This window comes from Primulina eburnea, chromosome 8, assembly GCF_022965805.1.
Source record: "Primulina eburnea isolate SZY01 chromosome 8, ASM2296580v1, whole genome shotgun sequence".
Taxonomy (NCBI): Eukaryota; Viridiplantae; Streptophyta; class Magnoliopsida; order Lamiales; family Gesneriaceae; genus Primulina; species Primulina eburnea.
The window spans coordinates 45,240,950-45,313,038 of NC_133108.1; the positions used below are offsets into that span (position 1 = coordinate 45,240,950).

Consider the following 72,089-nt stretch of genomic DNA (forward strand, 5'->3'; position numbering starts at 1 on the left):
CTAAATCAACTCGGATTGTGGCTGAGTTAATGCGTATTCTTTTTTTTTTTCTTTCTAATTCTCTCAGTTCTGTTAATACACCTGAAATGGAGAAACTGCAGATTCATTAGTATCAATCTTTTATTTACCCTTGCTTGTACGAGGTCTAAGGTTGATCTCTTCCTCTTCAATCCACAAAGTGAAGGGTTAACTCGAAAACTCGAGGTAAGGATCTGAAGTCTCAATTTTAGTTTTTGCCGACTCATCTGGAGATTATCCTGACTTAACACTTGTGCTAAATGTACTTGAATTCCCTGCTACATGTATAAAGTCATGTACTCAAAAACTCTCTAGTTGGGAAACTAGTGGCTTCTTAATGCCTTTGAAGATATTTATTTGTGTTACAGATCATAGTTGGGTATAAGTCTATAAACATCTTGTAATTCGATCAGAGACAATTCTCTTATCGTCTTGATGAGCCTACCTGCAACTTCTGCATTTAGGGCAAGCTTGTTAAACTCGTTTTTAAAGTATTTCAAGGTGTTCTCTCAAATGCATGTGTTTTTTTATGATGACATTGATATCACCATTATCTATCTCTTGTTAATAAATTTGCAAGAATATTTTCATGATATTCGATAATCACAATATCAAAAATATAATTTTGACATAAATCTTGTCATCTTAATAATTTTTTCTTCTCGGGTTTATATTCTATTTTATTTTTTAAGAAAAATTTTACATGTGTGCTATCAATATTTAAAGTAAATTTATTTGCTAGTAAAAATAATGGTCATTTTTCAAAAATCTTTTTTACTGCAAAAAAAATATTTTTCGTTGAATCCTTCATTTTTGTGTTTGGAAGTTTTGTTTCATTACCATGCTTGCCGTGAAACATGATTGAAAATTTTCTGTAAAATGTCTCTCTTAATTTTTGGATTATGACTTTGTTATCACATGGTGTTGTGAACAATAATCTTCTAGTCTCATTTTTTGTAACATTAGATTTAAACATTTGTATGAAATTATTTCATAATAGAATGTCAGCTCATGTATCATAAAAAAACTCGGTGGTGTTTTTACCTTGTACCAATATATTTTTCAAGGACCTCTAATTAAAATTTAGTTATTTCAATCTATTTATATAAGATTAAGATTCTTTTAGAGAAATTTCGTTCAGCAATCTGAGGTAATTCTTCTTCCAATTCTTTTGAAAAAATATTTTTTTTAAAATGTATAGATTTCAGTCCCTGAATCAATATAAGCTGCAAAATATTATGGTCTTATATTGTTCATATAACATCTCTACCATGTTTGTTGTTCTATATTTTATTCTTGTTTGAATATTTTTTAGTGCCACAAGAATTTCTTCTTGTTTTTCAATAGTTTTTCCATATTTTGTGGTACATAATACATCATACTGCCACAATTCTGTATCATCTTTTGGATTTTTTTTTAAGATCTCTGGAGGCTTTAGAGGAACCCGTTATAATATTCCAGGAACTTATTAGATTGAATCATAATTTTACCTTTGGATTATGATAATTTTCACTTTGCTCATGATATCTAACCTTGGTTAGATCTTCTCATTTCAAATATTTCAAATTTTTGGAATAAATCTTGCAAATAACTAATCTCGAACATGTGTTCGGATTTATATTATTTGAGATAATTGTCCCTCTCAAATATTTAATTACATAATAATAATATGTTTGAAATAATTTTACTAGGTCTGATATCATTTTTGGCATTAATAAATCAATCAATTAAACTCAACAAATATAAGGATATTTTTGTCACTTTTATTGTTTTAAGAAATTTAAATAAAGTTTTTTAGATGAAGAAAATTAAAGATAAATCTATGTAATGATATGGGGATTTATGTGCAATATTCCCAAATTAAATCGGCATATATACAAAACAAATTTACGTATTTTTTGTTTATTATTATGCTATACATATTTATTTATTTATTTTTATGGGTTTTCTTCCCCCTCATGAGTCATGATATGATAATAAACCCTTCCTTGGATCTCAAGCTAAAACAATAAGGAACCAACAGATTTCCCACTTTCCCATTTTGCCCAGATTTTGAACAGTCTCACAATAATTGTTCATAATCCATTGTCTTTCATCATTAATCGATTCATCACCACCCGTTGGATTTGATGACTTATGTTGCCGGCCATCGTTGACACGGTAGCTCCGCAGCCCTGCTCGAACGGTCAGATTTTCTCTGCTCAACAATTCAATTCATTGCGTGTGTTCTACCGGATTTCGATTCAAATGGATCCCCAGAAATATGGGTTTAATTCTTCATCATTGGGGCCGGGAAAGGCCGCGGCTGCCGGCCTCTCCCGTCCACCTCGACTTGCGAAGCTTCGAAAACCTTTTGCTGGCCATCGCCCCAATTTATTCCGACCCGTTTTTCAAGGTGGCATGGTGCAAGGTATTCAGGATTCAGGCTTTGAATCTTCACGCATTGATCCGGGTCTTGAGCCGGTTCAACAGAATCTGGGTCGAGGGTCTGTGTTTGTGGCAAAGGATAGTATTCCCAGTAATTCTAGTAGTAACCTGTTTGCTGATGTAGAGAGGAGTAAATTGGTGGATGAAATGAGGAGATTGGGAGTGGAAAGCAGTGCGGCGGAAAATATGAAAGTGAATATGGGTAGCGGTTCAAGTACTAGCGATTGCGTCAATTTGAGCGATGAAGGTCATGCTTTTCTAGGAGTTGATGAACGTGTGAAAGCTGAACTGCTTGGTGAGATGAGAAGATCGGACATTGGAAATGAACACTTCAGTAACCTACATGGTCAGAATGTGGTAGGGGAGCTTCATGATAAGATGAAGAATATGAATATTAAAGAATATGGGAATGTTTGTTCCAAGAATTTTACTTTTGGGAGAGATAACTATGATGGGTCTTTTATTGTGAGCTTCGATTCTATGCTTCCGAACAAAATGAAAAATTTGAACCTCAAGTGTTCTTCAAGTACTTCGCTGGATGATGGTGTTGTTTCTGGTGACGAGAGTAAAATTGTTCTCGGGGCCGGTGGAAATATTAATGAGCCTGATCGCTGGAATGTTGCTGCTGAAGTAGGAAGCAGTCATGAGCGCATTAAAACAGAAGTGACTTCTGTGACAAAACCTATGCATGTCATGCAGACTGAGAATTTGACTGATGGAAATTTGTACAATTATTCGGGGTCTATGAATTCGGGATTTACTTTTCGGGCCGGGATACAAAGCCAAAATAGTGAAATTCACATGAGAAACAGTCACAATACTTCAACATCCTCGCTATCGATTCCATCCAGTGGGGTTCCTTTCCAACCTGATAGGGATGAAGCTGAGGTGCCTTCTATGGATGGGGTTCACAACGAAGCTGAATTTATTTTTACTAGCGAGCAGGGTGGTATGACACAGCCTATGGAATTCAAGACCCCAGAAACAAAAGGACCCATAGGTTTCGGCTTAAATAGAAAAGTGGAGACAAAGCGAGAATCAGTTAAAGACATTGGTTTGAAAAAAAAGAAGGGGAAGTGGAAGAAACCCGCACATGTTCCATTAAGGTTCGGGCAAGATTTTGTCTTGCCTGGAAAATTCCAAGAAAATGCTGAATCTTCTGACTCATATTCACCCATGGATGTCTCTCCATACGAAGAAACATTGGTTGACAGTAGTTTTTCGAGAGAGACTTCTGTGGCATCAGAGGATTCTTTTCATCTTGATGAAAATTCTTCAAGTGAATCCAACCCAGATTTTTCCACCGATACAGCTGACGAAGGTCTAGTTTCCGCAGCAGGGCGCTTGTGCATAAACAAATGCAATGTAAAGAAAGGACAAGGTGAAGAATCTATAGTTTATGAAGGTATTGGAGTTGAAAGTACTGAAGAAGATGCTGTTTCAGGAGCTGAAACGGAAAGCTTCAAGTCTGCTACCGAGGAGTTAGATTACAGTTGTGACTCTTTTGTCACTGCAGGAGGTGCTGAGATCGATCACTGCACGTCTTCTATGAGACAAGATATCGATAGAGGGAGTCAATACGATCACAATACAAATTTGGCAGACACTGGCACTCCTAGCTTCATTTTTGCTGCATCATCTGCCACTCTCTCTGAAACTTCAGCACCAATGCGTGTCCAAAAGAAGAAACATTGGATCAAAGTTGGCGATGACTCACATATCTTCCTTCCAACTGCCAAAGTTTCGCATGATTCTTCTCATCTGCCCCCTTTCCGTCTTCGGGAATCTTCATTTTCTTCTCTTGAGCAGGATCAAAAAGGTGATTTTTCTCCTCTTTTAGGCCAAAAAGATGACAAGTCTAAGCAAGTTAAAAAACCAGAGATAAAGGTCGTAAATACATCTACCACAGATGCAAGCATCGCTGCTCAAGAATCCTGTGAAAAGTGGCGCCTCAGGTGTGTTCTCATTTATTTATATAACTTAATATTTGTGGAATTCATGTTTTTTTGGTACAGAATGGTGATTATGTTTCAATTTTGTCTCCTCACTGATGGTGATTTGGTTATTTTATGCATCCATTTACCGTTTGCTGCACTTTTTTCTTTTTCCATGCTCATGCTCCTGATATTGTTTCACGTCAGAGGGAATCAAGCCTATGCAAAGGGGGACTTCTCAAAAGCCGAAGAGTACTACACTTATGGATTGAATTGTATTTCTCAAACTGAGGCATCTAGAAGCTGCCTTAGGGCTCTAATGTTGTGCTACAGCAATCGTGCTGCAACACGGATGTCACTTGGAAGAGCGAGGGAAGCACTAGAAGATTGTGCTAAAGCTGCTGCATTAGATCCCAGTTTCCTCAGGGTGCAAGTTCGAGCTGCCAGGTAAGAGTGGTTTAATTGCTTTGCGTCCCATCCAGCTCCTTGCTTCATGGTGTGGTCCCACCACTGTTATCTCATTTTTTTTTTTTAAATCTGGTATAATTTACAATTTTTATCAGTCTCACTTTTTCCATGGAAAAGGAAAAGGAAAAGGTTAAGTTAGTGGGGCAAAACTAGGGATTTATTTTTAGCATTTGGAGTCATGGCTTGGGGCAACCCACATTAAGAGGGATGAATTTTGGGATAAATTAGAATCAAACAAACTTTTTGAGGGCAGGTGGTGTATAGGAGGGGATTATAAGTAGTGAGACGTTTTGAAGAAAAGTCGAAGAGCTCCAGATGTTCATGGAAAGCAACCAGATTGTTACAAGGCATATTCAAGAATATCGACAGTTGCAGTTGGGAGTAGACTAAGGTTTTGAGGTTTTTATTAACTGAGTTATTAGTTCCACCATAAAACCACCTGTTCATTCGGGATTTTCATTGGTCAATTGAGAGCTGGTTAATTGAAAGACTTATTGGGGAAGTTGCTGTAAGGGAGTTATCAGATAAGGACTCAACAATCTATGCTACATCATGGTTTAAACCCGCTGAGAACCATCCCAGTAAAACATGATGATAGAACAATAGAGAGGGAGCCTAAACGAGGTCAGTTTAAAGCTATGGAGGACAGTGGTAGGCTAAGAACGGACATGAAGTGGCATGAAGCAATCATTGTTACCAAAGGTAGGGTGAATATCTCTCGGGTGCTTATTCAAACCGTTCTTGGGAACTCTACAAATAAATCTGTAGAACTATTTCCGTTCCAAGCCAACAAAGCACTATGGTGGCCATCGAATTCGGATGAGTTCGCATCCTATATAAAGCTGAAAAGAGGATTCTTCAATAATGAGGTGTCTTTGGACTTCGAGGAGTTGAGACCTGATATTAATACGTCAGATATGGTAGACAAATGTTGCAACAACTAGATTTAGGATCTGTGGGCTGCCTTGGACTTTATGGTCGCTGGATACCTTCAAAATCATCGGGGATCACTGCGGGGGCTTGCTGGACATCAGCACTGATACATTGGATAGGATTTGGATATGGGAATAACGGGGAAAGGATGGAAGACGCGTGACGTGAATCTTGACACGAATAAATAGCAAACACGATTAAACAATCGCACCCTCTATTCAATTACGATAACAAGACTCGTGTGTTTTCCCGATCTTTGAAACAAGTAATGGATAGGTGTGATATTCACCTCTAAACTAGCAAGAGTTTAGCAATAAATAAACACGAGTATAACAATCGCGTTTCAAGAGAACCTCCAAAGAACCCGCCCTTGGCAACCCTCGTGAAAATCGATCGACAAACGCCACAAAAGATTAATCTTTTGATAAGTTTGATTTGATACAACGCAAAAGTTATAACGAAACTTAAGCTTGTGTTTGAGAGAATTCTCAAAGAAGTTTTTTTATAAAAACTCAATCAATGAACAAAAGTTAAATTGTTTGTGGTATTCTAGCCTATATATAGGTAACAAAACCCTAAATATAAAAGATATCAAATCTACTTGCTAAAATAATTAAAACACTAAAATAGGAAAATAAATCTCGTCCAAACGTAAAGGACACGGACCCCGTGTAGAGGTCCGGAAGGGGGTCCGTGTAGGCACTGTAATTTTCATGTCTCGAAAGTAGTAGACACGGACCCCGTGTACAGGTCCGTGCTCGGGTCCGTGTAGGCTCGGGATTTCTCTTCCTCAAGTGTAATGGACACGGACCCCGTGTACTGGTCCGTGCTTGGGTCCGTGCAGCCTCGGTTCTTCAAAATAATGCTTGAATAATGTTCCTTCGGCTTTCCAACGTGCTCCCATGCATCACGAGCCCTTCTCCCTTGCTTATCAATAATTTGAACACCATGCCCGGCCACGTTCACATCATACTCCCCTTCTTCAAAAAGATTTGTCCTCAAATCTTGCCCTCCTACACAAAAACGAAGCAAGTTAGTAATAAAATTAATCAAATTATCAACATGCTTACCTTTCAATTTAAGTTCGTAGGCGCTATGGTTAGCTCGCTCCATTAACACTGGAAACTCCAACATCAGCGTTGTCTTTCCTATAAACTCGTCAGCTTTACCAAACATTAAATAACAAATGACACCAAATAACATCAACAAGATATTATTAAGTATCACAAAAATCAGATTTCTCCCCTTCTTAGACCTAGTCAACACACAAATGATATCCATACACGTGTACGACCATAGCTCACTAGGAATAAGACATAGTTCATGCACGATATAAGAATCTAGGCAAAATGTCAATCTCTTATATGCAATGCATGCCTCACAATCCCACTCAACATACCTCTTCATATGCAACCAACACATATAATCATGCATTTTATCAAAGATAAAAACACCACTATATGCATCACTAGTACATAACTCATGCAATGAATATAGAATGAAGAATTTATTCTCCTTAAAATTGTACTCATTATGCACATAAAAATTCTTACATTCATTCATGCTCTTCCCAAAGTCTTCATCAAACAAGTAGGAATCATGCAAATAGGACACACTAGGCGTACTACCCATGTAAACATTTAACTCATCACAAAGATTTGAACATAATGCATACAATTCATTGTCATAACAAAAACTCATCAATTTGACAACTTTTGAAAAATCACAATCACTAACATTTAGATTTGATCTATTCAATATTTCATCATTCTCCAATATATGACTCCTAGGGACAAAGGTTAATTCACCGTTAGACCATTTAGACATCCCACTCTCAACTCTCTCACCAAACTCTTGAATACAACACAACAATGAAATAAGATAAGAACGAAAGTCATACCTCAAGGTTGTTGCGTTGGCAACTATGCTTACCTCACGGTGATTGCTCTCAACACCAAATGGATCATCCCATTGCATTTTTACACCTCCCACATTTGCTCGTCTCCTCATCACAACTTCATCATAACCCTGCAAATGAGAAATAACAATGCTCGGGATTGAACCGGCTATATCGTCACTAGGTATATAAATCTCATCTTTGTACAAAGGTACTTGAAGAGATTTATAAAAAATTAAATCACACTCATACTCACTCTTTTCACTCTCTTGGGCCTTAAAATCATTTTTCTTTTCTTTTTCTGTTTCTTTTTCTTTGGCCTCTTTTTCTTTTTCTTTTCTTTCTATGGCCATCTCACTCTTTTGATCACTCATTCTTTCGGCCATTTCATTTTTTTTCTCTTTCAACTCATGACAAATTGATTCATCAATACAAATTTCATTCGTAGGCAGTTGAGCAAAAGAAACAACTTGCACATCATCTAATAACTCACCCTCCACAGCACAACACTCAATACTCAAGTCAGAAGTTAGTGGAGTACCAACCTTCTCAATTCTCTCAACCCCCACTTTAGATTTGACATCAATTGGCGGTTTTACTACAGTCATCTCCTCCTTTGGACATTGGGTGATATAATGCCCAAACTCTAAACACCAACAACATATAATATCACAAGTACTAGAATTTGAATTTTTAAATGTACCTTGATATTCATATTTGCTAGCTTCACGTCTTGACTCCTTCTTTGGCCTACCGCAGTGGTTCTCTTCCAAACTCGCCCTCCAAGTGGATGCCCATGAATCAACATACAAGCCATGCTCATCTCTCCTACCACCTCTCCTATTATTGTGATTTGGAACAAATTGTTTCCTCATCACCCTTTTCATCTCATCCCACGTAACTATAGGGTCATCCCCACATCGTCTCCTACGTGTTACTAACTTATCCCACCAAGTACTAGCATAGTCGGTAAACTCACTGCAAGCTCGTCTTACCTTCATTGCTTCGGTATAATCCTTCCGTCTCTCAAATACACACTCCATTCTCTCTTCCCACTCAAGGTACACCTTTGGATCGGCTTCCCCACTGAAAAATGGAATTGTCATCTTCGTACCACTCAGTCTATACCCTTCTCGGCTTCTATACCCCTTATCCTCATCAAATCTCCTATAACAATCCATGTTCAACAACGTATCTCCTCCAACTCTACTACCTCGCCTATTCTCATCAATATGCACATCATACATCTCCTCTTCTTCACACCTCCGATATTTTTTTTGTTGAGGCTTAAACTCCTTCTCCCACCTTCTATCCAACCCTCCTAACATCGTTTTAAATTGACGTCCGTCAATCATTATACCTGCAAGAAAAAGGTTAGTATAAAACAATAAAGAATAAAGTTTCCTCACCACAAATTCTCACTAGTCACTCCAATGAAAATTCACTCGCACTCGTCTTTTTCCCTCACCACAAAACCTCACAATTCACTCCAATGAAAAATTCACTCCACTCAAATATTTTCACTCAAGTGAGAATTCTCAAGGGGCGCTTAAGTCTCGTGGCTTCCACGTATCAAACTTATGAGATCAATCCTGTGACGCCTGAAATTCGACTCACTTAGATCACACAAGGATAAGCAACTTTGAAAACTGACTAGAATGCGACTAAATGACAAGGACAAACTTAACGCTGAAATATAAGCGCTAAAATCCCAACAAACACCCGATCTCAATTTTTTTTTTTTTCTCTCTTTTTTTTTTTTTTTTTTCGGGTAAATAGTACCGTGAACAGTAATTCCGGAGTGAATAGTAACTCCGGTAATGAATAGTAACTCCGTTAATGAATAGTACCCTGTCGGATGAATAGTTCCGTCGATGAACAGTAAAAACGGCAGATGAACAGTACCAGACGTGAACAGTACCCGATCGTGAACAGTAAATTTTGACGAAAACAGTACCCGATCGTGAACAGTAAATTCCTCCGTCAACAGTACTTCCGGCAATGAATAGTAACTTTCGGATGAATAGTGTCGGCGATGAATAGTGTCGAGGATGAACAGTATTTTCCGGCAATAAACAGTAAATCGCGATTTTTTTTTTTTTTTTTTTTTTCAACAAATCCGTAGAAACCGCTACACGAAAATCGGTATTGAAAATCCTACGAAGAATTGAATGGATACTCTTACTTGAATCAAAAACCTTGAGCTCTGATACCAAATGACGTGAATCTTGACACGAATAAATAGCAAACACGATTAAACAATCGCACCCTCTATTCAATTACGATAACAAGACTCGTGTGTTTTCCCGATCTTTGAAACAAGTAATGGATAGGTGTGATATTCACCTCTAAACTAGCAAGAGTTTAGCAATAAATAAACACGAGTATAACAATCGCGTTTCAAGAGAACCTCCAAAGAACCTGCCCTTGGCAACCCTCGTGAAAATCGATCGACAAACGCCACAAAAGATTAATCTTTTGATAAGTTTGATTTGATACAACGCAAAAGTTATAACGAAACTTAAGCTTGTGTTTGAGAGAATTCTCAAAGAAGTTTTTTTATAAAAACTCAATCAATGAACAAAAGTTAAATTGTTTGTGGTATTCTAGCCTATATATAGGTAACAAAACCCTAAATATAAAAGATATCAAATCTACTTGCTAAAATAATTAAAACACTAAAATAGGAAAATAAATCTCGTCCAAACGTAAAGGACACGGACCCCGTGTAGAGGTCCGGAAGGGGGTCCGTGTAGGCACTGTAATTTTCATGTCTCGAAAGTAGTAGACACGGACCCCGTGTACAGGTCCGTGCTCGGGTCCGTGTAGGCTCGGGATTTCTCTTCCTCAAGTGTAATGGACACGGACCCCGTGTACTGGTCCGTGCTTGGGTCCGTGCAGCCTCGGTTCTTCAAAATAATGCTTGAATAATGTTCCTTCGGCTTTCCAACGTGCTCCCATGCATCACGAGCCCTTCTCCCTTGCTTATCAATAATTGAACACCATGCCCGCCACGTTCACATCAACGCGCATGGCACTAGGCCTTTGAAGGAACAACATAAACGATCAGCAGGAAAGAGTGAGACATCGGCGCCACCATTGGGGGGAAATATATTCAAGATATTGAGGGAAGTCGTCCCAAAAGAAGCAACAAAATTCAGACGCTCAACAATGCATTCTATGACTAATATAGACGGCGAGGAGCAAGAGAATAGGATGGGTGCTGCAAGCAATAATCAACTAGTGCATACTTATGGGAATGTCTATCACAGAAGACATAAATGAGGCAGTGTTGGGGAAAATGCGGGTTACGGCGATGATGGGATTACAGATTCAGGCCTCTTTAACAGGGAGGATAGCAAGAAGTTGGGGATACATGATTCAGAGGACATAACAGAAATCGAGTTTGATGACTCAAAAGATGATTTGCTGGAGATTGAATCTGATTCCTCAGAGTCTGATAGTCAGGTTTCCTTCCGATTAGAGGAGCCAACCATAATTGTAGAAGAGACAGCGGTAATGAAGGGCTGTTCTCACCATCGAAGGGGATTATGTCTATCACCGAGCCACTTCAACCTGAAAATGCAAAACCTAATGTGGGACATGTACTAAACAACATTCACTCTTCATATCTAAACCATTCTTTCAAGCTCCATTCTATTTTACTTGCGTCGTTCTTAGTATTGGGGTTGTTCAGTGGTCTAGTAGGAGGAGGGACAGAGAGGGTAGATGTTTTGTCGGGTTCCGAAAGAGAAATTTCCAAAGGGGTTGAGGTGGAGAATAATATGTGTGCTGAAATCAGGAGAGATTGTACAGATGGAAACTATTGGATTGTGGTGAAGAAATCGACGGGTCTCTTAAGTAGAGAACTATACAGGTTAAAGTGTGGAATTAACTACGAGAGAGATTCGACCTCGAAGGGTCCCAATTCTTTGTTATGAAAATATGATCTTGGAATATCAGGGGAGGAGGGGCATCAAGAAGGAGAGAACTAGTTTGAACTGTCATACGTAAGGAAACTTCGGATATAGTGGTGCTTTTGGAAACCAAGAAACAACAGGTGGATAAACGGTTCGTGGCAAGTTTGTGGAAGTCTAGATTTGTTGACTGGGTTTGTCTACCTTCGGTTGGGAGATCTGGGGGTATACTAGTGTACTTTATTAAAAGAAGACAGATTCTAGACTGTTGTCTCATGGCGAATAAGGAGCGCTTTTCATCTCTTTTTCGGATATCCACCGCAACTAATAAACCGATTCGTAAATTTTTAGATGTTGTCGATATAGGAGTCAATTATATCTTTCAATGGGATGTGCGTATTAGAAGAGATTTAAATGAGGTCGAACTAGGTGAGTTCGTTAATCTTTTAGGGGTCTTAGATGCTGTTAGGTTGGAGTTGGGCACGGAGGATTTTCGAGTTTGGTTGGGCGATTCTTCCAGTATGTTTTCTGTTCGATTTTTCTATGATTCTTTCTTTCCTCGTTCTAATTTCCCGTTATTATCTTATTATGATAATATATGAAATTACCTATACCGTAAAAGGTTCAAGTTTTCTCGGGGATTGTGGCTTTGAGGAAACTTCCTACTTGTGACTCGGTGCAAATAAGGTGACCAGTCTATGTCTTGTGCCCGCAATGGTTCACTTTATGTCAGAAGCAAGAGGAGAATCAGGACCATCTACTGGTGCAATGTTCTTTTTCGAGTGATATATGGATAAAAGTGTTGCATGAGTTGAGATTTTAATGGACTTTTCCGAGAAGGGGAGAAGATTTACGAGATTCTGGTATCTGGTAATCCATTGCACTTTTTGGTCGATATGGCTGGAGAGGAACAACAGAATATCCGCAGATTTGTCCGAGACCGTGAATGACGTCTGAGAGAAGATCAAATTCAGAGTTGCGAATTGGACGACTAAGCTGACAGAGTTTAATCATTCATCTATTTCAGACTTAGTTAGAGATGAAAATTTATATGGTCATGACGATAGTGTGATAGTGTTTTCTCGATTTGAACAATCATTTAATTTGCGGATCACTCATCTGCTACTGTTGTAACACATCTGTTATAATAATAAAGTTTAGTTTCCTATCAAAAAAAATTGAATGACTTGGACCATATTTATATATCGGTCACCAATTCCCGGTTGAACAAGTGGTCTGCTCCGGTTTATAAACCGTGATTCTTGGAGAGTTTCATTGAGGGAAGTGGAGGAGGTGAAATACTCTATACATTCTTTAGAGCAGGTTAAAGTTTGTAAGGAGATGAGTGATGGGAGGGTTTGGCGGTTGGAGAGTCCAGGCACTCCTGCATCTCTCTTTTTCTCACTTTGATTGATGATCAATCTGTAAACACTTCAATTTGGAATCCATCTATTCCTTCGATACAAGTGCTTAACTATTGCATAATATATTAAATACTCATGATGTATGACAAAGAAAAAACCTCATATGATGATATCCTCGAGCGGTGTGTTTTCGAAAAGACGACGGTGAGTTTGGTGATCACATTTTTCTATCATTTAGATTCATTGTGTCAATATCCAAGACCTCGAGGTTGCTTTTGGATTTATGGATTTGATTTGGAGGAAAAGATTTGATTTAAAGAAGAATTCATTTCAAGTGACACTCCTGTTTGATTTATTTGAAATCCATCATAGTTACTGTTGGATTTGCTTAGTTTGATATATGGTGGATTTGAAATTCTCATAAATTTTGTATATCTAAAAAAAGTCAAGGAGTTTGAAATGATTTCAAATCCATCATTCAAATACAACCCAAACGAATTTGGGGGGAAACCATTTATATGGAATGAAGGTTGAAAATTTCAAAAGAATATGAAAGATTGCGAACTTGCTATTACCATGGAATCATGGGAAAAAATAAACTAATGAATGTAAGGCAAGGTATCTCAATTTTGGGAGAATATCAAATACAAGAGGGCAGCACTTTGGGCAGAGTTGGACAAAGATCTCAAATAATTCTTTTTAGTTCTTTATTAACAGGATTACAGCCTGTATTAGCTTAATACTCATTCATTCCAATATATCCAATTAGGTATTAATTTGTGTATTGTGTGGTATGGATTAAAAGGATGTATTATCCCGCATTTTTACGTTTTACATTTATAAATAAATTTCACTTCTTACTAAAAAAATAGAAACTTGACACAAGTGTTTGTTAGTGCTTTAAATGTAATATTAACTATATGGTTCATCAAATGATTTGTTGCATGGCTATCAACACAACTTGGAAGCTTTGCCAACGATTAATTTCCCACGATCCTTACTTTAAACACAAGGTTGGGTTTAATAAGGAAAACATTCTTGGTAGGGAACACTTTCTGTTCCAAATTTTTTTATTAAGCGAAGTAATATTTGTTCATGTCTAGAAGCCTTTCTTCAGTGTCATCTTGAATTATAATTTAACAATAAGACATGCAGGAGAGAAAATATAGAGCAAGGAACAAAAATTAGTAATGTGTATTAATATTTTCACTCTTCATGTAATTATAGTACAATCTAACTCATTATATACGCACACTAACTTTTCTTGACTAGGAAAGTGGATATTTCTATCAATCAAAATATTCACACAATATATAAATTTTATATATAACAAATTCTGCAGTATATTTTATTTCCCTACACTAACCCTCAAGTTACGTTGCCACAGCAACTTGTTGTTTAGAAGTGACAAATTACATACAAATGAATGTCTATCAATATCAATATGCTTCATATATTAATAATATTGTTATGTTTCTTAAAAAAAAAATATGCTTCATATAATCGTGTTGAACAGGGTTATTTTCAATGCTGATTGCATATTTATTATCAACTGAATAGTTATATTGGAGTTGTCATCTCTAACTTCAACTCTTCAATAACCATCTTAAACTATAGTAGCTATCAAACTCCATTAGTCATAGCCCTTAATTCAGCTTCGACACTACGAGGAGCAACATTGTGCTTCTTACTTCTCCAAGTTTCCCCAAAGAAATGTACAAGAACCTTTATATGCTTTGCCTAGTTTCTAATTTGGGTCAATACGTGTATCACTTGGTCTAAACACTCATCCTTGTTTCTTTAAGAAGATCAAGACATACTTCCATGGTAATACTGAGATTCCTCTCCTCGATCTAACTTCCAGCCCAGGAAATTACGCAAGGGACCTAGATCTCTGACTTCAAATTTGGAGGCAAAACTTCTTTTCAGTCCGACTATGTCTATATCATCAATTCCCATAAGAATGATATCGTATTCAATTAAAATAACCATCTTACCACCATTGTTATGTTTCACATACATCTCGTGATCTGATTGTCCTTGCAAGTATATGCTCTTCTTAACTAATCTAGAAGATTTTTCAACCCAAGCTCGTGGTGCACAATGAATTAGCATACGATCCCGCGTTTCCGCTTCATTCCTACACAAAACACCAATTGGGACTCATAGCAATTGAGGGCCACTTTTTTTGCATCATCTCCGAGGTCGGTAGCTTACCCAAAATCGCTGTCCTGCCTGTCCACGAAAATACTTGAATCTTTGTTGGAACTGGAACCTTCCATATAACGTGGAAATAAGGAAAAACTTGGAAATGACCGTGGAAAGAACGACCTAAAGAAAGATTTTACTGAGAAAAGACCGGAAGGATCTCCACTCCTCACTCGATAGTCATCTACCTCTTCAACCAACCTAGTCCTATATAAGAAACCTAATAACTCCTCAACTGAAAAAGCTCCTCGTCTCGTACGACCCTTCGCAAATCCCATGATTGTGTAGACGACGAATTGTCAAAATGAACAAAGTGTGATATAGGCAAATTGTGAACTGCAGAAAGCTGAAATAAGGCCGAAAATAATTCTTTGAAAGAGTAATCCCCCAACCACCTATCTTCTCAAAATCTAGCCTTGTTACCTCCTCTAACTTTAATCGAAACTAGTTGCTGAAAAGTTGGGTATATTCGGGAAATAAACTTCCATGGGCATTTAAATGTCATGCTTCTTGCTAAACCCGCATTCCACCCATTCTCGTTTAACCCATATTTACTCACTATGACCTTCTTCCACAACTTCCCTTCTTCCACGTGAAATCTCTACCACCATTTTCCCAACACAGCCTTGTTTCTTAACATAATTTTCCCAATACCCAATCCCCTTTTTTCATTGGGTTTGCACACTTGTTCCCACGCAACCACACTTTTTCCCATACAACCAAGTGATTATGAACTTCACCATCCGCTCCATCCCATAAAAAGTTCCTTTGAAATTTTCTCCATCTCTTCCGCTATACCTTTATATACCCTGAAAAGAGACATATAATATATCGGAAGTGCATTTAAAACAAATGTTATCAAAGTTAGTCTTCCCCCTCTTGACAAAAAAGCTTTTTCCCAACTTGCCAATTTTTTCGACATCTTTAACAGAATAGGTTCCCAAAACGATGCTCGGAGGATTGAGTGTATGAATTTCCAACCAAACTAGAATTTAGTAGAACGAAAATAAATTTAAGGAAATATTGAAATCATATGTTGAATGAATTTGTTCGAATTTTCAGTTCAAATACCTTGGTCGATTTGATAATTAACTCTGACAATTATGCATGCTTTTGACGATATTCCCTAAATTATTAAGATACTCTTTCAAGTTATGAAAAATAATTCAACACAATGAAATAATTAAATCTCTTTAATTATTTATCACAGACGATTGCATGAACGATTTGTGGAATCCCTTAGCTTTCGACCAACTAAACTGTTACTATCAACATATATTCAATTTCATATATCTATGTAAATTGTATTAGTGGAATATGTTGTTCGTTCTTATTACAAAATTTTCTCTCAAATTCAATTGCAATGTAATATTTTAGAAGTTAGCAACACTTCAAAAATTCAAATTAATCAATAACATAATCAAGCATAAATTAAAAGTTGAAATTATATTATCATGAACCAAGTTTTTGGGTATAATTCCCCAAATCCCACCAAAATAAAAAACTAGCTACTGTCGTTCATCATCAAAACAATAATTAAACAAAGTTTCTTCACTGAAAAAATATCAAAAGAAAGAGAAGAACGAGAAGACGTTGCACGGAATCTTGTCTTCCTTGCTTGCCTATTCAATTCCTGTGTTTCTCCTCGTGCGTCGGCTGCTTGGTGTGTATATATATGATGATTTGTGCGTGTTCCTCCTCCTTCACGTCTGCTAGGGACCTAGGGTTCCCAAATTTATAGATGCCCCTTTAGAGTTCTTAACTCGAAAATCCGAGAAGAGTTTTTTTCTTATTGTGTCGCCCTTGGGGGGGGGGGGTTTCCAGAAAACACCACCTTAGGGTTACATGTTCTGTCTTGGACTTCACGTTTTCTTCTGAGCGCGCTGAGGCGGTACTGCCCTAGCGCGAGATGCTCTGTCCCCATTCTTCGATTTTCACTGGTGCGTCCTGGGGCGACCATAAATTACCGTACTAACACGTCTCGTTCTATTCCAGCTCTTGTTTTTCACTCATTAACATTGGGACGGTCAGAAACCACCACCCTAGCTCGCTTCATTCTGCCCAGGTGTGAGGCCCGGGGCCGAAGAAGGCGGGGGGTGATCGCCGGTGCCATCAGTTGTACGGACAATGAGCGGCTCCTGACAGGCTTCTAGGTGGAGGGAACATGAATGAACCGACCTACACGGGAATGAGAGGGATTCCGAGACTGTTCAATGTAATGAACTGTATAGTTGAAGTGAGCTTAAAAGATTTGATTGATACTACTCATATCACGAAGGTGCATCTTCTTTTCGGTAGCTCATCACATAAGAACTCCAAAGTTAAGCGTGCTTGACTTGGGGCAATTTTGGGATGGGTGACCTCCTGGGAAGTTTCACATGGTGCGTGTGAGTGAGGACATAAGCACGCTGGAAAGACTCGTCTTGGTACAGTGAGGACAGTCGTTGAATCTGGGTCGTTACACCAGGAGTTCAGCTTTTCGCCTTTAACTTCGTAATTTTGGCTATTTTCCGTGCAAACCGGCCAACATACATGACAAATGACCATATGCATAAATTATGAACTAAAATGAATGAAATGCAGACTCAACACAATAAACTCATGAAATAACGGACTAAAAACGACACAATAAAACATGCAATAACGACACCTATCACACTTCTAAACACGTGATTCTTTTTAAAATTTGAATTTTAATCATTGTACAGAAGTATTTAAAAACATATCATACTTCCGATTGTTTCCTAAGAAGATAAACCTAACTTAGACGTGTATGATCATCAAGAAAAGTGATAAACTATTTTTTCTTAAAAAAGGTTGGTGTTTTATTGGTCTCCATATGTCACTGTGAATGAGAGAGAGGTTTAGATGCATGATATTGTTTGACTGGAAAATACACGGTCATGTTTAGCAAATTGACAAATATCACGTTGAAAATCTAGTGGATTTTTATTTTAAACAAAGTTGGAAACGAATATTTTAAATATTGAAAGGTATGATGACTTAATCTACATTGTCATCACATGCTATCATTATCATTAGAATTTGAGTATGATTCCACACTAACTGTTAAGCTTGCCCATGCAATTTATTATCTTCCTCAAAGTAATAAAGACCCTCCCTAGTATTGCCAATACTCTTTCCCGAATTCAGATCCTAAAAGGCACAAGAACAAAGAGAAAATATAGGACAACAATGTAATTCCCGGGTCAATTTGCTGATTTAACGTGGAGAACATTATGAAGCATTAATGCGTTCGAGCTCGCAATTGACCTTTTTCCAACAATGTCTGAGAGAGAACCAACAGCTACTTCAATTTTTTTATTTCCCGCACGAAGGATTATAAGTCGAGAGCAATCTGGTTACTTCAATTTTTTTATTTCCCGCACGAAGGATTATAAGTCGAGAGCAATCTGGTTACTTCAATTTTTTTATTTCCCGCACAAAGGATTATAAGTCGAGAGCAATCTGGTTGATCCAGTCATATGATGAATGGCCTCCGAATTAATGATCCAATGGCAATAGGGAACTGTTGAAACATTAAAAAATAACTTACATTTGATAATTTTGAGAATTGAACCAGCCTATACAGTTGGTCTAATTGTTCCGTAGTGGAGAAATGTTTTTTTTTTCTTCATGAAATTGATATAATGGTCAATTCAGATTTACAGCTAGGGAGCGGGTCCTTGGAAGGCTACAAAACTTTTTTTTATAAGAAACAATATTTTATTAATAATAACGTAAGAAAGACTACATCAGTGGACTAGTGGTCCACTGTCATCAAGAAGCACATAATATTAAGTTTATCTTAATGATATACTGTTATGGACCCAAACTCATTGGGCCCAGAGACTTCTAAGTTAGCAAGTCCAGAGAATGAAGAGCCCAATAAACAGAGGCCCAAGATTGTAAACGTATATTCTAGAAGAAGGAAGGAGAGAGGTGGGTGAGAGCAATGTATAAAAAGAGAGGGGGGGTAAGCTAGAGGTCATTCAGTTATATAGATTGATGAGTCACTAACAGTTTGTTAGTGTGAGAGAGTGAGAGTGATTGTAACAAGATTCTGTTATTCCCATTTCATATATTTCAATACATATTTTGGTTGCAAATCGGAGGTTCCTAACAATTTGGTCCGACCTGCCGGATCCGCTCGAGCTAAAGAAACATGGCCAGCACACGATCAGAAGCGAAGATAGATGGCATGGAAAAAACGTTGATGGGGATGCAAGACCACATGATGCAAGTGCAGGGTCGATTGGACAAAATCGACAGCGCGGTGGGAGGATTACTGGGACTGAGGGAGATGATGGAACAAATTATTAAGGCACAAGGGGGAGCAGCTGCTGCATGCAGTGAAGGTGGCGAGCAACATGGGGTTGGGGGTGATATGTTGGGGAAGGATGAGAGTGTGCGTCAGGAAGGGAGACGAGAGGAGGGTGAAGAAGTGAAGTTGGCACTTAAAAAAATTGATTTACCAGGGTTTGAGGGAGAGGACCCGTTGGGATGGTTGGGGAGGATGGAGCAGTACTTTGAGGTCCATGAAACACCAGCAGGGTGTAAATTGGCTTACATCTGTATGCAAGGGACCACGGTACATTGGTTTCGGTGGATGAAGGTGAGAATTCCGAACATGGGGTGGGATAGGTTTGCGGAGGAGCTGATCAAGCGTTATAGTGGATATGACGCCAACCCCTTCGAACTCATGGCGTCATTAAGCCAAGGCCAACAGTCAATAGACGCTTACATCGAGCGTTTTGAGGTGCTGGTCGCACAACTGGGGGACGTCCAGGAGGACCAATGCTTGGGCTATTTCCTGAGTGGACTGAGGGAGGAGATACGGCGGAAGATGATCGTCCACTCTCCCCGAACGGTAGATCGTGCGATGATGTTGGCTAGGGGACTGGAGGAGGAATTGTATGGGACGGCGGTAGACAGGGGAAGAAATAAAGTTGGATCGGGCCTGGGGCATACGCAAAAATCGGTAACTAACATGGGCTGGGCCAATCCATACCCAGTACATGATAGGGACCGTAACAAAAATCTTTCAGGGCCCAATGTTAACATGGGGTCTGCTGGTCAAGGGGAGCAACGAATGAGAAACCCAATTTCGCAGCAAGCCTACGGCAGTGGGCCTCGGGGCGTACCAGGAGGAAGTAGCGGGGGAGATCGCGGTGGGATGGCAGCGAGGGTACCACCATACCAAAAAAATCGAGATGGTAGGGTGGTATCTCACCAAGAATTTTTACACCGACGAGAGAAGGGGCTGTGCTTTAAGTGTGGGGAACCTTACCACCCAATGCACAGATGTGTCAACAAAAGCTTGAGAGTGACAATTCTAGCGGAGGAAGAAGGAGACGAGGGTGAATGGGGGCAAGCAGAGTCAGTAGAGCATAAGGATGAGGTGACACGAGAAGCAGGGGAAGAACGAGAGCCCGAAGTGGAGTACAATACTCTAGAACTACCCTTGTATTCTGTAAATGGCATCAACCATCCACAAACATTGAAGATGAAGGCAAAGGTGGCAGAGCGAGAAGTGATAGCCATGGTGGACAGTGGAGCAAGTCACAATTTCATATCGAGAAAATTAATCACGGAATTGGGGCTTGAATGGGACAGGAGCGTGTTTTTTGGGGTATGTCTGGGGGATGGCTGTCGGGTGGCTTGCCAAGGGGTGTGCAGGGGATTAGAGGTGGATATGGGACAATGTCGAATTCAAATTGAAGGGTATTTGTTTGATTTAGGGGGAGTTGATCTTATTCTGGGGGTTGATTGGCTTCGCACATTAGGTGATGTCCTGATCAATTGGGGCAAAATGGAGATGCGGTTCAGCTGCAATGAGCAAACAGTAATCTTAAAGGGGGATCCATCCCTCAGCAGATCATTAATCTCATTAAAAGGCATCTCCAAAGTGAGTGAAGTAGAGTTTTGCGGAGCAATATTGGTCAAATGGAGTGAAGAAAAAAAAGGAGGGGCAGACATGAAGGGAGATGAGGAGGCCATCAATGACATCATTGCCAAATATGGGGTGGTATTCCAAGAACCCAGTGGATTACCCCCTTGTAGACAACAAGATCATGCCATATGTATTAAGGAGGGATGCAGACCAGTATCCGTCAGACCTTATCGATATGCCCATCATCAGAAGGATGAAATTGAGCGAATGGTGAAGGAGATGCTTACATCAGGGGTGATACAAATCAGTAACAGCCCCTACTCAAGCCCAGTAATACTAGTGAAAAAAAAAGACGGAAGCTGGCGGTTTTGCATAGACTATCGGGCCTTGAATGATATCACTATCGCTGACAAGTATCCAATTCCGGTGGTGGAGGAACTATTTGATGAGTTGCATGGAGCAGTGTTCTTCTCAAAGCTGGACCTTAAATCTGGCTACCACCAGATTCGGGTGCGAGCCACGGACGTGCACAAAACCGCGTTCAGGACACATGAGGGCCACTACGAGTTTTTAGTCATGCCTTTTGGACTAAAAAACGCTCCGGCCACATTCCAAGCCACCATGAACGAGGTATTTCGCCCTTACTTGCGAAAATTCGTATTAGTTTTCTTTGACGATGTTTTGATTTACAGTAAAGATTGGGAAAGTCATATGCAACACGTCGAAGTCATATTGGCATTGTTACAACAACACCAGTTGGTTTTAAACAAAAAGAAATGCCAATTTGGGTTGAGACAAGTTGAGTACTTGGGGCATATCATCACGGGCCGGGGAGTGAAAGTGGATCCCAACAAAGTTGAAAGTGTGGTGCAGTGGCCCCAACCACAGAACACGAAAGGATTGAGGGGATTCTTGGGACTCACCGGATATTACCGGAAATTCATTAAAGATTACGGGAAAATTGCAAGGCCACTCACTGAGCAACTAAAGAAAAACAATTTCGGGTGGAATGAAAGGGCTCAAGAAGCCTTCGAGTTGCTGAAGCGAGCAGTTGTGACCACGCCGGTATTAAAGATGCCAGATTTTTCGAAAGAATTCACAATAGAATGTGACGCATCAGGGACTGGAGTAGGGGCTGTGCTAAACCAAGAAGGCAGGCCTATTGCTTTTTATAGCAAAGCTCTGGCGGACCGAGCATTAACCAAATCAACCTATGAAAGAGAGTTGATGGCATTGGTCTTGGCAGTTCAACACTGGCGTCACTACCTGTTGGGACGGAAGTTTCTAGTGGTGACAGATCATAAACCATTGAAGAACCTGCTGCAGCAACGTATAACCACACCAGACCAGCAATATTGGTTGGCAAAGTTGCTGGGATATGAGTTTGAAATAAAGCATAGAGCGGGGAAAGAGAACGGAGCAGCAGACTCTTTATCACGAAGGGAGGACATTGGACTTTTGGCTGCTATCTCCAGGGCAGAATGGGGAGGAATAAGGGACATCCGACGGGCCGTGGAAAATGACCCAGCATGTAAAAAGATAATAGCAGAGATGAGCACGGCCCAAGGCAGTGGCAAACACTACTCAGTAGTTAATGGTTGTTTACTTTTTAAAGGAAGGATAGTTATTCCACGAACCTCACAGTGGATCTCCACATTATTGAGGGAATTCCACATGACTCCAGTGGGGGGCCATTCAGGAGCCTTGAGAATGTATAAAAGAATAGCAAGCAATTTTTTTTGGCCGGGAATGAAGAAGGATGTGTACACATTTGTTTCCGAATGTGAAGTATGCCAAAAACAAAAATATGAGGCGGCTTCCCCGGCCGGATTATTACAACCCTTGCCTATTCCAGAAGCAATTTGGGAGGATTTGGCCATGGATTTTATTACGGGTCTACCTAAATCAAAAGGGTTTGAAGTAATCCTAGTGGTGATCGACAGACTCTCTAAGTATGGGCACTTCCTACTCCTTAAGCATCCGTACACTGCTTGCTCAGTAGCTGACATCTTTGCACGTAATGTGATCAAATTGCATGGGGTCCCGAAAACCATTGTCAGTGATAGAGACGCGGTGTTCATGAGCCTATTCTGGTCCGAATTATTCAAACTACAAGGGACTCAACTCAAGATGAGCACGGCTTACCATCCAGAAACGGATGGGCAAAGTGAAGCTTTGAACAAATGTGTAGAAACCTATCTTCGGTGTTTCTGCTCGGAGCAGCCCAAGGGTTGGTCGCAGTGGGTACACTGGGCAGAGTATTGGTACAATACCTCTTTTCAAACGTCGGCTGGAATGACACCTTTCGAAGTAGTGTATGGGAGAAGACCACCAACTCTCATTAAGTTTCTTCCTGAAGAAACTAAGGTGCCAGCAGTAGCCCAAGCATTAGAGGATCGAGATGAGTTATTGAGGCAGCTGAGATACAATCTAGAAAGGGCCCAACAACGCATGACCAAATATGCTAATAAACACCGTCGGGAGGTTCATTACCAAGAAGGTGATGTGGTGTACCTGAAGTTGCGACCACACCGCCAAAATTCAGTTACTACAAGGGTCTTCCAGAAGCTGGCAGCAAGATACTACGGACCCTACAGAATTTTGAAGAGAGTGGGACAAGTGGCATATCGCTTGAAATTACCGGAAGGGTCCAAAATACATCCAGTATTTCATGTATCTTGTCTGAAAAAGGCAATAGGGCATGACCCGAATGAAGTTCAGTTGCCAAGAGAGGTAGACACTGACTTGTTCCTCGCTTTTGAACCCGTGGAAATCGTGGCTGAAAGAACAAAAAATAAAAGAGGGCACTTAATCCAACAGATACTGGTGCGGTGGAAGGGAAGAACAAGGGAAGAAGCAACATGGGAAGACAAAGAAGAATTCAAGGCACAATTTCCAGAATTTCGCCTTGAGGACAAGGCGAATCTTGAAGAAGCCGGGCATGTTATGGACCCAAACTCATTGGGCCCAGAGACTTCTAAGTTAGCAAGTCCAGAGAATGAAGAGCCCAATAAACAGAGGCCCAAGATTGTAAACGTATATTCTAGAAGAAGGAAGGAGAGAGGTGGGTGAGAGCTAGAGGGGGGGTAAGCTAGAGGTCATTCAGTTATATAGATTGATGAGTCACTAACAGTTTGTTAGTGTGAGAGAGTGAGAGTGATTGTAACAAGATTCTGTTATTCCCATTTCATATATTTCAATACATATTTTGGTTGCAAATCGGAGGTTCCTAACATATACATATTCCCAATCTCTCATCAAATCTAAAATCGAAACATTTTTAAAATCATGATGGGTTCCAATCCACATTGCAATGTTAAATCTTTATTTTTTCCCAGCATTTTTCTTCAGTTTCTTCTTTGTCTTAAAAAATTCTTCGATTCCTTCCCAACCACACCGTCCAGCATATGCAATGCACCACCACTTGCCAAAATTTTTTTCCCCTGGTAATAGTAATAGGAATTACCCAAACCAATCGAAGCTCTTACAAAGCTCTAGCCCACAATTTGTTTATGAATGAACAGTGGATGAGCATATGATCCTGATTGTCTGTTTCATTTCTGCACAACACACACCAGTTTGGGCACAAAGCAATTGAGGGCCATCTTTTTTGAATCCTCTCCGAGGTTGGTAGTTTACCTTGAGATGTTATCCAAGAAAATATCTGGATCTTTTTTGGGACGGGAACTTTCCAAATAACATGGAAAAGAGGAAAAAAAGGAAAGCGAGTATGTGGAAAAAACGAATCATAGAAGGATCCCTAATAACTTGGACAACTGAATAATCTCCTCTCTCACAACTCTTCTAAAATGAAAATCCCAGGAATGGGTAGACAAGACATTATCAAAATGGACAAAATGAACCATAGGTAGATTGTGAAATGTTGATAGTTGAAATAAAGCTGGAAAAATATCTTTAAAAGAAGAATCCCCCACCAACTATCCTCCCAAAATCTGACTTTGTTACCTTCTCTCACCCTAACTGACACTCTCAGCTTAAAAGTCGGGTATAATCGGGAAATAAACTTCCATGGGCACCTGAACGTTACGTTTCTTAGCCAACCCCGCATCCCACCCATTTTCTTGCAACCCATATTTACTTAATAATTTTCTTCCACAATGTCCCTCCTTTCTCAAAAAATCTCCACCACCACTTTCCCAGCAATGCCTTGTTTCTTAATATAATATTCCCAACACCCAAGCCTCCTTTTTCCTTCGGTTTACACACATGGTTCCACGCGACCAAATGGCTATGAACATCTCCATCCGCTTCATCCCATAAAAAATTTCTTGAAATATTCTCCATCGATTCCGCTATTTCTTTAGGGACCCTGAATAAAGACATATAATAGATCTGAATAGAATTCAAAACCGACAAAATCAGTGTTAATCTTCCACCTCTTGACAAGAAAGATTTCTTCCAACTTGTCAATTTTTTCGACATCTTAGTCACAACGGGATCCCAAAATGATGCTTGTAACGGATTGCCACCCAAAGGCACGCCCAAGTACTTAATAGGCCACATCTCCTTACCATATCGGACTTGTTGTGCTAACATTTCAACTTTTCTTTGATCACCGTGAATATCCAACAAAGCACTTTTTTCCCAATTGATTTTTAATCCAGACATTTCACAAAACGCTCTCACCACTTGCACCAGGAACCTGATGTGATCTTCATTCTGCACAAAGAACAGTGTGTCGTCCGCAAACTGAATGTGAGATAACTCTATCTTGTTTCTACCAACCTCGAACCCCCTTATGATACTCCTTTCCTTAGCTTTGTTGATCAATCTCCCCAACACTTCCACCACCAAGGATCTCCTTGTCTAAGACCTTTAAAAGCCCTAAATTTACCTCTCGGTCTCCCATTAATCATGACAGAGAATGAAACATTCGACACACAACCTTTCATCCAAGATCTCCATCTTCTTCCAAACCCTTTTTTCTTCAGAACAAAATCCAAAAAATCCCAGCTCACTTTGTCATAAGCCTTTTTGAAATCCACCTTCAAAACCCATCCCCTCTTTTTCTTTATTCTCCCCTCTTCGAGGAGTTCATTCGCTATGAGGCCACAATCTAGGATTTGTCTTCCTTCAACGAAAGCATTCTGAGATTCAGATATAGTATATGTTATCACAGTCTTAATTCTCGCTGTTAGGACTTTCGCTATGATCTTATACAAACTTGTAGTCAGGCTTATCGGTCTAAAATCCTTCACTTTATTCGATTCAGCTTTCTTTCGTATCAAACAAATATATGTTTCATTAGTTGCTCCATTTATGATCCCGCTTTGAAAGAGCTCATCAAAAACCTTCATTAGATCTCTTTTGACTATATCCCAACAATCTTGAAAAAAAGCCAAAGTAAATCCATCTGCCCCCGGACTCTTCCCTCCATCACACTGAAAGATTGCTTTCTTAACCTCCTCTTCCGTGAATTTTTTTTCTAACTCTCGACTTAAATCATCTTCAATGGGGCACCACTCCACTCCTTCAATACCCCAACATCTCGTATCTGTCAAACTGTACAATTCCTTAAAGAACTTTAAAATAATGGAGACAATTTCATCCTCATCCGTTGTAATTGAACCATCATGTCTTTCCAATCTGTCAATGGTAGCCTTGCTCTTCCGTTGATTCAGAAGTGAGTGAATTTTTTTTGTGTTTTGATCCTCCTCGATAATCCATTTGACCTTGCTCTTCTGATAATAGATTTGATTCTTTCGACGTATCAACTCTTCTAGCAACAATTTTGTTTTTTTTTCATTCACTACTTCTTCCGATCCCCGACCCTCTCTCTCTAATTTGTCCAGTCAGCCGATTTTTTTTGTTAACTCTGCTGATTTCATTTCCACTATCCCATAAACCTCTTCATTCCATCTTTTAATGTCACCCTTCATTGCCTTGAGTTTCATCATTGCCTTGAAACCTTGCATTATTCCACGACGATTGGGCCAAATTTTTAAAGCTTGGATGCCTCAACCACACATTCTCGAATCTAAAAGGCATCGGACCCCACTTACTTTTTTTCCAAATCAAAGACCACTGGGTAATGATCCGAGGTGATTCTTGGCAACATTGTTTGTCTATGACATGGATAAATTTCAGTCCATCCCACCGTGAACAAAAATCTGTCTAATATGCAACATATGGGTGAGTCCCTAAAATTCGACCATGTGAACTTTCCATTCAGTGATGGTGTATCGCACAACTCTAGTTCCTGTATCAGTGTATCAAAAGAGAACATGCTTGAGATCTGTGAACGACTATTAATTTTCTCTTGTAATGATCTGACTACTTTAAAATCTCCCCCCAAACACCATCTATCCCCACAAATAACCCTCAACCCTGCCAGTTCATCCCAAAAGTTATTTCTTAGTCTCGGTTGACATGGACCATAGACCGCTGTAAACCACCAGTCGTTATGAGCATCTTTTTGAATATGAATTGAAACCGAGAACTCCCCAATCAAATTATCCTTAACCGAAATGACCCTTGGATCCCACATAATCAGAAATCCCCCTGACCGACCAACTGCAGAAAGTGACCCACTCCACAAACCTCGACTTCCATATACTTGCAATATATCTCCTTTCCACCACCTCTCGTTTAACTTCCTGCAGCACTATTAAATCTGGTTTTTCTTTGGCAAGAACATCACGTATCAATCCCCTACGTGTAGCTGAAACACCCCCTCTGATGTTCCATGAAAAAAATTTTCATCGATTCACTTCAGCAGCCCCTGTATATTCTCTCTGTATCTGCATTCATGATTCTCCTCCATCCTTCCTGTCTTCTTTGAGATTCGAGAACTCCACCTTCTGTACACCCATCTTTTTTAAACACTCATTTTCATCTATCCTCTTAGGATCCTCCATGCCCAGTCCCACGTCTATCGAACCTTCATCCAACCCATATTGCGGCCCTAAGAAAATGTTTCCTGATATACCCAACTTTTCAACCGAAGTTGTAACTCCCACCCCAACCTTATTCTCAACCCACCCACCACCCCCTCTATTTAACCTGACAAGGAAAGAGAATGAAAAGAAGATTGATCATGATTAGAAATATTGGGTATATTGCAACCTTACTCGGACAATCTTCAAAAAAATCCCCCAAATCATCGAACTCCAGTGACTGCATTGTCGACTTTTCCGAATGTTCAGAGATATGACTTTTTTTTTGATAGGAAACAATATATTAATTTAGAAATCAAGTTACAAATTACAATAAGCGGATAAGAGATCCGCTCTAAATAAGTTAAAATAGATCAAGCAACACCGATATCATGAGATTACAAATTTCCAGTCCCTAGCTAAGTCTTCGATAGTAAGATGTCGATATTCACGCAGTATCGTTGACCAGCTTGCAACCCTGAATTTAATTTTATCCCAGACCTCATCAACTTACTCCGACTTCTCTTCAAATATTCTTGCATTCCTTTCCAGCCAAACGGAGGACCAAAATACACAATGAACAATTAAGAACCAAAACTTCAGATGTTTTCTTCCAGATTCCAAACATGGTTCCATAGTAAACATCTCCTTTGCCTTTTCCGGAGAAACCCACACCAACTCCAACTCTGAGTATCTGCTGCCAAATTTTTGAAGTAAACGGACAGCGAAGTAGTATATGATCTTGACTTTCCTCATTCCTTCGACACAAACAGCACCATTGCGGACTTAATACACATGCCGGACCACCTTCTTTGCACTGAGTCATTAGTTTGTAACTTCCCCAACGCCACAATCCACGAAAACACTTGAACCTTCGGTGGTGCAGGTATTTTCCAGATGTTATGGCAACAATTAAAGGCAATAGGAGTGAATGAGGAAAAGAAAGAATTGTAAAAAGATTTAACAGAGAACTGCCCTGAAGGATCTCCCACCCAACTTCTGTAATCCTCTACACCCCACTCCAATCTAACATCCCGTAAAACCCCTAACAGATCAATGTACTCTCTCTCTTCTCTCTCATTAAAATTCCTTCTAAACCGGACATCCCAATGAATTACTAAGTTGACTCGGCTACTAACTAAGTCAACAAAGCTTAAGATAGGTTTATTGGTTAGAATGCTAAGCCAAAAAAGAGAAGGAAAGCGAACTTTAAACGAGACTCCTCCTACCCACTCATCCTCCCAAAACCGAATGATATTACCCTCTTTAAGCAACCCTCGAACCAACTGATGAAAAGCCGGATAAGATCGAGAAATGCATTTCCAAGGACTTTTGAAAGTCGTTTTCTCCGCCAACCCCAAATCCCATCCATTTTCTTGAGTACCATAAATGCTTCTGATCACCTTAATCCACATACTCTCCCTTTCTACCGAACATCTCCACCACCATTTTCCAAGGAGCGCTATATTTCGTAAACATATATTACCCAACCTCTATCTTTAGGTTTGCACACTTGTCCCCAAAGTACTACATGACAATGATTTTCCCCATCGGCCCCATCCCAAAGAAAGTTCCTCATCAATCTTTCCATTATGATCCCCACCTTATTCGGCACTCTGAAAATTGACATAAAATACGATGGCATGTCACTTAAAACAGCTTTGATTATAGTTAATCGACCCCTCCTTGAGAGAAAAGATTTTTTCCAGCTCGCCAATTTTTTTTTTTCATTTTGGTTAAAACCGGTTCCCAGAACTCCATGGTCAATGGGTTGCCTCCCAAAGGAACCCCTATGTATTTAAGCGGAAAATTGCCTCTTTTGCACCCAATTGTGAAAGCCATTCCATCGATTTCCTCGTCTGCCATATTCAAGCCCACCACCGTACTTTTATCCAGGTTAATCTCAAGCCCTGCTAGTACTCCGAACCTCTTGAGTAGTTCCAAAATTTCCAGCAAGTGCAGCCTTGATTGTGCAAAGAATAACGTGTCATCTGCAAATTGTAAGTGAGAAATTTGAACATTTTGTCTACCTACCTCAAGCCCTCTCACTTTGTTCTTTGCCTTATCAACCATCCTTCCAACCCATCAACAACTAAATTAAAAAGGAATGGTGATAGGGGGTCTTTTTGCCTTAGTCCTCTCTCCCCTTTGAATTTTCCCCGTGGCCTTCCGTTGATAAAAATTGAGTATGAAACATTAGAGACGCAACCCATAATCCACTTCCTCCACCTCACTCCGAATCCTTTCTTTCGTAAAACAAATTCCAAAAATCTCCAATAGACGTTATCATAAGCTATTCCCAAATCAAAACACCCCTCTTTTTATTTTTGCGATAAAGCTCCACCACCTCATTGGCGATTAAACAGCAGTCCAAAATTTGTCTTCCTTTAATAAAGGTACACTGATTCTCCGCAACTGTGGAAGTAATTACTCTTTTCAATCTGTTCGTCAAGACCTTAGCCAAAATTTTGTACAAACTCGTTATTAGGCTAATCGGTCTGAAATCTTTTATCCTGGTTGCATCCTGTTTCTTAGGAATGAGACAAATAAGTTTCATTTGTGATGCCATTAACATTACCGCTTTGAAAAAATTCAGCAAACACCTTCACTACATCTTCTTTGACCGTGTCTCAATTATGTTGAAAGAAGGCCATTGTGAAGCCATCCGGCCCCGCAGCCTTGCACCCATCGCTTTCAAACACCGAATTTTTAATCTCTTCTTCCAAAAATGGTGCCTTCAACTCTGGTTTGATTCCTATCAATCTCGCTCCATTCCAAACCACATAACTCCTCGACATCTCCATCGAATTCTCCCTGCTCCCCTTCTGACTTCCTATACAACCTTTTATAAAATCCTAAAATTTCCTCTTCAATCTGTATCTCCTCAGTGACCGTCGACCCGTCCTCCAATACAACTTTATCTATCAAGGCTTTGTTCCTTCTATTGGTCAACATGGAATGAAAATTTTTTGTGTTTTGATCCTCTTCCTTCATCCAATTTAATTTTGGCATTGCATTTGCGATCTTCTGAGCAATTGTTTTTCCAACTCGAGTCTCAAGTCCTTCCTTTCCACTTGCAACAATTCAGACCACCTCCCCATCCCCTCTAATTCATCCAGCCTTTGAATACCACTGATCAACTCCCTAATTCGAATTCCCGCATCTCCGAACACCTCTTTGTTCCATTTGGAAACTTCTTCTTTGATCCTTTTCAATTTCTTCATGAACTTATAACCTTCCCATCTCTGATTTGTCTCATAATTCCACCATTCTTTAACCAAATCTTTGAACGTAGGTTGTGACAGCCAAACATTCTCAAACCTGAAAGGCACAGGACCCCATCGTACTTTAGTTGTGTCGAACGAGACTGGGCAGTGATCCGAGGTGGTTCTTGGCAAAACCGTCTGTCTATAATCGGGGAATATTTCACTCTAGCCCTTAGAAAAGAGAAATCTGTCTAAGCGACAACAAATTGGTGTCACCCGAAAATTCGACCACGTGTATTTTGCATTCATTAGTGGGGGATCTTGAAGCAGTATGTGGATTGCTCATCACTATGATTGTAACAATCTTTATTAATAAAATAAAAATAGTTTCTGATAAAAAAAAACTCATCTATCAAACAATCAAAACATCTCATGCTCGTGGTTATCGATAGGCTGTTCATTTTTTCTCCCGTATTTTTGACCACGTTAAAGTCGCCTCCTATGCACCACCTATCATCGCATATAGAGTTCAGCCCGGCGATTTCATCCCAAAAAAATTCTCTGTTTCGCGGCTTAACCGGCCCATAAATAGCCGAAAACCACCACTTGATTCCATAATGCCTACGAATTTCAATCGAAACCGAAAATTCTCCTATCAAATTGTCACACACCACCGCCACCACTCTCGGATCCCACATCACCAGAATACCCCCCGCTCTTCCCATCGAAGGTAGACAAACCCATTCAACAAATCTCGATTTCCAAACACTGGCCACAAATTTTCTATCCACCCGTTCTCTTTTAGTTTCCAAGAGTACCACTATTTCTTGTTTTTAACTTGTAAAACATTCCGGATTAATTCCCTCCTAGCAATTGCTGCTCCACCTCTAATATTCCAGGAGCATATTTTCATAATGAAACATTGGTTCCCTTTGAAGTTCAGCCTCTCTCATAATTGATGCCACACTTCAATCTATGCAATTCTCTACTCAAAATACCACTCGACCTTTTAGCCCCTTCCAACCGACTTCCATCTGTGACTATCTCTTCCGTTCTTTTTTCAGCGCATTTGCTATTAACCTTCTCAGCCACTTTGGAAATTTCTTTCTCGATACCCGGCTTTTCATCTACACCCCCTGCCCTCCTCCCAAAATACCACTAGACAACCCCGAAACCGTAAAAGATGCTGGAAAGAGGGAATGAAGCATGAAAGAATGATTTAAAATCGAAGAATGTAATCCAGTCCATACCTGACCACGTTGGAACTTGTATTTACCACTTCTTGTGGTATGCCGGAAGAAGTAGGTTTTTTTATTGGTGAGAACAACCCTGACATAGTTACGAAATCTTCTTCCATTGTATCTGTTTGCTCAGATCGAATTGAATTGTGACTTTCTGTATCTGAGGATGCCAGGACATCCTCTAGCAACTCATCTTGTAATCCGTCAAATTCTATATCATCTATGCCATCGAAATCATAATCCGCTTCGTCGCACTGTTTATACCTGTGATGTTGATCCCATGTGAACTTAAATCTTCATTGTTCTCGACAGCAACTATCTTAGATATTCTGTAGTAAGTTTGTTCGTAATTAGGCATAGATAATTTACTGCTCTTAACTCCCTCACCACTGTCCCGCACCTTGGTTTTCTTATCATCAATTGATTTGATTGGTGAACTTTGAAATTTTGATTGGTCTTTTGGATCGAGTTTCGATAGGATTTTAATCACCTTCCGACCTGCACTTGATGTCGAATTGACGCTGGAGTTGCTGATATTTTTAGATTTTCCTTTCGTTCTATCGAAACATGCGTTTCTCCACTCTCCTTCGAGATGCTGGCCGATCCACTATGAAATTCCTTATTTCCGTTAGCTAATGCGTGGTCTGTTAAGCCATTATTATCTTGATTCCCACAACTAACCCCACCTTTGAACCCTTCCCTGAGATTTTGGTTCCTGCGTAAGTTTGTATTACCCCACCCCGCCAAGGTTCTCTTGCCATTTACCACCACTTGAGCGTGAGTTAGCTTTTCATACTGATGATAAGCTAAAGGGTCAAAGGATTCAACCCTTATACTTATCTCTCTTAATTCTCCTTGTAGTGTAATCTGCAATCTATTAAGAATGAACCCTCCTTCAGTGCCTTTAACCTTGATTTTAGCCGCACCAAGATCACTAAAAGTTAATGTATCCGGGCTGATTTCCATCAATCCTCCACAGTGATCCCCGATGATTTTAAAATTATCCGGCAACCACATGTTCCAGGGTAATCCAAAGATACTAATCCAGCTATCACATCATTTTTCAACAATGTCCGCCTTGTTGATATCTTTTGTCCATCCCTCAAAATCCAATGAAATCCCATTATCGAAGAACCCTCTTTTCAACTTCAGGTAAAAAGAGAATTCATCTGCACTTGAAGGCCACCACTCCTTGATTTAATTTTTTCTCCCAATTTCCATCATCATCATCTTGTATATCTATGTCATCCTCAATGAATGATAAATCTTTGAAGCTTCTCCCTTTTGCACATAACATGAATCATGATGTGACTTGATATGTTTCCTACGATAAACATGCTCAAACTTCCTTTCATTGGGATTACTCTACATCTCTGTTTCTGGATGACCTGATTTTTGTGTCTTTGAGATGTTCACCGATTCATTCGTCCCTTTATGAAAATCATTTTCAACTTTCGGCTTTAACAATTTTTGAGAATCTTGATTTGCTTCCCACGATACCATGGTTCGGATACACAATTTCGACCGCCTGAATATTCCGAACTGCCCATGTTCTGTTGTCCTTTGATCTGTGATTTGGTATCCATCTTCAAAAATTCACCCTTCTGATTATGATCTGCAGATTCATCTTCATATGTTATTGGCTGAAATTTAGTGTCATCCGAATTTGTTTTTTGAATGTCATTTGTAGTTGTTACGTTTGTATCTGTTCCTTGAAGTTCTTTTGCTCTACCCCATCCCGCCATCACTCTAGCTCCATTAACCACCACTTGTGCATAAGATCTTTTTTCATACATATCATATGCTGCTAAGTTGACCGAATCCACTACAATGCGAATAATCATAGGACCTCTTTGAGTTTGGATCTTCATATTTCTATTGATGAACCCGCCTTCAATTCCCACTACTTCGATTTTTGATGCCGACAAATCTTTGAGTAGAATAGTGTCTTGACTGATACTCAACAAGCCTCCACATTGCTCACCAATATTTTTGAAGAGATCTGTGGACCATAAGTCCCAAGGTATCCCCAATAAACGCACCCAACTATTACAACATTCGAAAACTTCTTCTTCACTGTTGATTTGCTGATTCCATTTCTCAAATGACAAGGTAACTTTGTTTTCCAGAAAGCATTTCTTCAATCGCAAATAGAAGGATGCATCCTCTTCGTTATCTGGCCACCATAGTGCTTTGTTGGCTTGGACTGGGAATAATTCAATCTTTCTTTGGACTGCCTTCCCAAGGGTAGTACGCACCAAATCCCACGATATGTTGACACAGTCCCTTGTAATGATGAGAACTTTACTCCGATCCTTAGCCATACATGCTGGTAAATGATCAAAAGTGGCAGCTTCTGAAATCACCGTATTAATTTACTTCGGACTAAATTTTGCACGCTTTTGTGCTTGTTCCATAGGCTTCCTTTCATCTCTGATGCATGATACATCATCCCTTCTTTTTATCATGACTTAGACAGGTGTTTGTATACTCATGGTTAGACTTTGGGTGTTGAGTTCACGTCCTAACACCTTTTAGAAGAGCAATGAAAAGGTTTAATGGTGTTGAAGAATTTGGTTCAACAGAAAATGACTGAGTTATACTCTACCTGGAGTTGAAGAGACTCTGATATTTGGATCTATTTTCGGATCAGACACCTGGTCATGTGGAAGCATGGTGTCTTCTTTACTTTAAAGTGGCTGTGTGCTCTATATTTTTATCCCCTCTATGTCTTATTGCTCAATAATCAACATAGTATCAGAGCAAGGAACAAGAAACTAGTAGTGCATATTATTATTTTCATTCTTCACTTAATTAGGATATAATGCAACTCATTATATACACACACTCTTAACTTTTCTTGACTATGGAAGTAATTCCTATGAAATCAAAATCTTTTCATAATATATTAATTTCTAGATAGAACAGAATTTGCAACATTTCCTATTTCTCTACAATCTTTATGTTTGTTGCATGTTTTATATTTCACAGCTGTTACCTTGCCCTAGGGGAAGTTGAGAATGCAATTCTTCATTATATGAAGTGTTTGCAAGCAGGGTCTGATGTCTGTGCAGACAGGAAGCTTTTGATTGAAGCCTCTGAGGGTCTTGATAAGGCGCAGGTAATGAAATCAACTAAATTATTGTGATTGAATTCCATTGACATTGGAATGATTGCTTGTTAGAATTTGTCTTTAAACCAAGTAATCTTTTCCAGTATATAGAAATCATGGGTGCGACAGTGTAAAAATTTATGGTTTTTCTAACACTTGGATTATGAATCATCGTATTTTTGTCTCAGAAAGGGCCTACTTTTACTGGAATGCTGTTGCTTTTTATTGTTTTGTATTCACTATTCTTTGGAGAAAAATTGGTGACATTTTTTTATTTATATACATTTATAAAATGGAAGGATTTGCAAAATTTGAATGGAAACAAATGAATTCAGATTCATGCTATAAATCTAATTAGTCTTGATCTTGGATGATGATATTATGATCTATTTTTTTACAGACGGTGCTACTATTTCTTTTGAATCTAATCCACGAAATAATTTGATCTATGGACAACATCATTGTGGTACCTAAGTATTGTCATTTCCCATCTTTTTGTTCATAAAACTTTAGAAACTTTTTGTGCGTTTGCCTTTCCGCAGAACCTAAGTATTGTCATTTCCAATCTTTAGATTTAACATGCACTCTATTCCTTGATACCAAATTAGTGAGTGGGTCTTGTAAATTTGCTAGATTGGTTCAGATGCCAAAGCCAAATTTCTGAATTTTGAAAATACTGAGCGCCATTGACACATTGATGGTCGTGATAATTCTCAAAGGTTTTGACTGTGTTGTCCTCCTGAAAATAATGAAATAATATAGCTTGAAATCTCTTTTTTTTTTTGGCTTTTAGAAAGCTGGTGAATTAATAAAGCAAGCAGCGGAACTTTTGAGACGAAGAACTTGTAGTGATTCAGATTCTGCTATCAGTGTAATTGGAGAGGCTTTGATGATTAGCCCTTACTCGGAAAAATTCCTTCAAATGAAAGTGGATGCTCTTCTTATGGTATGAAATGATAGTCTCCAAAAAAGGCAATCTGTTGTATTTAATGGTTTAAAATCCAAAGATGTAATTCTTGACTATACTCGACCTTTTGGTTTACAACGTCATGTACAAATATTGTTCTGTATTTAACTTACAGTTGAGGAAATATGACGAGCTGATTCAGTTATGCGAGAAGACTCTTGGAGCTGTAGAGTCAAACTTTCTGGTGTCTGGTGACAACAGCCAGTCAGGGGAGTTTCATGAATCTGACTTGAAGAGGTTTCCTTCTTTTAGAATCTGGTGCTGCTCACTGATCCTTAAGTCCTACTTCTACTTAGGAAAACTTGAGGAAGCACTTGTTTTTCTAAAGAATCAAGAAGAATCAATGTTTCCCTTACAACGGTATTTAGCTTGTATAAGATTTTAGAATTGCTCTTTCTCCGACCCACAGCTTTATATTATTCCCTTGACTTGTTCTTTTTACAATCTACCTCTGTAGGAGTGAAGGGAAAACTCTAGAATCTATGATCCCATTAGTTGGTACTATACGTGAACTGTTGTCCCATAAGGTGAGTTTGTTCATTGTTTTAGATCAGTCTCTTTGTTTAACACATCCATCTTGAAAACTTAGCCTTTGAGTAGTAGATAGATCAGTTGATACAGGTTTATACATGGGAATCATGTTCCTTATGATCGACAATGCATGGACAAGTTTTCTCTGATTACATTTCATGCAAGCCAAAATTTTGATGCGGCACACTGTCTTTTCCTGAACTATGTAGGATTTTTAAGATAACACTAGTGAATAATGTATCAATAAGCGAAAAATGTGATTACAAATACCGAAAGTAATCAATGTTAATGCTAAGGAAATATTTTTGCTTGCTGATAGCTTGTACATGAATTTAGAGATTAGTTAGTGGCTTGCTGTTCCTTGGTTTGCGGTTTAAATGTTCCCTATATCTACAAAATGCACTGCCTGACTGCCATAAAGTAACCTACTCTTGACTAGGATTTTTTTTATAACATCAATGCGGTATCGAACTTGTCCTTTCAAGTGTTAAAAGAGATACTTAGACCATTTTGTCTCTTTTCTGTATGTCTTTCCAAAATCTTAGGATTTACAGAATTTCAGAAAAGTTACCTTTGAGATACTCTGAAATTGCATTTATGTTACCTTGTTCTACTACTGATTTTACAAAGAAACCAGGTCTTTATTGGAGTAAGAGTCCTAGGTGATACTTTTTAAATGGGTCAGTTGATAAAATGGTGATCTAGTTGTTTGATCTTGTCGATATCTGGCCATGCTTGTGCTAGTTAATTGTATTTTATTCAGTTGAAAACTTAAGCTTCTTTCATCTGGGCACTTAATATTGATGCTGGCCACATTTGCTAAAATTTATGCTTTGATTCTCCATAATGACGAACCGGATTCCATCTTCCTTTCCTTGATTGCTTCGCTAATAGAAGTATTTTACTTTGTGGTTATGTTTAGTGAATGGTTACCGTATGTCTTTTGATATAGATAAGCACTTATTTAAAATTGTACCAACTAGTAAAAATTGGAGCATCGACCAAGTTTAAAACTTTTCAACTCTCATATTCTAATTATGAACCTGTTGCTACTTAGGCTGCAGGAAATGAAGCATACCAATCAGGAAAGCACACGAATGCTGTTGAGCACTACACTGCTGCTATATCTTGTTCTGTTGAATCGCGCCCTTTTGCAGCAATTTGTTTCTGTAACCGAGCTGCTGCATATCGAGCTATGGGACAAATTATAGATGCCTTGGCAGATTGCAGCCTAGCTATCGCACTTGATGGAAATTATTTTAAGGTGTGGCTCTAAAGCATCATCGGCAAACCTGATTCCTATTACAATGACAATTTTTTTGGAAATGAGAACCTTATGACATGAATATTAATAGCTTTTAGATGTCACACCCTTTATTTTCATAGGAGCCCAACAATTACTTTGTTGAGTTTGATGCAAACTTTTTTACACTGTTCTTGAAGATGCAATTTTTCCTGTGTCAAGCATGCTGTTGGTATCTTTAATTTTATTTAAAAAATTCTTTCATGTGCATGTAGGCCATCTCCAGACGTGCCATGTTACACGAGATGATTAGAGACTATGGACAAGCTAGTATAGATCTTCAAAAATTTGTATCTCTTCAAACGAATGAGGTAGATAAGAAGACAAATCAATCTGGACCACCTGAAAAAATTAATGAACTGCGGCAGGCTCAACATAAACTTTCTGAAATGGAAGAAGCAGCTAGAAAGGAAATTCCCTTAAATATGTATATCATTCTGTAAGTTTCTCTTTTTGTTCATGATAGACTAACTACCTTCCTGTCATAGTTTTATTCTTAGGGCTCATTTGGTTATATTGATAGGATAGTGTGTGATTTTTCTAGTGATAGGTAGTATGATCGATAGGACAAGTAATAAAATGATATAATTATTTTTGTGGGTGTTTGTGGTGGGTGTTTTCTTCTGTTTTGTTCCTCATCATTTGGGGAAAGAACATTGAAAGATGATAAGGTGCAAGGGGTTTGTGGCAATTTAACTCGGGTATAAATTCTCGGATGGAATATCCCATCATGTATCAGGGATGAAGAGTCGTTCAAATCCTGTGAATATTATGGGGCCTTTAGATTTTGAGTGGGCCTATAATTTTTCCACCAAATAAAGGATGAAACATGATACATAATCTATCCTACGCTTATCCCCACTAGGAAACACACCCTTTGTGTATAAAACTATTGTTGTATCACACCTAACCATGCAAAGTTTGCGACTCCAAACAACAAAGAACTAGCCTCTTATAACTGTAAGAAAAAGTTCAAGGATATATTTTTAAATCAAACAAATATATCTGAGATCATTCATTTGATCTCTCTATTTATGAAATGAGAAAAAAATTCTTTCCAACTGTAGTGACATTCTGTGGTTTTAATGATAGGGGAGTTGATCCATCTGCTTCTGCTTCAGAAATCAAGAAAGCTTACCGTAAAGCTGCACTAAAATATCATCCTGACAAGGTTTTAATAAAAGCTATTGCTCACGTCTTGTCTACATTCTCTTAAAGTGACAAGCAGCAGCATTGATGTGTAAAGTATGTAATATATATTTTTTGACGTAGGCTTGTCAATCTTTGGCTAGAAATGAAAATCCAGAAGATGGTATCTGGAAGGAAATAGCAGAAGAGGTCCATAAAGATGCGGACAGGCTCTTTAAAATAATTGGAGAAGCATATGCTGTACTATCAGACCCTTCTAAGGTATGCGATTTGTGAAACGTTGGGGCGTCTTTATAGAATGTAATTGTGTGCAAAGTAGCCATTTTGGTTATGTCAGTGCTATTTTCTTTTTTATTATTTATGTTTTACTTAGTAATGTATCATGTATTGCAGATAATTCATTATTTTTGTTTGTGAATTTCATTTCTCGAAGAAAAAGTAACTCCAAAATTCTTCTTGTTCTGTGATTGATGGATGAACCTCTTTCTTCTCCCTTGATATTCTGATATTCATTGTGACACCCTTTTCATCTCTGTTTTTTTGGCCATGTAGTTAATGTCAAAGTGTGATATATAACACTACACCAAGTCCATTAAAGTATCATCCTGTGGATAATATACCTGCATGCACCATTGAAATCTTCGTTTGCTTGTGTTAATGTCTTGCACATGCAGCGCTCACGATATGATCTGGAAGAAGAGATGAGAAAGACTCCAAACAGAAGCAATCACATGAATTCCTCAAATATGCATTCTGAATTTCAGAATTATTCATTTGGGAGAAGTAGCAATAGAAGACAATGGCAAGAGGCTTGGAGATCATATGGAAACTCGCCCAGAGGATCTGAAAAATATAGATATAATTGGTACTCATGATGACGTTTCTTGATAAGAATCTAAAATTTCAAACCAAGAATCATATCATGGGCATTATGGAATATCAGTATAGATCATGCTATGTTTTCTCCGTTGAAGTTCAAGAAATTTTTCGACCGAATGATTTCACTGACCCAGAAGTAGATGTTTTCTCCATGGAGGCGATAAACATGAACTGGTCTGCTGCATGTAGCTATACTTGGAGGAACAAACATGTTCTATATTCATACTGCCGGAAGGATTGATGTTGTTTGATATTTGCAAGGAGAAAGACACGCTATCGATGCAGGCTAGTGGTATGCCAAAGAGTAGTTGGGAGATGCTTTTGATTTTAACTTCATTGGTCATTTATCGACTAGGTGAGAGTAGCATTGCGTTTTGTCCAAGAAATTTATTTTACGATTCAAAAATTGTGTTGATGTACATAAATTTCTGAGGATTTTTGCTGATGGAAAGGTTGCTATTGTTTTTTTTTTTTTTGGATATTGCAGTTTACGTTGCTATTATTTTTTTAAAAATCTATCTGGGAATCCCTTTTCAACCATCCATGGAGAAGAGTAAGGACGGTTGATTTATATTTAGAAAAGAAACATTCCATGAAATGATGAAACTATTAGGTACGACACTTCAGATCAAAACGTAATATTTGTTGATAAATTAAGCAAGAGTGCATTTTTATAAAATTATTATTATGAGGTACAAGTACGATTGGTTTAATAAAAAATGCAAGTTGTAATACATTGGCAATCGTTTGGACATCAAAATTTTGTTTTCATATTTTTTTTTTCAAAATTTTGAGGTACAAGCAGTGTTCTAAAAAGCTCGCTTAAGTCTCGCTTAAGCTCGTTTAAGCTTGAAGCTTGGAAAAAACGCCCCGCTTCGGAGAAAACGTAAAAAAGCAGTCAAACTGTAGTTTGACCGAATTAAGTATAATTAAGGTGTTTAATTAAGCGTGTTTAACCACAATTAATCGCATCTATTAATTTTTTTATTTTGAAGGTAATAAATTAGGTTTATAATTTCGATGTTTATTTTTTAATTTTAATTATGATTAAGCGTGTCTGATAATGATTTGACAAATATTTAATATTTTTAATGTGTTATAGTTGCAAAAACAAATTAAGATTGTAATTTTGATATTTTATGATTTTATAAATATGAGAATTAATGCATCAGACATAAAATTTATCATATTTATGTATTATTTTATCTATTTATTGGTTTGAGATAATTACAATTACACTGAATATAAAAAACGCTTTTTCACGCTTAAGCATGTGCTAATCTCGCTTAAGCTTGAAAAGCTTGAAGCTCGACATTCACGCTTCGGGGCGCTTCACGCTTTTTAGAACCTTGGGTACAAGTACGATTGGTTTAATAAAAGAGTGGACTCATGTGAGACCGTTTCATGGATATTAATATGTGAGACGGGTCAACTCTACCAATATTCACTATAAAAAATAATACTTCTAGTAATAATTTTTCATGGATGACCCAAATAATAGATATGTTTCATAAATATGACTCATGAAATTGTCTCACATTAGTTTTTACCTTAATAAAAAATGCAAAGCTGTAATACATTGGCAATTGTTCGGACATCAAAATTTTTGTTTTCATTTTTTTTTTTTTCAAAATAAAAATGATCGTTGTATGTAATTAGAGAAAAAACTTCAATCTATGTTTTAACTTAACATGTCCTCTCTAGGTCTTAAAAGCTTAGTTTAACTCCACAATTCTAAACAAAAAGTTCAAATACATTCTGGTCCAGAAATGATATCAGAACCGATGTAAAATTATTTCAAACATACAAAATTATTATTATTGTGTAATTAAATATTTGAGAAGGAGAATTTTCTCAAATAATATGGATCGAACACATGTTTGAGATTAATTATTTGCAAGAATTATTCCAACATTTTGGAATAAGATCAAGGTTAGATATCAAGAGCAATGTGAAACTTATTAGAAATCAAAGGTAAATTTATGATTCGGTCTAATAAGCTCTTGAAAATAGTATCAGATTCATCTATGTTCTATGAAGATCTTAGAGAAATCGGTACAGAATTATGACAGTATACTGTATTATGTACGAGAATAAGTGAAAAAAAACCAAAACATTTAATTAACGAAAAAAAAATGATCAATTTAATTAAAAATATTTTAGAGAAGAAATTAATCTGATGACAATTTTAGAAAAAAAGATCTTGCAAAATATTTTGTAAATCTCAAAATCGTAGATTTGGAGATGAATACAAATGGGTTGAAGTGTTGAACCACCCGCAATAAGTCGACGAGGTAAGCTTGCCAGATTAGCAAAAAGTTTTTGTTTACCTTAAAACTGATCATCGAGCGATTTACGTAAAAAAAAATTCTTAAAATCGTGTTGCTGAGATACGGTTTCCACGTGATCACTGACAAAATGGTAAAGGCCCCCCCCAAAAAAAAATTAAGCTGTCCCCAAAAATTTGAACTACTCTAAATGAAACGCGTGCACTCTCTGGAAGGCCCTAACCGCCATACCCTTCTGCTAAAAAAGATATTTGTACCCAGAAGATCTTTATACATGCTGATTTATCTTATTTTGCATATAGTTTGAAACATGAATTCCAATGAAAATATCTTCGACCGTTTACCGGATGATGTTGTTTTTTTAATTTTTAGCAAACTACAAGATGCAAAATCTCTTTGCTTATCCATGTCTGTCTGCAGACGTTTTCAGTTCATAGTTCCTCGTGTTTCTGAAGTTTTCCTCCCCATACCTCGGAGAAGAGCTGTACTTAATGACAATGGAGAGGAAATTGTTACCATTAGAAGAGGTTTCATGAATCCTTTTTTCCGAATCCTGACGAAACCCTTCCATTTCGTATCTCAGATCATCAAATTCAAGTCTAGGAATGCGGAAAATGATTGTGATTCTTGCTCATATTATGAACCTAATGATGTTTTGAAACCGTTCGAAGAAATTCGCGCGCTTCACCTCAGGATACCGTGCCATGTTATTCCGAAACCATGTTCAGGAACAGGTAAGAGTAATTCAAAGACATTTCTGAGGTGGAAGGCAGATTTCGGGGACCAACTTCGCAGCTGCGTCATGCTTGGAGCCAAATCCTGGACTGAAAAGTGTAGAAACGAGGAGAATTTCCAAGAAACAGTGCCCGGATCGGAGCACGAACAGCGTGTGATTTCTGATGGTGAGATGAAGCTGAGGATTGTATGGACGATTTCTTGTTTAATCGCGGCCTCCGCAAGGCATTATATGGTTCAAGAAACGGTGAAAAGTCAGAAAATGATCGAAACTGTGGTGGTTTCGGATGAAAGTGATCAGGGTTGGCTTTGTATGAACAAAGAACAGATCGAGGAATTGAAGGTGAGTGGAGGAGTGGGGGTGGAGTGCAGAAGTAGATTGCCAGCGTTGAGGATGAAGATGTGGTATTCGGAGAAGATGGAGCTACCGGGTTGTGGGAAGGTAATGGATGGGGCGACGCTGGTGGTCATATGGTCAGCAGGCAACGGGGAGGCGGAGGGTAGGAGCACCGTAGACTTGGTGCGGGCGGCATTTGGTGGAGAGGGGGAGGAGAAGGTGGTGGGGGACTTTGCTAGGAAATTGGTTGGGGGAAAGAAATGTTATGTATTGGAAATGAATTCGTTTTAAGTTCTTTTCTATATATGAATCCATTTTGAGTTCGCCAATGTAATAAGTTTTATTTCCGATCTTATTGTTTGCTTTGAAGTATTCTGCTTCTGTGTTTCTACCAGGGAAGAGACTGCAGACCTAAGTGACAAAAGTGAAAAGCTAGACGGGTAAAAAGACATTTCTGAAAATAACTCGTGAGGAAGATTTTATCCGGGGTGGCTACTTGATTTTCCTGATTCACTGGTATAGAAGATGAGCAATCACATTGACTAAAAGAAATGTATGTGCGCCTTCCCTGTTTTCTGCATTCGTGCTGTGCTGTTTGAAATGGAAGTAAAATTCAATATACGAAATTTTTTCACTATAAAATAATTCAAATTACAAATTTTGATAATAAGTATACCACAAATACAGCTACATAATATAGCAAATAGCCAAGGACAATTGTCTTTTCCTCAACAATTACCTAATATTTGCTCTTAGCTTACAACTAATAAAATATTTATAACATTAGCTCTGATATTTTGAAAACTATAATTATCAGTATATAGGTGATATTTCAAATCATCAAACCCCAAAGATACTCTTCAAACGTAATTTGCTTGAGAGATATGCTGCATGTTCTAGCGCACAAGCAGCATATGCATTTCAGCATTTCCAACAATGAACAGAAAATTTGCACGAATTTTCAGATCTAGCAACAATCAGGTAAAACCTCTCCTAGAAATCTGAAAAAGCAAGCTCACCTCCTTCGTTCATCCCTCAACAAAAAAGAATCAGAACTTTACATATGAATATCCAAAAGCTGATATATGATACGGACGTTTTCCGATCAAACATTAACCAGTAAGTGAATAAGCCCTGTATACACTCAAAAACTGTACCAAATCCAAGAGTATGCATCAATCAACCACACTGGATCAATTTTCCATCCATAAATTGCACAAACTGATGAGTCCTCACAAGACCAGATGCAAAATTACGTTCACCATTTCGGTTCATGGATTCAAGTCAGCGCACTTATTTCTATCAAATACTGTATTCTATGCTCACCCCACAATCAACGAGGGTTGTCCATATTCGTGTCATTGCCTTCTTATTCGGCATCTTCATCACATGGACAATCTTGCTCCTCAACCTCGTGAGCCAGCAATTCCCCGTTTCCACTATGTAGTCTGGTGGATAACGTAGGGGATATTGGCATATGATTACCTAAATGGGTTGATGTATAGCAAGAAAGCCATATAAAGAACAAGGAAAAGGTCGATTTTATGTGTGGAAAACTGAAAATTGCTTAATCACGAGAGCAGTATCAGCATGTATCTCTAAAAGATGAACTTCTCTCAAAATCCTTGGTGGCGTGCAACAACATAGTCCCTGACAGCACAACAATAAAGCCACATATTTCTGACATGATACTCCCAGCACTTTGGCCCTCCCAATCCTACGACATAATGTTCCAGAACAAGGGCTGTGTCACAATTTCAAACTGGGATCTCGGATCTTGAGGGACTCTAGTCACTTCCATGTAATTCTCATCCGATGTTCTGCTAAAAGATGTTTTTTGTGGAGACAAGTTGATGATGGTTCATTTCAAGTGCAAGCCACTTATCTTTTAGGCTTGGCGTGCATTTGTTCTCAAATAGCATCCGAATCAAACTTGAGTCGTTAAAAAAATCAATACTCAAGCTTTCCTCGAGCTCTTGAAACTCCCACTGAGCTTGAGCCTAAGTTTTAGCAATATATTGACCAAAACACCCCTCAATTTTTAAAAAACATTAAGATCGCCTCGGATAAAAAATACTAAAAATAAAAGTAAGTACAATTGAGCTTGAGTATTCAAATCTACTAATTGAGCTCAACAAAAGTTGTTGAGCAACTTGAACTCGAACTTCACCGAAGTTGAGTCAAGTTTGGACAAAGCTGCTCTCGACCTGCCTGTGACAAGCTTGACTCATTTGTAGCACTAAGTTAGACTCAAGCATGGTGTTATTAGTCTCAAGGAGAAAGTCTATTTTAGGATTATAATCGTATTCTTATGGACTCGAGCATCAAAATAGAGGTAGAAAGAGGAATGAGAGATATGTAAAGAATGAAGATGCGAGAAATAAACAAATATTACCTTAAACATAATGACGCTGGCAAGCATCGCAAGTGAAGTAAACATGACATAATATAATGGGGGAACAACGGCCGTGTTGAAGGTGTCCAACGCCTGTTTCACCACCATAAACATGCTGTGAGAGCTTCAAAGGCTGATGAGATCAAAAGGATAAAAATTGTTGACAAGAATCTTTTGGAGTGTTAAATAGGTAAGAAATCCCAAACCAAGAAATTGTGAAGAGATAAAGAACATCAAACATAGGAGTGGACATTTGGCTCTAGTATCTGGATAAGCCCAGAAACAATGAAGTTTTGGTCACTCCCACTCGCTAGTCAAGTGGAACGCCACCTTTCTATGGTATTTGCTTTCATCTATAAAAGAAGCCACCTCTATTGGAAATCCTCTCTCTTGAACTTTCTTTTTACATTTGCCTTTATCCTCCCTCTTTCAGCTTTCAAACTAGCCTTTTAGCAAAATCTCAATCTGAAACGTAATCACTGATGGAAGTTTGATTGGTAATACAAAAACATATAATCTCAGATGGCAATCTGTTGATCAAGAATGACTGAAAATGCAATGAAACTTGGTGACAGAATTCCCTTTAACATCTTCAAGTACTTTTTTAATCGTATACAAAAGCCCATTCTTTCAGGATATTCATCAATGGCATCTTTGAGGAACAAAGTGTTAGAGTAGGTGTCCGGCAAGCCAACTTGTGGCTCAGGCTTTATTGACTCTAATGTAAAACAATATTTATTTTAATAATATTTTACGATTTTATTCGATTATGACATTATATTTTATCTTTATACCCACGTAAGCTGCATAAATACAGTCCTTGAATATACTATATGTAACATGAGGTATGCGTCCCAACGTAAGATCACGAAACTCATTAGGAAGTGTACCGTATATTTTAAACAGGTTCTTAATCGAATCAGCCGCCTAAAACAAGGATAAATGTCGCTCGAGCTTGAGACTAAAATCTGTGGTGTAAACGCCATGTTTCATTGTCAAGGGCATAGAGATGTCCATTCACACAGATAGGTGATCTTATGATGATGCACTGAACAACCCTTCCTCGGACTATCTAAGTCGTTCTCACTTATCGAGTGGAATAGTCTGCAGTTATAGTTTCGATATACGTATGAGCAAATGCATTGTAGTCGGGGATTCACCGTTCGCTTATGGGTGAAGGTATCCTATGTGATATGATGAGTTAATAGTGCAAGGAGTCTCTGGCCAGAGCAAGAAATGTGCTTTAGGGAAAGATGTTTTCCTAGTTGCACATGCCATGCCACTATTAGTACTCAAAGATAAATCGTATCGTTATCGAATTCATATGCAACTCTCGATACACCAATGGTTGTAGATTTGATCGAGATAGATGTGTTGAAGGGACCATACTGTACGCTAACCATGACTAAAGGTTCTTGCTGACACTATCAGTGATACCTAGAAGATCATGGGGCGATGCTACTAGACGCTCTTACCGTGATCCGATGGGTGCAATCAGAAATGAGTTCTGACATTTTTGATCAAGGAGTTGATGAAAAGAATGAGGTTATTTAGGGTAAACCAGAATAAGAATAAATGTTATTCTGAATCTCATGTAGATGTGAACTCACGGCTAGCTGTATCACTGAACCATTGAGGGTCACACAAGTATCGAATTTTGTGTTCCCGTTGAGATAGTCAAATTTCAAGAAGTTGAAATTTGGCGACTATAGTTTGATGGAGATTAAACATGAAGCTTATAAAGGAGTTTATAAGTTGATTCCATAGGATGAAAGAAATGGAAGTTTGCATGATTGCTAAATAAGGAAGGAGAGTGGAACTGTCTGTTTTGTGAAGGAGTTCACTAAAACTGTCAGCTGTCTAATATGGTAAGTGAAAATTTTGATCTTCGAAATTTTCATTATATGAACAAGATTTGCATCCTTGATACATCGACGCTCTCGGATGGTCGATCGAGGTTATAATGAGTACAAAATCATTTTTTTAGTGAATTTGGAATTTATTAATTAAATGATTGTGCTAGTAATGGTGACTACTAACATGCATAAATTCCCATAAATATTCTAGAGGAGTCTAGAATTAAATTAACCAATGAGTTATTTAATAAATTAAATAATGGTTATTTAATTTAATATACATATACATGTAATATTTTATATGGTGATATAAAATATGTGTATATAATATTATTATATAATGTATTATTAAAGGTTAATAAATACATTATATATTAATTATATTGGAGTTTAAATGTAATGAAATTATTAGAGTCTTTGTGAGAGAGGAACTCCTAATTAGATTAGGAGTTTCACTCTATAAATATACCATTATGATCAATTAATTGTTAATGAAAGTTTTCACACCAAACACATGAAAAATCCATTCTTTTCTCCCTTGAAAGTCACGGCCATCAAATTAAGGAAAGAAGGAAGAAAATTTTGGCAAAAGAGCAAATTTGCTTAATTATGGATTAAGAATCCATAATATCGATTAAGAATCAATAAGCACAAAATTAACAAAATCTTCCCATCTTTTAAAAGGCAAAGTCACGGCCACCTTGTAGGAAATTTGTGTGAAAATTTCGGCCACTTTTTATCTTCCATCGTCGCGCCGCCGTCGCTGCGCCGTCTCCGGTATTTTGGAAATTCGAAGGCTACAATCTCAACGCACAAATTTCTTGCGATTTTTAGTGCAATCCAAGCGAGGAAGACAGTCTTCGATCGTGAACTTAATCAGGCAATGAAATATGAAGAGTATTTTGTAGGGATTTACAAGAAGGGCTATATCCGCCTAAACCCCGGAATAGTTTGGAGTCCAGCGCTAAGAACACAAATGTATGATTCTAAAACACCCTATGAATGATTTTAAACACACGATGCCCAAGAACAATAATTTTAAACTTCTCCTGCGTCTTGGTGTGAGAAAACGATGTCCCAACACAAAGAGGAAACATGGGTAATCCATACGAAAGAAACAATTTTTCACTAAAAAACGAAATGTGAATAAATGCATAAGCGAATGGTCCACAGTGTAATGCCCTAGGCCAACAGATCCACGCAAATGAGACCATATAGCATCGTCACTTCCCAAAAGTGAACAAATCAAGTACCTAAAAAAGTCCATTGCATTCTAATACAAGGATACTCACTTTCCTACCACAATATGATGTGGACAGGGTATGATACATTGCACCAGACTCTTCAAAGTGCCATGGTATATAGCCATGTTGGCAGATATGTCAAGGTAGTATTAATAATATAATAAACATGTCAAGAGATGAGTGACCAGGTGCTGGAATGATTTCATGGAAAATGGGTTTCTGTGCAGGAAAAACACTATCAGAGAAGAAATCCTGATGTGTAAAAGGAGATGGCCGGTCCATGAAGAGAAAAATGGTTTCATGAAAAACCACATCCCGGGTGATGTACACCTCTTTTGTAAGGAGATTGAGGAGTTTATAAGCTTTGTAACCATTTGGATACCCCAGAAAAACAGATTTTATAGCACTGAGGGGAGAATTTTTATTAAAGTATTTCTTGAAGGAGATGATCATATAAGACCTAAAGATATAGGAACAAATGTTGAAACAAAATGCATTGAGCAAACACGTTTTGGTTTCTGATGTGAACAGGGACGGACCTATGCTTGACCCGTCCTAGGCTGTAGTCCAGCCCAATTTTTTTTTTTTACAAGGAGTTAGAGAGATTCAAGACAATTCTAATTTTTTTTGTAAATATATATAGATATTTAAGCACAGTCTAATTTTTTTAAAAGATATCACGGTGCAAATAACTCATAAAAGTTAATATCTAGAATACTTATTTAACTTTCACAGTGAATAAATGTAGATTTTCGTTATTTCAAAAGGGGTTTGGTGCAAATAACTCATAAAAGTGATAGATTATTTTATCAGCTCTTTTATTTAATAGAATTTAATTTTGAAAGTACATTTAAAATATATTAAAAATAGTTTTAAAATATAAATTTTGAATATAAGTGAAACTTGTCCTATATTACACGAGCTACATATTAATTTAAATAATATATAAATTTTGAAAAATGATATTGATTAAACTTCTTTTTTGAAAATTAACTCTCCTATTTCCAATACGTTAGGAACAATAAGTTTTTTTTAAAAATATACCAGAAGGGAGCTCGATTGTAATTGGATTCATTCTTGGTCACAATAATAAGGTCTTCTCGCTGTATTCTAGAGTCTTCTTCTACTTTACGCATTATTCTCTATTCTTCACTCTCGTTCCAGATGAGATCGTCAATCTCGAAAATACTCCGTAACTAAAATAGTGCGGAATAAAACTGAAGGATATATGTGAATATTTAAAATGACACTTTCATGACTGGAAATAAAATACCACGTTTTACAAATCGCCCAAATCGTCGTCGGTCTCATTTCCTCGATCCCGTATCGAATAATCGCATGAGACATGAAACTCAAGAAAATAATTTAACGTGCATCACATCAACACAAATAATTTAAAATAATGCCAATTTATAAGTCATACATTGCTAAAATCATTTTAAACTTAATAAATAATTTAACAATTTAAATAAATGCTTTACGTGTACCGATTTGAGCTCTACAGACTGACTTTGGCGTACTGATGATTGAACAAGCAGATCCTTCAAGCATTCAGGATCCTAATTTAACACTTGTTGTATCCAAGGAACTTCCAAAAATATAACCTTATTTTCCTGATCTAGATATATCTTGTTAGACATGAATTTTATTGTGGCGATGATAACTAAAACCAGTAGACCAGCAAACCAGAACAACAGAATATCTTATCAGTAGCTGCTGCTCTAGTAAAACTAAACCAGTAGAAAAGGAATAACAATACAAACCAGTAGAGAACGTTTTCTAACGTTGCTATCTTAATTGTTACCGTTAAAGAGTTCCTAGTACTAGTATTAATTGCAGCATTAAATACTATACGGAGTCATTTAATGCATATTACCCAATTAAGTATAAAACAAGACTGATTGTTTTATAGCTTTTCTGCAGGAACCTATTTCGGTAATAAAGCTGATTGTATCAGTCATCTGAAGACTTCTCTGATTGTGAACGTTGAACTCAGTCGATTATATATACTTGGATCAAATCCTTGTTCGACACGACACTTCGCATAATATCATTTTCAAGGAACAAAGCTACTCTCTTATCAAACGAATATCAGTTTTCCTTGAGCACTTTAAAAGTTCAACACAAAGAAAAGTAGCACACGCTTAATAGCTTATATCTGATCTTTTGTAGATCATCTTGTGCTACTAATTCTTACACTCTTCACGATCTTTACTGCACTAATATTTTATCAGAAGAGTCTGTAATCTGAAAAGAGTCTTTTCAGAACTTTGTGTTTCGCATTTTTGTGAGTTGAGAAACTAAGAGTTTCAGTAGGCTGAGGTGTAAGTCCTTCTGAAGTGGGTGTGTACAAGTGTTGTACTGTAATATCCAAAGTCTTTTAGTTATACCTTCTGGAAACAGAAGAAGGGGAGACGTAGAAGAGTTTATTTTCGAACTTCCATAAACAACTGCTGTCTACTGCTTTATTGTTTTTCCAATTACTTCATCAGATTGTTTCCGCACGTTCTACTATAATCAGGTGAAAGTATTTGCACAAGATCAACTACTATCCTTAACAGGATTTTAGTACCTCATCAGAACGAAAAACGAGTAGAGTTTATTCACCCCCCTCTAAACTCAACTTCGATCCTCAACATATCTGATGGAAATGCACTATACCAGGTTCATTCGAGCCTCATTGCTATTTTTGTTTCCATCATAGTTCTTAAAAGGATTAATATGAATACCAAGGAAGCTTTAGAATCATTCAAAGAAAAGATGCTCAAGAAAGTGTCGAACCTATCTAGAAGAATGATTGATATACTCACTCGTTTGGAGAATATTAAGAAGGCTTAGGCGGCTAATGCTACTTATCTTGGTGGACAATTAAGAAGGCCAATAATTTTCAAATTTGCACAAAGATTGAGATAATACGGCTAATTTCAATTAAAAGATTGATGGAGTCAGTTCTCAGTTAGCATATGTTCATGCCTATTTGAAGGCACCATCTGGTGTTGAAAAAAGAGAAAAAAAAAAGAAGTCTATTGAATCTTCCAGTCTGGCTCATAAGAAAGAACAACTGAAGCCAGTCGAAGATGCCAATTGACAAGCATAATGGATATACAAAATATTACCATAGAAGATAGTGTTTAGAGGACATGCTTTATATAGTCAGCAAGACAATTCAATTGTATATTCTATTTTGCTTAATGAATTCAGTATTTTGACTCAAAGGACATAATTTTGTCAAAACCAAGAAGGAATTTTTTTTAGAACATTTTAGGTTTTAGTGATTGAACAATAATGTTGATCCAATGTATAATTATAGAACATAACTAAACTGATTCAAGAAGAAACTGAATATTGACGAGCAAAAATTTTCTAGGAGTCCAACTACTACCGAGCCAAATTGATAGTGTAAGTCAAAAGAGATATAGATAGGAAAACTGATTTGAGGACAACTGATTGAGCTCAATTGATAACATTTTATTTCAGTCGATCAGTGAACCCAAATCCAAACATTCACTGAAGAATATTAATATAACGGCCCGAAAATTCGTGCTTGAAAATTTGCGGAAAATTAAAATTTTTCTTTTAAACTAAATGAAGTATCAAATTCATAAAATAAACTGTTAAATAATGTTTAATGTTTAAAAATAGCAGCGGAAGAATTTAACGTTTGCAAAGTAACAATTTAAATAATTCAACAAGAGATAAAATGTTTGAGCATAAAAATCGCAAGTGCTGAAAATGAGTTCCTCGGGTTCCACTACTGCCGACCCAAGCTAGCTCACTGGTCCCCGCCCTCGGCCCTGACCTCATCAGTACCTACAACAATCAAGTCTAGTGAGTCTAAAGACCCAGCATGCATATATCGTAAATAACGAGTACATAATATCGTAAAATTTTCATGGGAGTAAAATTATCATGTCATGAGGCATAATCGTGAAAATAATTCATCATGAGCAATTATAATACGTGCATAACTGAACTGAAAATCATAGTGAAAATGTTTGCTCCTCAGAGCCCTGTACTGAAATAGCATGTTATAATTTCCTGTTGAGATTATGGTCTACGCAAGTGGTCCCTGAACTGAACTGACCGGTAACTGGCGACCGTGCCTGTAACTGGCGACAGGACTTAGTAATGTACGTCTGATCAGACCACTGCCACAGTACTGGGTGAAACAACTGAACTGACCGGTAACTGGCGACCGGGCCTGTAACTGGCGACAGGACTTAGTAATGCTCTCATAATCGGTAACTGACGACCGGACCGGTAACTGGCGACCGGATTTAATCAAGATAGTAAAGTGACCACAAGCAATATCGCATAAATCTCAAAATGAATATTTTTGCACGTAATATAATTAGATAACATCATTAAATATGAACAATTTCGATCTTTTTGCATTAAAATCATGTACTTGCGATATTTAAAAATACCTATATGACTTGATTGAAGAGTGAAAGAAGATATAAACATGCCTTGGTTTGTTTTGACTGAAAACAAACAAAATAACGACTCGGCGCGGCGGAGACGGAGTGCTCTTCACTTCTTCACTTAATTCCTTTAAATTAAGCATGCACCATAATTATTATAATAGCATAACAAAATCGTAAACGTGATGCATGAACATTTTAAAATATTATGATTCGTGCTCAGGGCGCTGCTAGGACAAAAATCTCGCCCCGGGTGCAAAATGACCGTTTTGCCCCTGGAAACCCGAAAATTATCGTTTCAGCCCTGGACCTCTAAAAATTGACCCGAAGCTTACAAAACTCCTTAAAATATCCCAAAACATATTTAAAAATATTCCTAGACGTAAACTCGAGCCAAATTCACAACTTAACAAATTCATTTTAAAGCTTGGATCGGGGTCCCGGTTTTAACCCGAATTGAAATGAAACTCAACCAAACTTCTCCCAACTTTTCCTCACACTAACTAAACATCTAAAATGCCTTAAATTCATCAAGATTAGACACCTAGAACTCTCGGCCAAAACCAGCAAGCTGCCGTAATAAACTTTTCTTCTTGCCTTCACTCACCAATGTCCTACGTGCAACCCCTCCCATAAATAACTCCTAGCCTACCACCGACTGAATCAGCTACTGAACTACCTCCTTTGGACCACCCTTGGACCCAATGAAGTCACGGCCCTAGCCCCATGCAGCCCCCACAACTCACACAGCCCCTATCCCTCACGTAGAGCACCCAAACTTCACTCCACGCCCAAAGCTCAAGCGACTCCCAGCGTTGGCCCAGCTGTGTTCGATCCACCCTTGACCCTGGTTCAGACCCCTCATGATATGTTCTAGGTCTCAGGATATCCTTGCACAGCCGAAGTTTCCCCCAACAGCAGATCTAAACCTCAAGCATCACATCACACCTAGGCTCGATCGTTCTCCAACCAAACTACATCACACCTCAACCTCAGCCTTTAGACTTCATAACCTCGATCTTAACAGCACCCAACAACCCCTCGGCAGCCCCCTTGCACACTAAACACCATAAATGTGAGTAACAAAACACACGATGCAAGTTTCATGTCAAAAACGTAACAAAAACGCAGCCACATAAGAGATCGATGAACAAATGTACATATACATATATTACAGCATACTTAGGGCGTGGGTGATGAGAAAATGAGAATACAAGCGTGCCTTAGATGTATATGCGCGAGAGGGTCGAAGATCGGACGACGGAAGAATAATCCTTGCAAGAAATGCCAAAGCCGAGGGACCCTTCAGCTGAAAGCTCTGAAAACGAGAGGGAAAGGAGAGGGGAGGTGGTGTCGGCTGATTAGGTTTAGGTTAATTGGAGTTTAAGTGTTAATTATATAGTAAACAATTAATTAATGGGCCAAAATTTGTAAATTTAAAGTTTAAAAAAAGTATTAAGCCCAATAACTTAAAAGTAGGCCCTATTAAATCCAAACGCACTCCCGAAAAATATTTCGAGTTGAAAAGATTTTGAAAATATTAGCCGAACAATTAAAAAGTCTCCCGATTCGATAAGATTTGCGTACCGTTAAAAATAAAGTCCTGCGGGTAAAAATATCCCCAAAAATTCTCATTTTTGAAAAATACAGTTAAAAATGCTTTAACTTAATTTATAAAAATAAATCATGAAATAAATAACTTTCCTGGAAATTCCCCGGTCTCCGATCCTCGTTCGAACGTGAAATGCAACTTAAAATTCTAACGCACTAACTTTTAAAATTTCGTGAAGCAAATCCTATCATGCACGAATTATGCATAAAATGCATAAAATAATTAAACATGACTTTAATAATTTATCTCAATACTCCATCTCCAGTCCGGCTTCACTTGTATACTGAAAAGATGACGATTAAACTACTGCGTAAACTAAATAAATTAATTTAAAGAAAAGCAATTAAATACTCATGCAATAAAAATCATTTTAATTTAAATACTAGGAATTATGCATGACTTATACGTAGTCTGAAATACGGGTTCTACAATCCTTCCCCCCTTAAAAGAAATTTCGTCCTCGAAATTAGAACTCACCGAATAACTCTGGATAGCGACTCCTCATCTCTGACTCAGACTCCCATGTAGCTTCCTCCTCTGAATGGTTAAGCCATTTGACTTTGACTCGCTGTACCAATTTGTTCCGAAGCTTTTTTTAGGTCTGGAGTAAGCTGCAACGGCTCGAAGTTCAGAACATGCAAAGGGTTTGCCATATACTTTCTTAGCATAGAGACGTGGAACACATTGTGTACTCCGGCCAGATTCGGCGGAAGAGCAACACGATAAGCTAGCGTCCCAACTCTGTCGAGGATCTCAAACGGTCCAATGAATCTCGGACTGAGCTTCCCTTTCTTCCCAAATCGCATGACACCCTTCATAGGTGCCACCTTCACAAAAACATGATCGCCCACTGCAAACTCTAAATCTCTCCTCCGCTGGTCCGCATAACTCTTCTGTCGACTCTGAGCAGTCCTCATCCTATCACGGATCTTGACTACTACATCTGCAGCCTGCTGAATAATTTCTGGACCCAATTCTGCTCTTTCTCCTAATTCATTCCAATGAACAGGAGACCTACACTTACGGCCATACAGTGCTTCATACGGAGCCATACCTATAGAAGATTGGAAACTGTTGTTATAGGTGAATTCTACCAACGGCAAATTCGACTCCCAACTCCCAGAGAAATCAATCACACAAGCACGGAGAAGATCCTCTAAGATCTAAATGACTCGCTCTGACTGACCATCTGTCTGTGGGTGGAAAGCTGTGCTAAACAGCAACTTCGTACCCATGGTCGAATGTAAACTCTTCCAAAACGAGGAAGTGAATCTAGGATCTCTGTCAGATAAGATAGAAACTGGGATACCATGAAGTCGGACTATCTCTCGGTTATACAACTCCGCATACTGAACCATGGTGAAAGTCGTCTTAATAGGCAAGAAGTGCGCTGATTTGGTAAGACGATCAACAATCACCCAGATGGCATTCGATCCCCTGGCTGACTTCGGCAATCCGGTCACAAAGTCAGTAGTAGTGTAACCCTTTACAAGAACATAGGCTCTGATACCAACTATAACGGCCCGAAAATTCGTGCTTGAAAATTTGCGGAAAATTAAAATTTTTCTTTTAAACTAAATGAAGTACCAAATTCATAAAATAAACTGTTAAATAATGTTTAATGTTTAAAAATAGCAGCGGAAGAATTTAACGTTTGCAAAGTAACAATTTAAATAATTCAACAAGAGATAAAATGTTTGAGCATAAAAATCGCAAGTGCTGAAAATGAGGTCCTCGGGTTCCACTACTGCCGACCCAAGCTAGCTCACTGGTCCCCGCCCTCGGCCCTGACCTCATCAGTACCTACAACAATCAAGTCTAGTGAGTCTAAAGACCCAGCATGCATATATCGTAAATAACGAGTACATAATATCGTAAAATTTTCATGGGAGTAAAATTATCATGTCATGAGGCATAATCGTGAAAATAATTCATCATGAGAAATTATAATACGTGCATAACTGAACTGAAAATCATAGTGAAAATGTTTGCTCCTCAGAGCCCTGTACTGAAATAGCATGTTATAATTTCCTGTTGAGATTATGGTCTACGCAAGTGGTCCCTGAACTGAACTGACCGGTAACTGGCGACCGGGCCTGTAACTGGCGACATGACTTAGTAATGTACGTCTGATCAGACCACTGCCACAATACTGGGTGAAACAACTGAACTGACCGGTAACTGGCGACCGGGCCTGTAACTGGCGACAGGACTTAGTAATGCTCTCATAACCGGTAACTGACGACCGGACCGGTAACTGGCGACCGGATTTTGATCGAGCAAAACTTGCACAGTGAATAGTCCCAAAATTTGTTTTATAAATGAAAGCTCGATTTAAAATATCGCAAGTGCACGATAGTCAAGTTATAATAAACGTAAGTGAATACGAGTATCGATCCACGAGGACTGCGTTACAATATCTTTATTTTCAAGTAAATTTCTTCAGCAACGATAGATTGAGTTGGTGATTAAACTAAAGTGAATTCAATAACTGAAATAATTAAAGTGCAAGAACAAATAATCAAGAAATCAATGATTAAATTGGATGAAAATCAAATGAGAGACGAATTTGTTGGGAATTATCAGTTCACCTACCACTCGTGTTTAAACAATTATACTCGTCTTTTACTCGTGCATTCGACGGAATTCCCTACACTAATTAATATACTCTGTCGAGCTATATTAATACTAATCATAAACATGCAGTAATCAAGTATCCTCAATTATTTAACTGTTCACGATTGCATTACGTTCTATGGAACCCGCTAGCTTTCATCCGGGTGAATTATCACTATCGACACGTATCCAATTCCGTATATCTACTAAAATTGCAAATCCGTGGTCTATACTATTCGATCCTATTCTCAATTATTCTATCGAAATCATCAACAACATGAAATAATCAAAGGAAGTTAGCTAGACTTCAATTGAAATAAGAAAGCACAAAAGCATAAACAAATCACTCATAAAAACGTCGCTAAATAATGTTCAACAACGAGTACGGGGTAGGATCCCCTCAAATCCAAACAAATCTAGAGTTTAGCCACTAAAATTCATGCTAGAAATCAACAACAATCTAAGAAATAAAAACTGAGTAATTAAAATACTAAGGTTGACGATGGATGACGGCCACGACGCTTGGAAATCTCGATGTCTTCGAAATCTCTTTGCTCCTAGCCTTCCTCCCAAGAAAAGTGATGGAAAAATATGGTGTCAGACTGAAAAAACGGCGCCCAATCTCGTGTATTAGGTTAGGTGTAGAATAGAGTCCACAAAACTTGGAAACAAATCTTCTTTGATCTCGTCGCTCGCTAGGGCGACCACCTTTTACCGCTGGGGCGAGTGGTTCTCGAATTAAAATCCTTGGCCATGTCTCTGACCGCCCTAGCGAGAGGTTCGCGCAAATGCTCCTCGGCTGGATTAAAATTCTCGCTGGGGCGGTCACTTTTGACCGCCCTAGCGAGACACTCGCGCATCAACTACTCGATCAACTTAAAATGCTCGCTGGGGCGGACACTTTTGACCGCCCTAGCGAGATCTCTTCGCTGCTGTGCCAAATAAAATCCCACTTTTCGGTCCAATTCCTACAAAACAACCACAAAATACACGAGATCAGCCATATGCTAAATAATGATAGAAAAATGCTAAATTAAACTAAAACAAACTAATATGATGCATGAATGCGACTCGAAAACAACACTAAAAACACGTAAAAACGAGTCCTATCAACCCCCTCATACTAACCTTTTGCTCGCCCTCGAGTAAAATAGGTTAAAGCACGAGATTCTAACAAACTCAACAAACACAAAAAGAAAACTCAACCAAGAAAAAAAAAACACGAGTAAATGTCAATGGTGAGTTAACAACGTTTATGTTCATGCCTCAGTTTACTTTCCCATAACCAATCAAGTCAAATCGCAACCGAATACTCATTCTCATCTACACATAAATTTCGACACTAATTTGAACGTGTGTGTGTGTGTCATGATGTGTCTAGTCATTCGCACTTCAAATAGATCAATTATCAAATCATGCGAGTCACTCAATTAACACTTCAATACAAGTCTCACTAGCATGCATCCCCGTGTCCATTCATCACTAGCCACAAATTGAACTTTATTCAGCTTTTAAGTACAGATAAGGGTGTCGAAAAGAAGGAAAATAAGTTCAAGTGGCTAAAAGTTGGGAGTACACCGATCATTTTCATTGTGCAATCGTCAAGACTTTTCGTCTGACTTTCCTCGTCTCCTTACATCTCCAACTTTTAGCCGAGGAATAGAATTTCATTCCTTTTATTTCGGCTCCCCCTCACCTTACATCTCCTTCTTTTTTTCTTTCTTTTTCTGTTTTTTTTTAATTGCACAATTTTCACACATGTACTCCCTAGGCTAAGAATATAATACTTTGGGTCACAGCTGGTTAGGAGTATGACATTGTAATTCAGTGCAATGGAAAAGAGGTATATGTAAAGTTCAAGGCAAATCAAATTTTTTTCATTCAAGGTCCCAACTAGCGACTTATTTTCACGGGTTTACATGCCAAATCAACTCATAAATGGTGCCGTTCAAGCTAACCTCACAAAATTTTCAAATTTCACCCTTATTCCTACAAAGTTCTAGTCCCCACACATGTGTGCTTAAAAGGTTCAAATTTTGTACCAAAATTCATGCTTTAACAATCAAGAGTATCATTCACGACATGACCCAATCAACTCTTTTGTAGCCTATCAATTCAAATCATCATTGGCTCATAAACGATGGCTTCTCACCATAAACGACACCCAACAAAAGAAACCAACATAAACGACACCAAACAACAGAAATGCAACGAAACTAAACCAATTAACTAAACAATCAAAACAATAACCAATTAACTAAACAACCAAAACAATCTACCCACCCCATCATACTAGAGTTGTGCCATGCCCTCATAGCACAAAACGAAACAAAGACTAAAAACATAAAAACGAATGAATGCAAATGCAATGAGAAAACAAACAAAATAAAAATAAAAAGAAAGGGGAAACAGTGAACTCCCCTGATCAGAACTCCTCATCCTCGTCATGCTCAGGTGGTGGGACTCCCTCGTCAGCTGGTGGCGGCATAGGATAATGGTACTGGAACTGGAAGGGAGGCGGGTATGCGGGTGGTGGTGGCAGGCCGGATGTGTCGATGCCCAAATGCGTTGAGATCCCCTGTACCAAGTACTCGACGTTCTGAATATGAGCTTGATTGACGGCCTGATACTCAGTCTGGTAAGTGGTCCAAGCGCCCAATTCGTTGATGCGATCTCGCATGGCCCGGCGGCGTGGCTGCGGAGGAGGCAGTGCATGTCCTAAAGCCGGAGGTGGTTGAGCTGCGCCCCCATACTCGAAAAATACATCCTCGGCCAGCTCTGCCTGCCTCTTCTCCCTTTTGGATCGATAAAGAGCGTCATCAATAGCTCTCATCGGTGGTAGCCACTCATCATCATCGGCAAATATCACCCCCGCTCGGGCACATAACTCAGTCACGATCGTCGGAAAATAAAACACCAAATTGCTGCTGTGTATGCACATGTTGAGCTGTCCAAAGATGAGTCTGCCCACATCAATCGCCATCCCAGTCTGGATGGCATACAGAACAATCCGCCCGCTCACGCTGGACATCACTCGTATGCCCGACCGGCATCAATCTCTTAGATAGAAACGCATACCACATTGCCGCGTCCACTCTAAAAAATTTTTCAAGAAAAACCGTATACGTCCCCGGCTGTTTCCACGTGGTGCCCGGATAGCAGAGCGTGCGAATAATTAAATCATAGTCCGGGTTGAGCACCCACGCCTGAAACTCAGAGTCATCGACCGACGGTAAACCCAGCAAGTCATTGATAGTTCTCGAATCATACGGGACTAGACGCCCCCGCACAGATGCCTTAGGCTCACTCCGCTCTGGAGCATTGGCATAGAATTCACGCACAACCGGAATCACCGCGGCATTCGGTTGTGCTAAGAAATTACTCCACCCTCGTCCCTCTACTAAGACTTCCGGAAAATCACTAATAACAGATGTAGTAAACCCTCGCTCAGGGATTGGTTTTCTATGTAGTTTAGCATGCTCAAACCGCTCCCGAGCTTTCTCATTAACAAAATTAGACGGAGTCGAACGAGAACTAGAGGCACCGTGAGTTACCTTAGACCGTTTAGGTGCCATGTCGAGATGGGAGTGCAAAGAGTCTGAAGTCGCCGGAAAATTTTCGAAGTTCGCCGGAAAAGCTCGCCGGAATCCTTGGAAGATGACCGGAGTAGAAGAAATTGTAGTGTAAACGCGTCCCGGTGGAGTGTAGCAACCAAGATCGAGTCTTTTCCTGAAAATATCACAAAACAAGAAGATTTGATCTTCAAAGACGGAGGAGGCGCCGAAAATCGAGAAGGGAGGCGAGGGTTTGCGAGTGGGAAAGAAAAAAAACGCGACGCAGCTTTTTAAATATGCGCGACTCGCTAGGGCGGTCAAAAGTGTCCGTCCTAGCGAGTGGTTTTCGGTGACAGACTGTTTGAAAAATATGAGGGCGCGCTGGGGCGGTCAAAAGTGACCGCCCTAGCGAGGAGTGTTCGCCAGGAAAACCAATTTTTAAAAAAAAAACTCACTCGCTGGGGCGGTCAAAAGTGACCGCCCTAGCGAGAAGTGTTCGCCAGGAAAACCAATTTTTTTTTTTAAAAAATTCACTCGCTGGGGCGGTCAAAAGTGACCGCCCGAGCGAGGCCTTCTCGGTGGCTATGTTTTTGAAAAAAAACGACGTCTTGCTGCGGCGGTCGGTTTTTGACCGCCCTAGCGAGATACTCTCGAAAAAATAAATAAGAACAATGAATGCCATGCCATGCAACTACCTAAATGCAAATGATACGATGAAGGAATAAAGGAAAAAGAATAAAAAGGAGAAGAAGCAGTTCTCAATTTATAGTCTAGAGCTCGACTTTTCACCCGTGTCCTCAACGACTGTCATGGAGCCGAGTGACTCCAATTTGTGGCTCAATTGTGCCACCAATATAGTGCTTTAATCTTTGGGCGTTCACAGTAAACGTCCCTTCCTTGCCATCATGCAACACCACTGCACCTGATGGGAACACCTCGGCTATGATGAATGGTCCTGACCATCTGGACTTCAGCTTGCCCGGAAAAAGTCGCAAGCGAGAATTGTATAACAGCACCGCCTCACCCACTTTGAACTCCCTTCTTACAATGTGTTTATCATGGGCTCGTTTGGTGCGTTCCTTGTAAGATAGTGCAAGATCATACGCTTTTCCTCGAAACTCGTCTAACTGATTCAACTGCAGCAACCGTTTTTCACCTGCAAGAGCAAAATCAAAGTTTAGTGCCTTGGTCGCCTAGTATGCTCTATGCTCTAATTCTACGGGTAGATGACATGCTTTACCAAAAAGTAACCTATATGGTGTAGTGCCTATAGGTGTTTTAAAAGCAGTACGATAAGCCCACAAAGCATCATCTAACCGAATGGACCAGTCTTTTCTATTCACATTCACTGTCTTCTCTAGAATCCTCTTAATCTCTCGATTGGACACTTCAACTTGTCCACTAGTTTGGGGATGGTATGGAGTGGAAACTTTGTGGGTGACACCATATTTGCCCAATAGTTTATCAAAAATTTTATTGCAAAAGTGGGTGCCACCATCACTTATGATTGCACGTGGTGTACCAAATCGATTAAAAATGTGTTTCTTCAAAAATTTTAACACCACTTGTGCATCATTCGTGGCACAAGCCTCTGCCTCCACCCATTTCGACACATACTCCACTGCCACCAAAATAAATTTCTTTGCAAAAGAAGCAGGAAAAGGACCCATAAAATCAATCCCCCACACATCAAATATTTCACACTCAATAATATTATTCAAAGGCATCTCATGACGGTTAGAAATATTACCTGTGCGTTGGCATCTATCACAATTGAGAACATACAAACGAGCATCCTTAAAAAGAGTTGGCCAATAGAAGCCACATTCAAGTACCTTAGATGCCGTCCGTATGGGTCCAAAGTGACCACCTACCTCACGGTCATGGCAGTGGTTCAGAATTTGACTGGTTTCCTCCTCCGCTACACATCTCCTTATCATGGCATCTGCACAGATCTTAAACAAAAATGGTTCCTCCCAAAAATAATATTTCACGTCAGAAAAGAATTTCTTTCTTTGGTGAAACGATAAATTTGGGGGAGGTGTGCCAGTGACAAGAAAATTTGCAACATTGGCATACCAAGGGCACGCATTCACCTCAAACAATTGCTCATCAGGGAACCAATCATCTATATCAGTATCAACGCCATTAATTCTAACATCCTCAAGCCTAGACAGATGATCAGCAACCACATTTTCTACACCCTTTTTATCTCGAATCTCGAGATCAAATTCTTGCAATAATAAAATCCACCTAATTAACCTAGGTTTCGCATCTTTCTTAGCAAGCAAGTATTTTAGGGCAGAATGATCTGTATACACAATCACTTTAGACAGAACAAGGTATGAATGAAATTTCTCAAAAGCAAATACTATAGCAAGTAATTCCTTTTCAGTAGTAGCGTAATTCAATTGAGCATCATTTAAGGTCTTACTTGCATAGTAGATGGTATGAAATACCTTGTTCTTCCTTTGACCTAGCACCGCACCAACAGCTGTATCACTAGCATCGCACATCACCTCAAACGGTAACTCCCAATCAGGGGCAGTCAGAACAGGTGCTGTCACCAAGCTCTCCTTGAGTATTTCGAATGACTGCAGACAAGTAGAATCAAACTTAAACTCAACATCTTTCATCAACAAAGAGGATAAAGGCTTAGCAATTTTAGAAAAATCCTTAATAAAACGCCTATAAAAACCCGCATGGCCTAGGAAACTTCTGACTCCCTTTATCGATGCAGGTGGTGGTAGATTTTTGATTACTTCCACCTTGGCCTTGTCTACCTCGATTCCATTCTCCGACACCTTGTGTCCTAACACAATCCCCTCTTGCACCATGAAATGACACTTCTCCCAATTTAACACCAAATTGCTTTCTTCACATCTAATAAGCACCAAGTTTAAATTCTCTAAACATTCATTAAATGAAGAGCCAAAAATGGAGAAATCATCCATAAAAACTTCAAGAAAATTCTCAATCATGTCATGAAAGATAGCGGTCATGCATATTTGAAATGTAGCAGGTGCATTGCATAGACCAAAGGGCATACGTCTAAACGCAAAAGTACCATAAGGGCAAGTGAAAGTAGTTTTCTCTTGGTCCTCGGGTGCAATTGTGATTTGATTGTATCCCGAATATCCATCCAAAAAACAGTAAAATTCATGACCGGCTAATCGTTCAATCATTTGATCAATAAATGGCAACGGAAAGTGATCTTTACGGGTTGCATCATTTAATTTCCTATAATCCATGCACACACGCCAACCCGTAACAGTTCTAGTGGGAATCAACTCATTTTTTTCATTGGTAATAACAGTAATCCCACCCTTTTTCGACACACATTGTACAGGACTTACCCACGCACTATCAGAGATAGGATAGATAATACCTGCATCCAGAAGTTTGATCGTTTCAGCTTTTACTACCTCTTGCATCTTTGGATTGAGTCTCCTTTGAGGTTGTGCTAGGGGTGAGTATTTATCCTCCATCAGAATTTTGTGCATGCAGATCGAAGGACTTATCTCCTTGATGTCCGCAACTTTCCAAGCGAATGCTCCTCTATGCTCCTTAAGGACTCCTAAGAGCTTACTCTCCATATCATCTGTCAAAGAAGAGGAAATAATAACAGGCAGTTTATTATTTTCTCCTAGATATACGTACTTGAGATGTGGAGGTAGTGGTTTGAGCTCCAAAGTAGGTGGCTCCTCTAGGCTCGACTTTTGAGGCATTAAATCTTTTCTGTCTCCCAATTCCTCTAGTCGAAGCCTCACTTGCTTTCTCCAAGGTGGAATGGCATTCAAGTGAGCTACCATCTCCATCTTTTCCTCGTCTAACTCGTCTTCCTGCTTTTCCGTAGTGAGAGTGGCCTCCAATGGCTCTTGCAATCCATCCTGCACAAAATCACAAACGAGAGAATCTAAGACATCAACACGAAAACAACTATCATTGTGCATTGTGTGCTTGAGAGTATTAAAGACATCAAAAATAATTTCTTCTTCTCCAACTCTCAGTCTCAATTTTCCCTCGTCAACATCAATCAGTGCTTTCCCTGTAGCCAGAAATGGTCTCCCTAGGATTAAAGGCATCTCTAAATCTTCCTCCATGTCAAGTACTACAAAATCTGCAGGAAAAATAAACTTATCCACTTTCACCAAGACATCTTCGATAATCCCACGTGGATACTTGACAGATCTGTCAGCCAGCTGCAATGACATCCTAGTTGGCTTGGGTTCACCCAATCCCAGTCTCCTAAACACAGAATAGGGCATCAAATTAATACTCGCACCAAGATCACATAGAGCTTTATGAAAATTAATATCACCAATAATGCAAGGTATAGAGAAACTCCCTGGATCTTTTTGCTTTGGAGGCATCTTGTTTTGAACTAAAGCGGAGCAATTTTCAGTCAAGTTCACAGTCATATGATCTTCTAGCTTCCGCTTATTCGCCAAAATATCTTTCAAGAATTTTGCATAACTTGGCATATTCAATAAAGCATCAGCAAACGGAATGTTAATATGCAGTTTTTTGAATATCTCAAGAAATTTACCAAATTGTGCATCTATCTTAGCTTTTTTCATTGCTGCAGGAAAAGGTGGGGGGATAACAATTTTATTCGGTGCAATAGGTGTAAATGTAGAGTTAGAAGACTTACCTCCTTGATGTTCCACCTCATCCTCACCTTGCTTGTTTTTTTTCTCATTAGACTCAAGTGCTTTTCCACTGCGCAATTCCACCGCCTTCACATGTTCCTTCGGGTTAGTTTCCGTATTGCTTGGCAAAGCTCCTTGCTCCCTGTTAGCAATCAACTTAGCCAATTGCCCAATTTGAGTCTCTAACCCCTTTATGGATGCATCCTGGTTCTGAAATCTCGTCTCCGTCGCAGAAATGAATTTAGTCATCATTTGCTCTAAATTAGATTTCTCCTCCCGAGGCGGTTCTTGCTTGAACCCTTGGTGCATCCCATATGGTGGACCTCTTTGCTGGCGATTCTGGTTGTTTTGACCTCCCCATGAAAAGTTTGGGTGATTCCTCCATCCCGGATTATATGTGTTTGAATACGGGTCATTTCTTGGACGGTTCTGGAATACCACTTGTTTTACCGGTGCTCCTTCAGGCACATAGAATGGATTTCCGTCTTGGCAATCCTGCACGTCATGCTCACCTCCACACTTATCACAGAAAATCTCTTGCAGACGCATAGCCGATCCACTCGCACTCATCCCATCAATCTTTCTGTTCAAAGCCTCTAACTGTGCTGACACCGCAGACAAATTAGTAACTTGATTAACTCCAGCACCTCGTCTCTGCCTATCAGACTGAGGCTGATAGCTACTAGCAGCCATCTCCTCTAATAACTCATATCCTTCCTCAGCCGTCTTTCTCAGTAAGTTACCACAGGCAGCAGCATCTATCATAGTACGGTTAGAAGTAAGCAGACCGTAGTAGAAAGTTTGAACAACTAACCCAAGAGGTAGCTCGTGGTGGGGACATCTCCTCAACAAGTCCTTATAGCGCTCCCATGCCTCGTAAAGTGACTCTAGCTCATATTGAGCAAAAGTAGTAATGTCGGCTCTCAGCTTCATAGTCTTCGACGGAGGAAAGTACTTGATCAGGAATGCCTTCGCCATATCCTCCCATGTAGTGATAGACCCTACAGGCAAACAGTTTAACCACGCCTTAGCTTTATCTCTTAGTGAAAATTGAAATAAACGCAAACGAACAGCATCATCAGACACAGCATTAAACTTAAAAGTATCGCAAATTTCAAGAAAATCAGCTATATGAGAATTAGGGTCGTCAAGTGCACTTCCCCCAAATTGAACAGTGTTTTGAATCATCTGAATGATAGCTGGCTTGATCTCAAACTGGTTAGCTCGGATGACTGGTCTCACGATGCTTGGACGTGCTCCATCAAGAGACGGTTGTGCATAATCCAACATTGGAATGCGACGTGGTATCTCAACTTGTCTATTGTCACGCTGTTCCTCTCCACGTTCTTGCTCGTGTCTTTCCATCTGTTCTTTGAGTCTTTGTTGCTGTCTTCGCCTGCGGAAAGTTCTTTCGATTTCAGGGTCAAATTCAAGCTTCACGTCAAGTGATCTTGGCATGCACCACAAGAAAAATCTGCAACACAATGAGAATATCAAATAATAATGAAATAAATAATACTAAAGAATTTAAATGAAAAATAAAAATTGTGAATCAACAGTCCCCGGCAACGGCGCCAAAAACTTGATCGAGCAAAACTTGCACAGTGAATAGTCCCAAAATTTGTTTTATAAATGAAAGCTCGATTTAAAATATCGCAAGTGCACGATAGTCAAGTTATAATAAACGTAAGTGAATACGAGTATCGATCCACGAGGACTGCGTTACAATATCTTTATTTTCAAGTAAATTTCTTCAGCAACGATAGATTGAGTTGGTGATTAAACTAAAGTGAATTCAATAACTGAAATAATTAAAGTGCAAGAACAAATAATCAAGAAATCAATGATTAAATTGGATGAAAATCAAATGAGAGACGAATTTGTTGGGAATTATCAGTTCACCTACCACTCGTGTTTAAACAATTATACTCGTCTTTTACTCGTGCATTCGACGGAATTCCCTACACTAATTAATATACTCTGTCGAGCTATATTAATACTAATCATAAACATGCAGTAATCAAGTATCCTCAATTATTTAACAGTTCACGATTGCATTACGTTCTATGGAACCCGCTAGCTTTCATCCGGGTGAATTATCACTATCGACACGTATCCAATTCCGTATATCTACTAAAATTGCAAATCCGTGGTCTATACTATTCGATCCTATTGTCAATTATTCTATCGAAATCATCAACAACATGAAATAATCAAAGGAAGTTAGCTAGACTTCAATTGAAATAAGAAAGCACAAAAGCATAAACAAATCACTCATAAAAACGTCGCTAAATAATGTTCAACAACGAGTACGGGGTAGGATCCCCTCAAATCCTAACAAATCTAGAGTTTAGCCACTAAAATTCATGCTAGAAATCAACAACAATCTAAGAAATAAAAACTGAGTAATTAAAATACTAAGGTTGACGATGGATGACGGCCACGACGCTTGGAAATCTCGATGTCTTCGAAATCTCTTTGCTCCTAGCCTTCCTCCCAAGAAAAGTGATGGAAAAATATGGTGTCAGACTGAAAAAACGGCGCCCAATCTCGTGTATTAGGTTAGGTGTAGAATAGAGTCCACAAAACTTGGAAACAAATCTTCTTTGATCTCGTCGCTCGCTAGGGCGACCACCTTTTACCGCTGGGGCGAGTGGTTCTCGAATTAAAATCCTTGGCCATGTCTCTGGTCTCGCTGGGGCGGTCACTTTTGACCGCCCTAGCGAGAGGTTCGCGCAAATGCTCCTCGGCTGGATTAAAATTCTCGCTGGGGCGGTCACTTTTGACCGCCCTAGCGAGACACTCGCGCATCAACTACTCGATCAACTTAAAATGCTCGCTGGGGCGGACACTTTTGACCGCCCTAGCGAGATCTCTTCGCTGCTGTGCCAAATAAAATCCCACTTTTCGATCCAATTCCTACAAAACAACCACAAAATACACGAGATCAGCCATATGCTAAATAATGATAGAAAAATGCTAAATTAAACTAAAACAAACTAATATGATGCATGAATGCGACTCGAAAACAACACTAAAAACACGTAAAAACGAGTCCTATCAGATTTAATCAAGATAGTAAAGTGACCACAAGCAATATCGCATAAATCTCAAAATGAATATTTTTGCACATAATATAATTAGATAACATCATTAAATATGAACAATTTCGATCTTTTTGCATTAAAATCATGTACTTGCGATATTTAAAAATACCTATATGACTTGATTGAAGAGTGAAAGAAGATATAAACATGCCTTGGTTTGTTTTGACTGAAAACAAACAAAATAACGACTCGGCGCGGCAGAGACGGAGTGCTCTTCACTTCTTCACTTAATTCCTTTAAATTAAGCATGTACATTATTATTATAATAGCATAACAAAATCGTAAACGTGATGCATGAACATTTTAAAATATTATGATTCGTGCTCAGGGCGCTGCTAGGACAAAAATCTCGCCCCGGGTGCAAAATGACCGTTTTGCCCCTGGAAACCCGAAAATTATCGTTTCAGCCCTGGACCTCTAAAAATTGACCCGAAGCTTACAAAACTCCTTAAAATATCCCAAAACATATTTAAAAATATTCCTAGACATAAACTCGAGCCAAATTCACAATTTAACAAATTCATTTTAAAGCTTGGATCGGGGTCCCGGTTTTAACCCGAATTGAAATGAAACTCAACCAAACTTCTCCCAACTTTTCCTCACACTAACTAAACATCTAAAATGCCTTAAATTCATCAAGATTAGACACCTAGAACTCTCGGCCAAAACCAGCAAGCTGCCGTAATAAACTTTTCTTCTTGCCTTCACTCACCAATGTCCTACGTGCAACCCCTCCCATAAATAACTCCTAGCCTACCACCGACTGAATCAGCTACTGAACTACCTCCTTTGGACCACCCTTGGACCCAATGAAGTCACGGCCCTAGCCCCATGCAGCCCCCACAACTCACACAGCCCCTATCCCTCACGTAGAGCACCCAAACTTCACTCCACGCCCAAAGCTCAAGCGACTCCCAGCGTTGGCCCAGCTGTGTTCGATCCACCCTTGACCCTGGTTCAGACCCCTCATGATATGTTCTAGGTCTCAGGATATCCTTGCACAGCCGAAGTTTCCCCCAACAGCAGATCTAAACCTCAAGCATCACATCACACCTAGGCTCGATCGTTCTCCAACCAAACTAGATCACACCTCAACCTCAGACCTTAGACTTCATAACCTCGATCTTAACAGCACCCAACAACCCCTCGGCAGACCCCTTGCACACTAAACACCATAAATGTGAGTAACAAAACACATGATGCAAGTTTCATGTCAAAAACGTAACAAAAACGCAGCCACATAAGAGATCGATGAACAAATGTACATATACATATATTACAGCATACTTAGGGCGTGGGTGATGAGAAAATGAGAATACAAGCGTGCCTTAGATGTATATGCGCGAGAGGGTCGAAGATCGGACGACGGAAGAATAATCCTTGCAAGAAATGCCAAAGCCGAGGGACCCTTCAGCTGAAAGCTCTGAAAACGAGAGGGAAAGGAGAGGGGAGGTGGTGTCGGCTGATTAGGTTTAGGTTAATTGGAGTTTAAGTGTTAATTATATAGTAAACAATTAATTAATGAGCCAAAATTTGTAAATTTAAAGTTTAAAAAAAGTATTAAGCCCAATAACTTAAAAGTAGGCCCATTAAATCCAAACGCACTCCCGAAAAATATTTCGAGTTGAAAAGATTTTGAAAATATTAGCCGAACAATTAAAAAGTCTCCCGATTCGATAAGATTTGCGTACCGTTAAAAATAAAGTCCTGCGGGTAAAAATATCCCCAAAAATTCCCATTTTTGAAAAATACAGTTAAAAATGCTTTAACTTAATTTATAAAAATAAATCATGAAATAAATAACTTTCCTGGAAATTCCCCGGTCTCCGATCCTCGTTCGAACGTGAAATGCAACTTAAAAATCTAATGCACTAACTTTTAAAATTTCGTGAAGCAAATCCTATCATGCACGAATTATGCATAAAATGCATAAAATAATTAAACATGACTTTAATAATTTATCTCAATACTCCATCTCCAGTCCGGCTTCACTTGTATACTGAAAAGATGACGATTAAACTACTGCGTAAACTAAATAAATTAATTTAAAGAAAAGCAATTAAATACTCATGCAATAAAAATCATTTTAATTTAAATACTAGGAATTATGCATGACTTATACGTAGTCTGAATTACGGGTTCTACAATTAATATACTCAATGACTAAGAATCAGACTCTAGCTGAAATATTTGATAAAGTTTTTCGTACTAACAGTCACTGATTCTCAACAAAATATTGGAATTCATGCACATAACCAGAATCTATCAGAAAGGACAATAACATGACAACAATGACATTTGTATTAGGAAACTGATAAATATTTTTTACTCCTTCTAAATTTATCTCCGATCTTAATATATATTATGATTAATTTGAATTAATTTTCTTAAGTTATAGTCAAAAGCAAGAAGATATATAAAATAATTTGTTTATAAGTTTATAAATATAAAATTAAGGTATTAAATATTTCAAAACATTGGAAATAAAACAAAAATTAAGACGAAAATAAAAATTACAACTAGTTTAATAACTCATAATTTTAATATTTGTTTGATATTTTACATTCAAACATATTCAAAATTTTGAACCATATGTTTTAGTGATTAATTTCTACCTAACTTATTTTATGAATTGAAACTATTAATAAATATATTAAAAAAATAAAAACAATCAATTATAAAACATAGTTATTAATTTATAATAAAAATTTAAATGTTAAATATACTTTAAAAATATTTAGTTAACACTTTTCATTTTACATATGCTTTCAACAATTTTTATATGGTGAAAACAAATCTAATAAGAACACGTGGTTAGATCCATGATTGAAATTCTGAAAGAAAACTTTGGGAAGAATTATTCATCTGTGAATACATATAATATAATTTTTCAAAAATTTGAAAAGATTGTTGGACAAGACTTAAG

The 72,089-nt window shown here is 38.5% G+C and overlaps 2 protein-coding genes and 1 long non-coding RNA gene across 4 annotated transcripts; 2 read left to right on the forward strand and 1 right to left on the reverse strand.

Annotated features, from left to right (window-relative positions):
• The first annotated feature begins 1,997 nt into the window (after window positions 1-1,997).
• Window positions 1,998-40,816, forward strand: LOC140840291 (uncharacterized). 2 transcript variants are annotated; one of them, XM_073207585.1, is made up of 11 exons: window positions 2,000-4,400; window positions 4,587-4,826; window positions 35,394-35,523; window positions 36,308-36,460; window positions 36,597-36,841; window positions 36,939-37,008; window positions 38,070-38,276; window positions 38,531-38,754; window positions 39,408-39,486; window positions 39,588-39,725; window positions 40,139-40,816. In XM_073207585.1, the coding sequence occupies exons 1-11, from the start codon at window positions 2,155-2,157 to the stop codon at window positions 40,337-40,339; spliced, it is 3,933 nt and encodes a 1,310-aa protein (XP_073063686.1). In that variant the 5' UTR covers window positions 2,000-2,154; the 3' UTR covers window positions 40,340-40,816. The 2 variants fall into 2 exon arrangements, with proteins under 2 accessions (XP_073063687.1, XP_073063686.1); XM_073207586.1 differs by lacking the exon at window positions 40,139-40,816 and having other exon boundaries at window positions 1,998-4,400; window positions 39,608-39,725.
• Window positions 40,817-42,806: 1,990 nt separating this feature from the next.
• LOC140838101 (F-box protein At1g30200-like) lies at window positions 42,807-44,090 on the forward strand. The gene has a single exon (XM_073204185.1). The coding sequence runs from the start codon at window positions 42,942-42,944 to the stop codon at window positions 43,992-43,994; it is 1,053 nt and encodes a 350-aa protein (XP_073060286.1). The 5' UTR covers window positions 42,807-42,941; the 3' UTR covers window positions 43,995-44,090.
• Window positions 44,091-44,703: 613 nt separating this feature from the next.
• On the reverse strand, window positions 44,704-46,723 carry LOC140838102 (uncharacterized). The gene is made up of 2 exons (XR_012119533.1): window positions 46,099-46,723; window positions 44,704-45,420 (listed from the first exon to the last, which is right to left on the reverse strand). It is a non-coding gene; the product is annotated as an uncharacterized lncRNA (long non-coding RNA).
• Window positions 46,724-72,089: the final 25,366 nt, after the last annotated feature.

Bases quoted from the DNA above. Each gene is read 5' to 3' on its own strand.
- LOC140840291 (XM_073207585.1), top strand. From the start codon at position 2,155: ATGTTGCCGGCCATCGTTGACACGGTAGCTCCGCAGCCCTGCTCGAAC. The intron at 4,827-35,393 runs GTAAGAGTGGTT...TATATTTCACAG, and splicing joins GTGCAAGTTCGAGCTGCCAG to CTGTTACCTTGCCCTAGGGG. The intron at 38,277-38,530 runs GTGTGGCTCTAA...ATGTGCATGTAG, and splicing joins TTGATGGAAATTATTTTAAG to GCCATCTCCAGACGTGCCAT.
- LOC140838101 (XM_073204185.1), top strand. From the start codon at position 42,942: ATGAATTCCAATGAAAATATCTTCGACCGTTTACCGGATGATGTTGTT.